This window comes from Tursiops truncatus, chromosome 1, assembly GCF_011762595.2.
Source record: "Tursiops truncatus isolate mTurTru1 chromosome 1, mTurTru1.mat.Y, whole genome shotgun sequence".
Taxonomy (NCBI): domain Eukaryota; kingdom Metazoa; phylum Chordata; class Mammalia; order Artiodactyla; family Delphinidae; genus Tursiops; species Tursiops truncatus.
In genome coordinates, this window is record NC_047034.1 from 86,696,075 (window position 1) to 86,768,163 (window position 72,089).

Sequence of the window (72,089 nt, forward strand, 5' to 3'; positions counted from 1 at the left end):
CTGGAAAACTCTTTATCTTTCCTTCAGTTCTAAAGGCACACCTTGCCAGGTAGTGTATTCTTGGTTGGCAGATTTTTGTTCAACACTTTGAATACATCTTCCTGTCTGCAAAGTTTCTGCTTAAATATCTGCTGAAAGTTTATGGGAGTTCCCTTGTAAATTATAAGTTGCTTTCCTCTGGCTATTTAAGATTTTCTCCTTGTTTTTAACTTTTGGCAAGTTAATTATAATGTGTCTTGGCATGGTTCTTTGGGTTTATTTATTTGGTTCCCTCTCTGGGATTCCTGAACCTGGATATCTTTATCTTTCTCCAGGTTAGGGCAGTTTTCAACCATTATTTTTTAAAAATAAGCTTTCTGCCCCCTTTCTCTCTCTTGTCTCCTTGTGGGACCTCTATAATGCATATATTGGTTGGCTTGATGATGTCTTCTATCATCATCAGGCTATATTCACTTTTTTCATTCTTTTTTATTTACTCATCTGATTGGATGAACTCCACTGCCTTGGAATTCTTTCTTCTACTTGGTCTAGTCTGCTATTGAATGCTTCTAGTGAAATTTTCAGTTTAGTTATATTTTTCATCTCTACGATTTCTTTTTGGTACTGTTTAATATTTTCTATCTCTTCATTAAAATTCTCCCTTTGTTCTTGCATTACCCTTCTGATATCAGTAAGCATCTTTATGACTATTATTTTGAACTCTCTATCAGGTAAGTCACTTATCTCCAATTCATTAAGATCTGTTTCTGGAGCTTTATCTTGCTTTTTTGTTTGGTACTTACTCCTCTGTTTCTTCATCTTCTTTGACTGTGTTTGTTTCTGTGCATTAGATAAAATAGCCACCCCTCCCCATCTTGATAGAGTGGTCTTTTATAGGAGATTGAACCTCATTGATGGTTTGGCCTGAGCTCCTAGCTGTCTTTCAGTCTTCTGTGACTGTCCAAGCCTCCTTCTCCATTTTCAGTGGCTCCCGGTAGTTTAGGGTATGTCAAGACATCTCAGTGTCCCAAAAGGGAGGATTTCAATCAGCACCTAGATGCAGGTTGATTAGAACCTGGATCCTCAGGTAGCAGCTGGGAAAGTATACATTTAACCTCCTCCAAGGGAGAAACTGGGAGATGGCCATTTTGCCTGTTCCGTCTGTACTCATGCTTGATGTAAAGCCACAGAGAAGGGGATGCCCCTACACCTGTTAAGAAAGTGTTTCTATATTTGTTACAGTCCTGTGGGACTCATGAATGCAAGCAACTCTGGCTATAGAGCCAAGTGATCCAGTGACCCATCCCTCATATGGGACCTGCAAATCCTGGGGCACTATATGTGTGTACAAGCTCCTTTCAGGAAGACACTGTCAACTTAATCTTGTTATTGGATCAGGGTGTACATAAGCTTTCTTGGCCTCTGGGGAAGATGGCAGCCAGTCCCTAGTGCCTGCTAAATTAGAAGTCTGACCTTCAGACAATAGTTTTTAAAGTATGCAAATAAACCTCTTTCAGGGAAAGATTTGGAGATGTATGATTTTGCCTGCTCCCTTTGCACTAAGCCTTGGAGGATAGCCTGTTAAGAATTGTTTCTTTATATGCTGTATGAGACCTGTGGGACTTTTGAAGGAAGTCTCTTTGGTTATCAGAGCCACGCAATCTGGGGACATTCCCCTTTTGTGGAAGCTCTAAAAACTGGGTTGCACACATGTGTACAATCTCCTTCCAGTCAGATACTAATAATTTGGAATGGGCTGAAGGGAGAAGGTGGAATGGGTGTCTGCCATCTTCCCTGGTCTTTGGGGAGAATTGCAGCCAGTCCCTAGTACCTGCAAAACTGGAAGGCTGGCCCTCAGATAGTAGATTTCAAAGTATTCTGATAAGCTTCTTTCAAGGAAATACTAGGAGATGCGTGATTTTACCTGCTTCATCTGTGCTGAACCCTGGAGGGAGAGGCATGGTGAGTTCTCATGTGCCCATTCGGAATTGTTTTTTTGTGTTTTCCATTGTATTGTGGGTCTCTTGGACACAAGCCCCACTGGGTTTCAGAGCTAGGTGTTTTGGGAACCTGTCCCTCTGATGGGAGTCCAAAAGTTGGGGTCCAAACTTTTGTGGGGTCCAAACTCTTCACTCTTTGAGAAGAATCTGGGAGTTGGGTGTTCCCTCCCAACTGTATGGTACTGTGCTAAAGGTGGGGTTTATGGTGTAAGAGAGTGTCTCAGTCTTTCCTACCCATTTCAGTGTCAGTATTTTCTCATTAGTCTGTTGTGTAGAAATCACTCAGCTAGTTTCTGGATCTCTTTCAGAGGGAATTTCTATGTGTGTAACTGTACATTCATTGCATCCGTGGGAGGAGGGAAACTCAGGATCCTCCTATGTCAGCATCTTGTTGACTCCCAATCTAGAATTTCTTTTAATGAGGTTTTCCTGGTGATAAATGCCTGTATTATTTTTGCCTCAAATTGTCTTTGCTTCACTTTTATTTTTTAGATTGCAAACTTTATTTTTTAAGAGCAGTTTTAGATTCACAGAAAAATTTAGCAGAAAGTACAGAGTTTCCATATACTTCATGTCCCCATACATGCACATCCTCCCCCTACTGTTGGCATCCTTCTCCACAGTTGTACATTTGTTAAACTTGATGCACCTACATTGACAAATCATGATCATCCAAAGCCCATAATTTACATAAGTGTTCACTTTGGTGAACATTCTATGGGTTTTGGCAAATGTATAATGACATGTATCAACCATTATAGTATCGTATATAATGGTTTCACTGCCCTAAAAATACTATTTGCTCTGCCTATTCATCCTCCTTCCCCCCAACCCCTGGTGATCACTAATCATTTTTACTGTCTCCATAGATTTTCCTTCTCCAGAATGTCATATAGTTGGAATCATACAATATGTAGCTTTCAGATTGGCTTCTTTCACTTTGAATATGCATTTAAGATTCCTCCATGTCTTTTCATGACTTGATAGCTAATTTCTTTTTAGCACTGAATAATATTCTATTGCCTGGATGTACCACAGTGTGTTTATCCATTCACCTACTGAAGGACATCTTGCTTGCTTCCAAGCTTTTGCAATTATGAATAAAATTGCTATAAACCTGTGCACAGGTCTATTTGTGGGCATAAATTTCAACTCCATTAGCTAGGGTGTCTGAGTGACTTCAGTGAGAAGTGGCCCTCTCCCAATAATAAATATGTAACACAAGCAAGAAATAAATCTGTGTTGTTTTCTGCTACTGTAGAATTATCTACTTTATTCTAAAGATGGTGCTCTTATTATCTGTTTAATGTCATTGCAGCATCTGTAATGATGTCCCCTTTTCCATTCCTGTTATTTGCCTTTTCTCTCTGGCTTTCTCTCTCTCTCTCTCCCCCCCCCCCACCCTCTCTTTCTCCTTTCTCCCCACCCCACCCGAAGTCTCACCACCAGAAGTTTGTCTTTTCAAAGAGCATACTTTGGACTTTGCTTATGCTTGTTTTTTATTTTTTAACTTCTGCTCCTTTGTTTAATTTTCTTCCTTCTGCTTTAAAAAAATCTTTACATTTAATTATTTTGCTTCTCTTTTTCTAACTTCTTGAGATGTTAGCTCATTAATTCTCATCTTTTCTCTTTTTCTAATATATGCATTTAAGGCTGTAAATTCTCTCCAAATTGCAGTGCCTTCCCATAGATCATGATATATAGTATTAGTGCTATCATTCAGTTCAAAATATATTCTAATTTATATTTAAAAATTTATATGTAATTTATATTTCTTCTCTGTTCCATGGGTTTCTAGGAAGTGTACTTCTTAAATTCTAAATGAATGGAAGTGCTTTTTTGTCTTTCTTTAGTAGATTTCCAGTCTAAATGGATTATGAGCAAAGGACATATCCTATATATTTTCATTCCTCTGAAATTTTAGATATTTCTCTTGTAAACAATATATAGTTTAACGTTAAAAAAATTCAGTATGATAATTTGTCCTTTGACTAGTTAATATCATTCATTTACATTCAATTTAATTACTTATAAATTAGAGTTTCTTTCTACCCTCTTATTTTGTCCTTTACATTTATCATATATGTTCACTCTTTTTTTTTCTTGACTGCTTTAATTGACTAAATATTATTTTATCATTATTATATTCTCTTGGAAGTTTTAAAATGTTATTTCTCCTCTTATGGTGCCTACCCTAGAAATTATAACATGTACACTTTACTTTTCAAAGTCTGAATTTAAAAAATATTTATCTACCTCTTAGATATACAATGAACATTTTAACTCCATTTATCCTCTTCTTGACTTGTTGTTGTCTAGTGTTTTAAATCTATCTCTTTTTCCACCCCAACAATACATTATTATAATTATTTTATATAGAATCAATGGTCATTTACATTTACCCACATATTTACTACTATTTTTTTCTCCTTGATTCTATTTGTATTTCAGACCTTCCATCTAGGATCACTTTCTTTATGCCTGAAATTTATCCTTTATAATTTTCTTTAATGAGCATCTGCTGATGACAAATTCTCTTGACTTATTTCTCTAAGAACATTCTTATTTCAAATTCAGCACTTTGAAGTCCACTGTCTTTGGAGAGATTTACTACTGATCAATGGTCAATCTGTCATTTCTTCAGAAATAATCTTTCTTTGGCTGCTGTCAAGATTTTTCTGTCTTTGGTTTTCTTCAGTTTTAATATGATAGTCATGACTGTGGATTTATTTTTACTTATCCTTGAAATTAAATGGACCTTTTTAATCTATACATTGGAGCCTTTCATCAATTCTTAGATATATTCTCTTCAAATATTTCCTTTGGCTCATTTCTCTCTATTCCTTCCAGGACTAAAATCAAATGAACTCAAACTGTATTTTATGTATCTCTTGTCCTCTGTACATTTTCTATATTTATATATATCTATGCCACATTCTCAATATATTTTTCTCTTCTATCTTCCTGGTCACATATTTCGTCATTTGTTTGTATTCAATCTGTTACCACATACATCTGTTGAGGTTTTTAATTTCAGTTATTGCCTTTTTTCATTTCTAGATGTTATTTGGTTCTTTTTAAAGTCTGTGTTTTTTTATAGTTTCCTATTTCTGGTAGAAATTTTAACATTTGTGACTTACTTTTATAACATGGTAAACACAATTGATTTAAAACATGTGTCTGAAAAGTTCAACATCTGAACTCTGTCTCTGCTGACTCTGGTTTATGTTGGTTCTTGCTCATGTTATATTGTTGCTTTATTTTTTGGCTCAGAAACTTTGATTACTTACTAGCCATTGTCCTTGAAAAATTATTTTGGGACACTTCCTGAGGCATAAGATGGATTTTCCCTCCTCAATATAGGTTTTTGATTTACCTCTCTTAGGTCTCTGAGCATGTTTAGTTGGGACAACTTCAAACCAAATTTAAGTTCTGTGAGTCATTACTCCACCTAGACCTTGCTTACCTAGTGTGCAACAACATGGGAGACTTGTCTGCTGTTATAACCACACAAGTATGTTTCTTTTTGATTTTCCTGTTCTTTTTCCTTTCCTACTTGGTTCAAAACCACAGCAGTCCATTCCACAAATAATCAGAGTTTGAAGGAAATATAGTGGGTCAACCTCTCTTTTGTTATGACTGAGGGTGTGGTTCAATATAAAAGTCTCCCACAAGACTTTTTCCCCACACCCAAAATATCAAAATGTAAGTACTTGTAGCATTAGTTCATACCTTTGGACATAGGCAACTTTGGTGTTCTAATATTATACTTCTCTTTGCCCATTACTAGAACCACAAATTCTATGGCTGTTTTAAAATTCTTTTCTTTATTTTTACTGGGCATCATCATGCTATGTCTAGGCATGAGTTTCTATTTTCCCTCATGAAAATAATTCATTGGACTTCTTATTTATTAATTGTATTTTCATCATTTCTGGAATACTCTCAGCTGTTATCACTTCAGGTATTGTGTCTACCATGCTTTGTATCTCCTCTCTCTGGAACTCCAGTTACATTTACGTTAGACTCTCTAATTCAGTCCTCATCATTTCTTAACTTCACTTTAATATTTTTCACTCTTTCTGTGTGATACTGTGTTCATTTGCTAGAGTTGCTGGAACAAATTACCGTAAATTTGGTGCCTTCAAACCACAGAAATTTATTCTCTCATGGTTCTGAAGGCTAGAAGTCCAAAATCAAGGTGTCTTCAGGGTTTGCTCCTTCTGGATGCTCTGGGGAAGAATCTGTTCCATGTCACTCTCTTACTTCTTGTGGTTGTTGGCAATTCTTGGTGTTCCTTGGCTTGTAGACCCATCACTCCATTCCCTGCCTCTGACTTTACATGGTCTTTCCTTATGGGTCTTCTCATCTGTATCTGTGTTTCAAATCATCCTCTCCTTTCTCTTATAGAGACAACAGACATTGGATTTAGAGCCCACCCTAAATTTAGGATGAACTCATCTCAAGATTATTAACAATCACATCTGCAAAAACCCTATTTCTCAATAAGGTCATATTCATAGGTGCCAAGGATTTTCTTTAAGATTTATTTATTCATTAATTTATTTACTTTTGGCTGCGTTGGGTCTTAGTTGCAGTGCACGGGATCTTCACTGAGGCATGCAGGATCTTTCATTGCAGCACATTGGCTTCTCTCTAGTTGTGGCGTGTGGGTTTTCTCTTCTCTAGTTGTGGTGTGCAGGCTCCAGGGTCCGTGGACTCTGTAGTGGTGCACGGGTTCCAGAGCATGTGGGCTCTGTAGTTTGTGGCACGCAGGCTCTCTAGTTGAGGTGTGCAAGCTCAGAGGTCGTGGCATGTGGGCTTAGTTGCCTCATGGAATGTGCGATCTTAGTTCCCTGACCAGGGATTGAACCCATGTCCCCTGTATTTTAAGGCAGATTCTTTACCACTGAACCACCAGGGAAGTCCCAGTGGCAAGGATTTGAACATATCTTATTTGGGGACACAATTTAACACACTGCAGCTACATTCTGATTAATCTACTTGTATAAATCTTCCTGTTTATTAATCTATCTTTAGTTGAATCAAATCTGCTGTTCGATGTATTCATTTATGTTTTAAAATTTTCAATTATTAAATTTTCATTATTCAAAATGCTTAGTTTTTTAGATTCTTCTCTGCACATTTTGAAAACCAGTCCTTAATTTTTGTAAATATATAAAAACTTGACTATCTATATTTTGTATCGTTACTGCAATATCTGGAGTTTCATGCATCCTTTCCTATTTTGTTGTTTCTCTTGGTTAAGAGTGCCTTGTTTTCTCATGTGTTTAGTGAATTTTGTCTGAGTAGTTCAATTTCATTGAAAATTTGCTTTTAAAAATTCATGGAAGGGGAAGGCGGAAGATGGCGGAAGAGTAAGACGCGGAGATCACCTTCCTCCCCACAGATACACCAGAAATACATCTACACGTGGAACAACTCCTACAGAACACCTACTGAAGGCTGGCAGAAGACCTCAGACCTCCCAAAAGGCAAGAAACTCCCCACGTACCTGGGTAGGGCAAAAGAAAAAACAGAGACAAAAGAATAGGGACGGCACCTGCACCAGTGGGAGGGAGCTGTGAAGGAGGAAAAGTTTCCACACACTAGGAAGCCCCATCGCGGTCGGAGACTGCGGGAGGCGGAGGGGGGAGGTTCGAAGCTGCGGAGGAGTGCACAGCAACGGGTGCGGAGGGCAAAGCGGGGAGATTCCCGCACAGAGGATCGGTGCCGACCGGCACTCACCAGCCCGAGAGGCTTGTCTGCTCACCCGCCGGCGCGGGCGGGGCTGCGAGCTGAGGCCGGAGCGCAGGGAGAGGACTGGGGTTGGCGGCTTGAACATAGCCTGAAGGGGTAAGTGCACCACAGCTAGCCGGGAGGGAGTCCGGGGAAAAGCCTGCACCTGCCGAAGAGGCAGGAGACTTCTCCTTCCCTCTTTGTTTCCTGGGGCGTGAGGAGAGGGGTTTAAGAGCGCTGCTTAAAGGAACTCCAGAGACGGGCGCGAGCCGCGGCTAAAAGCGCGAACCCCAGAGACGGGCGCGAGCCGCGGCTAAAAGCGCGGACCCCAGAGACGGGCGCGAGCCGCGGCTGAAAGCGCGGAATCCAGAGACGGGCGCAAGCCGCGGCTGAAAGCGCGGAATCCAGAGACGGGCGCGAGCCGCGGCTGAAAGCGCGGATCCAGAGACGGGCGCGAGCCGCGGCTGAAAGCGCGGACCCCAGAGACGGGCGGGAGACGATAAGGCTGCTGCTGCCGCCACCGAGGGGCCTGTGTGCGAGCACAGGTCACTCTCCACACCCCTCTTCTGCGGAGCCCGTGCAGCCCGCCACTGCCAGGTTCCCGGGATCCAGGGACAACTTCCCCGGGAGAGCGCACAGCGCGCCTCAGGCTGGTGCAAAGTCACGCCGGCCTTTGCCACCGCAGGCCCGGCCCGCACTCTGTGCCCCTCCGTCCCCGGCGGCCTGAGTGCGCCAGAGCCCCCAATCAGCGGCTCTTTTAACCCTATCCTGTCTGAGCAAAAAACAGACGCCCTCCAGCAATCTACACGCAGTGGCAGGGCCAAATCCAAAGCTGAGCCCTGGGAGCTGTGAGAACAAAGAAGAGAAAGGGAAATCTCTCCCAGCAGCCTCAGAAGCAACGGATTAAAGCTCCACAATCAACTTGATGTACCCTGCATCTGTGGAATACCTGAATAGACAACCAATCATCCCAAATTAAGGAAGTGGACTTTAGGAGCAAGATCTATGATTTTTTTCCCCCTTTCCTCTTTTTGTGAATGTGTATGTGTTTGCTTCTGTGTGAGATCTTGTCTGTATAGTCTTGCTTCCACCATTTGTCCTAGGGCTCTATCCGTCCATTTTTTTAAAAATTTTTTTTCTTAATAATTAATTTTAATAACGTTATTATACTTTACCTTCGTTCTTTCTTTCTTTCTTTCTTTCTTTCTTTCTTTCTTTCTTTCCGTCCTTCCTTCCCTCCTTTAGACAACGAATCATCCCAAATTGAGGAGGTGGTCTCTGACAGCAAGATTTAGGATTTTTCCCCATTTACCTCTTTTAGTGAGGGTGTATGTGTATGCTTCTCTGTAAGATTTTGTCTGTATAGCTTTGCTTCCAACATTTGTCCTAAGGTTCTTTCCGTCCCTTTTTTTTTTTTTCTAAACAAGAATTTTTTAATTCAATAACTTTATTATACTTTATTTTATTTTTACTGTATCTTCTTTCTTTCTTTCTTTTTTCCTTCTTTCCCTCCTTCCTTCCTTCCTCCCTCCCTCCCTACTTTCTTTCCTTCTTGCCTTCTTTCCTTCTTTGCTTCTTTCTTTCTTTCTTCCTTCCTTCCTACCCTCCTTTCCTTCTTTCTTTCCTCATACTTCTACTAATTCCCTCTACTTTTTCTCCCTTTTATCCTGAGCCGTGTGGATGAAAAGCTTTTGGTGCTCCAGCCAGGAGTCAGGGCTCTGCCTCTGAGGTAGGAGAGCCAACTTCAGGACACTGATCAACAAGAGACCTCCCAGCTCCACATAATATCAAACGGCAAAAATCTCCCAGAGACCTCCATCTTAACACCAGCACCCAGCTTCACTCAACGACCAGCAAGCCACAGTGCTGGAAAACCTATGCCAAACAACTAGCAAAACAGGAACACAAACCCACCCATTAGCAGAGAGGCTGCCTAAAATCATAATAAGGCCACAGACACCCCCAAACACACCACCAGACGTGAACCTGCCCACTAGAGAGACAAGATCCAGCCTCATCCACCACAACACAGGCACTAGTCCTCTCCACCAGGAAGCCTACACAACCCACTGAACCAACCTCAGCCACTGAAGACAGACATCAAAAACAGGAGGAACTACGAACCTGCAGCCTGCAAAAAGGAGACCCCAAACACAGTAAGATAAGCAAAATGAGAAGACAGAAAAACACACAGCAGATAAAGGAGCAAGATAAAAATGCACCAGACCTAACAAATGAAGAGGAAATAGGCAGTCTACCTGAAAGAGAATTCAGAATAATGATAGTAAGGTTGATCCGAAATCTTGGAGATAGAATGGACAAGAGATTGGACAAAATGCAAGAATCAGTTAACAAGGACCTACAAGAACTAAAGATGAAACAAGCAACGATGAACAACACAATAAATGAAATTAAAAGTACTCTAGATGGGATCAATAGCAGAATAACTGAGGCAGAAGGACGGATAAGTGACCTGGAAGATAAAATAGTGGAAATAACTACTGCAGAGCAGAATAAAGAAAAAAGAATGAAAAGAACTGAGGACAGTCTCAGAGACCTCTGGGACAACATTAAACGCACCAACATTCGAATTATAGGGGTTCCAGAAGAAGAAGAGAAAAAGAAAGGGACTGAGAAAATATTTGAAGAGATTATAGTTGAAAACTTCCCTAATATGGGAAAGGAAATAGTTAATCAAGTCCAGGAAGCACAGAGAGTCCCATACAAGATAAATACAAGGAGAAATACGCCAAGACACATATTAATCAAACTGTCAAAAATTAAATACAAAGAAAGCATATTAAAAGCAGCAAGGGAAAAACAAATAACACATAAGGGAATCCCCATAAGGTTAACAGCTGATCTCTCAGCAGAAACCCTACAAGCCAGAAGGGAGTGGCAGGACATACTGAAAGTGATGAAGGAGAAAAACATGCAGCCAAGACTACTCTACCCAGCAAGGATCTCATTCAGATTTGATGGAGAAATTAAAACCTTTACAGACAAGCAAAAGCTGAGAGAGTTCAGCACCACCAAACCAGCTTTACAACAAATGCTAAAGGATCTTCTCTAGGCAAGAAACACAAGAGAAGGAAAAGACCTATAATAACGAACCCAAAACAATTTAGAAAATGGGAATAGGAACATACATATTGATAATTACCTTAAATGTAAATGGACTAAATGCTCCCACCAAAAGACACAGATTAGCTGAATGGATACAAAAACAAGACCCTTATATATGCTGTCTACAAGAGACCCACTTCAGACCTAGAGACACATACAGACTGAAAGTAAGGGGATGGAAAAAGATATTCCATGCAAATGGAAATCAAAAGAAAGCTGGAGTAGCAATTCTCATATCAGACAAAAGAGACTTTAAAATAAGGACTATTAAAAGAGACAAAGAAGGACACTACATAATGATCAAGGGATCGATCCAAGAAGAAGATATAACAATTGTAAATATTTATGCACCCAACATAGGAGCACCTCAATACATAAGGCAAATACTAACAGCCATAAAAGGGGAAATCGACAGTAACACATTCATAGTAGGGGGCTTAAACACCCCACTTTCACCCATGGACAGATCATCCAAAATGAAAATAAATAAGGAAACACAAGCCTTAAATGATACATTAAACAAGATGGACTTAATTGATATTTATAGGACACTCCATCCAAAAACAACAGAATACACATTTTTCTCAAGTGCTCATGGAACATTCTCCAGGATAGATCATATCTTAGGTCACAAATCAAGCCTTGGTAAATTTAAGAAAATTGAAATTGTATCAAGTATCTTTTCTGACCACAACGCCATGAGACTAGATATCAATTACAGGAAAAGATCTGTAAAAAATACAAACACATGTAGGCTAAACAATACACTACTTAATAATGAAGAGATCAATGAAGAAATCAAAGAAGAAACCAAAAAATACCTAGGAACAAATGACAATGGAGACATAACGACCCAAAACCTGTGGGATGCAGCAAAAGCAGTTCTAAGGGGGAAGTTTATAGCAATAGAAGCCCACCTTAAGAAGCAGGAAACATCTCGAATAAACAACCTAACCTTGCACCTCAAGCAATTAGAGAAAGAAGAACAAAAAACCCCAAAGCTAGCAGAAGGAAAGAAATCATAAAAATCAGATCAGAAATAAATGAAAAAGAAATGAAGGAAACAATAGCAAAGATCAATAAAACTATGAGCTGGTTCTTTGAGAAGATAAACAAAATAGATAAACCACTAGCCAAACTCATCAAGAAAAAAAGGGAGAAGACTCAAATCAATAGAATTAGAATAGAAAAAGGAGAGGTAACAACTGACACTGCAGAGATAAAAGAGATCATGAGAGATTACTACAAGCAACTCTATGCCAATAAAATGGACAATCTGGAAGAAATGGACAAATTCTTAGAAATGCACAACCTGCCAAGACTGAATCAGGAAGAAATAGAAAATATGAACAGACCAATCACAAGCACTGAAATTGAAACTGTGATTAAAAATCTTCCAACAAAGAAAAGCCCAGGACCAGATGGCTTCACAGGCGAATTCTATCAAACATTTAGAGAAGAGCTAACACCTATCCTTCTCAAACTCTTCCAAAATATAGCAGAGGGAGGACCACTCCCAAACTCCTTCTACGAGGCCACCATCACCTTGATACCAAAACCAGACAAGGATGTCACAAAGAAAGAAAACTACAGGCTAATATCACTGATGAACATAGACGCAAAAATCCTCAACAAAATACTAGCAAACAGAATCCAACAGCACATTAAAAGGATCATACACCATGATCAAGTGGGTTTTATTCCAGGAATGCAAGAATTCTTCAATATACGCAAATCTATCAATGTGATAAACCATATTAACAAATTGAAGGAGAAAAACCATATGATCATCTCAATAGATGCAGAGAAAGCTTTTGACAAAATTCAACACCCATTTATGATAAAAACCCTGCAGAAAGTAGGCATAGAGGGAACTTTCCTCAACATAATAAAGGCCATACATGACAAGCCCACAGCAAACATCATCCTCAATGGTGAAAAACTGAAAGCATTTCCACTAAGATCAGGAACAAGACAAGGTTGCCCACTCTCACCACTCTTATTCAACATAGTTTTGGAAGTTTTAGCCACAGCAATCAGAGAAGAAAAGGAAATAAAAGGAATCCAAATCGGAAAAGAAGAAGTAAAGCTGTCACTGTTTGCAGATGACATGATCCTATACATAGAGAACCCTAAAGATGCTACCAGAAAACTACTAGAGCTAATCAATGAATTTGGTAAAGTGGCAGGATACAAAATTAATGCACAGAAATCTCTGGCATTCCTATATACTAATGATGAAAAATCTGAAAGTGAAATCAAGAAAACACTCCCATTTACCATTGCAACAAAAAGAATAAAATATCTAGGAATAAACCTACCTAAGCAGACAAAAGACCTGTATGCAGAAAATTATAAGACACTGATGAAAGAAATTAAAGATGATACAAATAGATGGAGAAATATACCATGTTCTTGGATTGGAAGAATCAACATTGTGAAAATGGCTCTACTACCCAAAGCAATCTAGAGATTCAATGAAATCCCTATCAAACTACCAATGGCATTTTTCACAGAACTAGAACAAAAAATTTCATAATTTGTATGGAAACACAAAAGACCCCGAATAGCCAAAGCAATCTTGAGAACGAAAGAAGGAACTGGAGGAACCAGGCTCCCTGACTTCAGACTATACTACAAAGCTATAGTTATCAAGACGGTATGGTACTGGCACAAAAACAGAAAGATAGATCAATGGAACAGGATAGAAAGCCCAGAGATAAACCCATGCACATATGGACACCTTATCTTTGATAAAGGTGGCAGTAATGTACAATGGAGAAAGGACAGCCTCTTCAATAAGTGGTGCTGGGAAAACTGGACAGGTACATGTAAAAGTATGAGATTAGATCACTCCCTAACACCATACACAAAAATAAGCTCAAAATGGATTAAAGACCTAAATGTAAGGCCAGAAACTATCAAACTCTTAGAGGAAAACATAGGCAGAACACTCTATGACATAAATCACAGCAAGATCCTTTCTGACCCACCTCCTAGAGTAATGGAAATAAAAACAAAAATAAACAAATGGGACCTAATGAAACTCCAAAGCTTTTACACAGCAAAGGAAACCATAAACAAGACCAAAAGACAACCCTCAGAATGGGAGAAAATATTTGCAAATGAAGCAACCGACAAAGGATTAATCTCCAAAATTTACAAGCAGCTCATGCAGCTCAATAACAAGAAAACAAACAACCCAATCCAAAAATGGGCAGAAGACCTAAATAGACATTTCTCCAAAGAAGATATACAGACTGCCAACAAACACATGAAAAAATGCTCAACATCATTAATCATTAGAGAAATGCAAATCAAAACTACAATGAGATATCATCTCACACCAGTCAGAATGGCCATCATCAAAAAATCTAGAAACAATAAATGCTGGAGAGGGTGGGGAGAAAAGGGAACACTCTTGCACTGCTGGTGGGAATGTGAATTGGTTCAGCCACTATGGAGAACAGTATGGAGGTTCCTTAAAAAACTACAAATAGAACTACCATATGACCCAGCAATCCCACTACTGGGCATATACCCTTAGAAAACCAAAATTCAAAAAGAGTCATGTACCAAAATGTTCATTGCAGCTCTATTTACAATAGCCCGGAGATGGAAACAACCTAAGTGCCCGTCATCGGATGAATGGATAAAGAAGATGTGGCACATATATACAATGGAATATTACTCAGCCATATAAAGAAACGAAATTGAACTATTTGTAATGAGGTGGATAGACCTAGAGTCTGTCATACAGAGTGAAGTAAGTCAGAAAGAGAGAGACAGGTACCGTATGCTAACACATATATATGGAATTTAAGAAAAAAAAATGTCATGAAGAACCTACGGGTAAAGCAGGAATAAAGACACAGACCTCCTAGAGACGGACTTGAGGTTATGGGGAGGGGGAAGGGTGAGCCGTGACAGGGCGAGAGAGAGTCATGGACATATACACACTAACAAACGTAGTAAGGTAGATAGCTAGTGGGAAGCAGCCGCATGGCACAGGGATATTGGCTCGGTGCTTTGTGACAGCCTGGAGGGGTGGGATAGGGAGGGTGGGAGGGAGGGAGACGCAACAGGGAAGACATATGGGAACATATGTTTATGTATGACTGATTCACTTTGTTATAAAGCAGAAACTAACACACCATTGTAAAGCAATTATACTCCAATAAAGATGTTAAAAAAAAAATTCATGGAGACCTGGTATTATGTGGGTTCCTTCAGAAAGTGTGTACATTTTGTTTCTGCCAGAGCTAAGGATTACATTTTATTTGGAACTACATTAAATTTTTAGTTTGAGAGTTTAAGAATGATTCAGACACTATAAATTTGCACCTTAAGTGCAAATTTAATCTCACACCTAATCCAGATTATGAATTCAGTGTTTTAGGGCTGTTGCTTTCCTCTGCTAAACTGCCAAGTTTCAGACAGATTTTCATGTAATCTTTGGTGAAAGTGAGCAGTATTTCTAGTTCTCTCTTACATTAAGGTGAAACCCTTTGGGGTCTTTGACTTAAATGGGGAAAGATCTCTTCTTATACTCCCCATTTTGAGCAGATCACAAAATTTTCCTCCTGTACTCCATGTGCCATGAGACTACGAAAACTGATACCCAAGTTCACCTAGTTTAGCAAAGGCCCTCAAATTCCTTTTACCTATCTGGTTCACACCATCACTATATCCCTGGATTGAGAATTTCTTACTTTCTTTGCTGCTCAAAAGTGCTTTTTTTTTTTTTTTTTTAATATGGAATGCTTCACAAATTTGTGTATTATCCTTGTGCAGGGGCCATGCTAATCTTCTCTGTATCATTCCAATTTTAGCATGTGTGCTGCCAAAGCAAGCATTCAACAGTGCTCTTAATAAAACATTTTAAAGTTTTTATCTAGTAGCTTAGTTATTTAAAATAAGAAGTTTAGTCTAGTAATATTGTCTGTTGTCTTAACAGAAACAGAAATCCTCTTTTTCTTTTTTAATCAATTTGGATGATTTCTATTATTTTAGAAAATTATCTCCACCACATACATTTAAAAAATTGATTGGTCTAATTTTTTTTTTACCATATTCTCTCAAGGGCTGTAAAATTTTAACTATATCTGTGGTTATGGCCCAATTTTTATTTATAGTTAATTTTTACATTTCCCCTCTCTTTTTCTGATGTGATCAGGCCAATATAATTAATATAGACAAATAGTTGATTAAAAAATGTGATAAGAACTATGGAATTTCTATGAGTGTGTTATGGAGGTAAACACAAGAGACATTTTGTCAAGACTAAATAGGAATATGTATGTAAAGTTCTTAGCACACTGTCTCATACTTGATAAAACCTCAATAGATATTGATGCTGAAAGCTCAGCCTCTGTGCACCAATGCCAAATCGAATCTTGGAGACAGAGTTTTGGTTGAAGTAGAAAAGAATAGCTTTATTGCTTTGCCAGGCAAAGGTGGACACAATGAGCTCCTGCCCCAACAACTATGTGTCCCAACAGGGGAGGATTTGATGAGGAGTTTTATAGCAATGGTTCAAGGGTGAGGTTGCTGATAAGATTAGTGTGTATGCAGCCTCTACTCCTCTAATCTGATCTCAGGTAATCTTCTTGATGAGTTTCTCTGGTTCCTTTAATGTAGCCTCAGGAGGCCTTTCTCTGGTATGCAGAATAATGACATGTTAAAGAGCTTAAAGACATTGTTATGTGCATCCCTTGAGGTGGAACCAGGACCATGCCTTAAGGCTGCACTATTGTTTCCTGGCTGCCCCTCCCTTGTCTTTGCATCCCTTCCTTTCCCGGGTTAACAACTGTTGGAATCTGCCCTTTGGAACTAAGGGAAGGTCATGGAGACGGAGTCAAGAAACGGGAGACAGAAAGGATTTTGTGCCCAGGAGCCCCTCAGGGGTTCTGCTCAATTTCAATATTAAACTTTACAGTATTAAGGAAAGCTTTCTTAGAGAAAGCAGAGGGTAAGGATTGTCCAGACAAAGGGTATCAGTGGATGAGTGCGAAAAGTTTAGTACTGATAAAACTTAGAACAACTAAATAAATTTTAACATAATTAAAGCATAGAATAAAAGAGTGGTAATGGCAGGGGTTGAGGTTGAAGACCTAAGAGTAAAGCATATCATGTAGAGCCTGGTAGGCATAATAAGGAATCTGGACTTTATTCTAAGAGAAACATAGTTATTGAAGGGTTTCAAGCAGGAAAGTCTCCTGATTTTTTTAAAGTAATTTTTTAAATTGTGGTAAAAGTCACATAATATAAAACACATGATTTTAACCATATTTAACTGTACAGTTCAGTGGCACTAAGTACATTCACATTGTTGTGCAAATCTCACCATCATTCATCTCCAGAATTTTTCAACTTCCTAAACTGAAATTTTGTCCTCATTAAACACTAAATCCCCATTCCCCCTCCCCAACCCACCCCTCACCCCTTGGTCCCTGGCATCTTTCAATGTACATTCTGACTCTATGAATTTGACTATTATAGGTACCTCGTATAAGTGGAATGAAACAGTATTTGTCTACACCTAGTGTATATTAGAATGCATTTTTAAGGTTACCTTAAAATATGTCTAACAAACAGATTGTATCTTCTTTTTCTTTTCCCCTGTGCTATACGGGAGGTTCTCATTAGTTATCTATTTTATACATAGTAGTGTATATATATCAATCCCAATCTCCAAATTTATCCCACCCCCCCACCCTTTCCTCCCTTGGTGTCCATATGTTTGTTCTTTATGTCTCTATCTCTATTTCTGCTTTGCAAATAGGTTCATGTTTACTATTTTTCTAAATTCCACATATATGTGTTAATACAATATTTGTTTTTCTCTTGCTGACTTACTTCACCCTGTATGACAGTATCTAGGTCCATCCATGTCTCTGCATATGGCACAATTTTATTCCTTTCTATAGCTGAATAATATTCCATTGTATATATGTACCACAACTTCTTTATCCATTCCACTGTTGATGGATATTTAGGTTGCTTCCATGTCCTGGCAATTGTAAATAGAGCTGCAATGAATATTGGGGTGCATGCATCTTTTGGAATTATGGTTTTCTCTGGGTATATACCCAGTAGTGAGATTGCTGGGTCATATGGAAGTTCTATTTTTAGATTTTTAAGGAACCTGCATACTGTTCTCCATAGTGGCTGTATCAGTTTACATTCCCACCAACAGTGTAAGAGGCTTCCCTTTCTCCACACCCTCTCCAGCACTTATTGTTTGTAGAATTTTTGATGATGGCCATTTTGACCGGTGTGAGGTGATACTTAATTGTAGTTGTGATTTGCATTTCTCTAATAATTAGTGATGTTGAGAATCTTTTCATGTGCCTCTTGGCCATCTGTATGTCTTCTTTGGAGAAATGTCTATTTAGCACTTCCACCCATTTTTTGATTGGGTTGTTTGTTTATTTGATATTGAGCTGCACGTATTATTTGTATATTTGGGACATTAATCCCTTCTCAGCTGCTTCATTTGCGTATACTTTCTCCCATTCTGAGGGTTGTTTTTTCATCTCATTTATGGTTTCCTTTGCTGTGCAAAAGATTTTAAGTTTCATTTCATCCCATTTGTTTATTATTGTTTTTATTTTCATCACTCTAGGAGGTGGTCAAAAAGATCTTGTAATTTATGTCAAAGAATGTTCTGCCTATGTTTTCCTCTAAGAGTTCTGTAGTGTCTGGTCTTACCTTTATGTCTTTAATCCATTTTGGGTTTATTTTTGTGTATGGTGTTAGAGAGTGTCCTAATTTCATTCTTTTACATGTAGCTGTCCAGTTTTCCCAGCACCACTTATTGAAGAGGCTGTCTTTTCTCCACTGTATATTCCTGCCTCCTTTATCAAAGATAAGGTGACCATATGTGTGTTGGTTTCTCTCTGGGCTTTCTATCCTGTTCCATTGATCTATATTTCTGTTTTTGTGCCAGTACCCTACTGTCTTGATTACTGTAGCTTTGTAGTATTGTCTTAAGTCAAGGAGTCTGATTCCTTCACCTCCATGTTTGTTTGTTTGTTTTGTTCTGTTTTGTGTTTTTCTCAAGATTGCTTTGGCTATTTGGGGTCTTTTGTGTTTCCATACAAATTGTAAAATTTTTTGTTCTGGTTCTGTGAAAAATACCATTGGTAATTTGATAGGGATTGCATTGAATCTGTAAACTGCTTTGGGTAATATAATCATTTTGACAAACTTGTTTCTTCCAATCTAAGAATATTGTATATCTCTCCATCTGTTTGTGTCATTTTTGATTTCTTTCAGCAGTATCTTATAGTTTTCTGCATACAGGTCTTTTGCCTCCTTAGGTAATTTTATTCCTAGCTATTTTACTCTTTTTGTTGCAATGGTAAATGGGATTGTTTCCTTAATTTATATTTCTGCTAATTCATTGCTAGTGTATAGGAATTCAAGAGATTTCTGTGCATTAATTTTGTATCCTGCAACTTTACCAAATTCATTGACTAACATCAGTAGTTTTCTGGTGGCATCGTTAGGATTTTCTATGTATAGTATCATGTCATCTGCAAACAGTGACATTTTACTTCTTTTCCAATTTGTATTTCTTTTTCTTCTCTGTTTGCCATGGCTAGGATTTCCAAAACTATGTTGAATAATAGTGTCAAGAGTGGACATCCTTGTCTTGTTCCTGATCTTAGAGGAAATGCTTTCAATTTTTCACCATTGAGAATGATGTTTGCTGTGGGTTTGTCGTATATGGCCTTTATTATGTTGAGGTAGGTTCTCACTATGCCCACTTTCTGGTGAGTTTTTATCATAAATGGGTGTTGAGTTCTTTCAAAAGTTTTTCTGCATCTATTGAGATTATCATATGGTTTTTATCCTTCAGTTTGTTAATATGGTGTATACGTTGTTTGATTTTCATATGGTGAAGAATCCTTGCATTCCTGGGATAAACCCTACTTGATCATGGTGTATGATCCTTTTAATGTGCTGCTTGATTCTGTTTGCTAGTATTTTGTTGAGGATTTTTGCATCTATATTCATCAGTGATATTGGTCTGTAATTTTCTTTTTTCATAGTATCTTCGTCTGGTTTTGGTATCAGGGTGATGGTGGCCTCGTAGAATGAGTTTGGGAGTGTTCCTCCCTCTGCTATATTTTGGAAGAGTTTGAGAAGGATAGGTGCTAGGTCTTCTCTAAATGTTTGATAGAATTCTCCTGTGAAGCCATCTGTTCCTGGGCTTTTGTTTGCTGGAAGATTTTTAATCACAGTCTCAATTTCAGTGCTTGTGATTGGTCTGTTTATATTTTCTCTTTCTTCCTGGTTCAGTCTTGGAAGTTTGTGTTTTTCTGTGAACTTTTCCATTTCTTCCAGGTTGTCCATTTTATTGGCATATAGTTGCTTGTAGTAATCTCTCATGATCCTTTGTATTTCTGCAGTGTCAATTGTTACTTCTTTTTCATTTCTAATTCTATTTTTCTGAGTCTTCTCCCTTTTTTTTCTTGATGACTCTTGTTAAAGGTTTATAAATTTTGTTTATCTTCTCAAAGAACCAGCTTTTAGTTTCATTGATCTTTGCTACTGCTTCCTTTGTTTCTATTTCATTTATCTCTCCCCTAATTTTTATGATTTCTTTCCTTCTACTAACTTTGGGTTTTGTTTGTTCTTCTTTCTCTAGTTCCTTTAGATGTAAGGTTAGATTGTTTATTTGAGATTTTTCTCATATCTTGAGGTAGGATTGTATTGCTATAGACTTCCTTCTTAGGACTGCTTTTGCTGCATCCCAGAGGTTTTGCATGGTTGTGTTTTGTTTGTCATTTGTCTCTAGGTATTTTTTGGTTTCCTCTTTGATTTCTTCAGTGATCTCTTGGTTATTTAGTAACGTATTGTTTAGCCTCCAAGTGTTTGTGTTTTTTAAGCGTTTTTTCCCCCTCTGTAATTGATTTCTAATCTCATAGCATTGTGGTCAGTAAAGATGCTTGATAAGATTTCAATTTTCTTAAATTTACCGAGGCTGGATTTGTGACCCAAGGTGTGATCTATCCTGGAGAATGGTCTGTGTGCACTTGAGAAGAAAGTGTAATCTGCCGTTTTTGGATGGAATGGCCTATAATTATCAATTAAATCTATCTGGTCTATTGTGTCATTTAAAGCTTGTGTTTCCTTATTCATATTCTGTTCAGATGATCTGTCCATTGATATAAGTGAGGTGTTAAAGTCCCCCACTATTATTGTGTTACTGTCAATCTCCTCTTTTATAGCTGTTAGCAGTTGCCTTATGTATTGAGGTGCTCCTATGTTGGGAGCATATATATTTAAAATTGCTATATCTTCTTCTTGGATTGATCCCTTGATCATTATGTAGTGTCCTTCTTTGTCTCTTGTAATAGTCTTTATTTTAAAGTCTCTTTTGTCTGATATGAGTATTGCTACTCCAGCTTTCTTTTGATTTCTATTTGTGTGGAATATCTTTTTCCATCCCTTCACTTTCAGTCTGTATGTGTCCTTAGGTCTGAAGTGGGACTCTTGTACACAGCATATATACAGGTCTTATGTTTGTATCCATTCAGGGAGTCTGTGTCTTTTGGTTGGGGCATTTAATCCATTCACATTTAAGGTAATTATCGATATGTATGTTCCTAGTACCATTTTCCTAATTGTTTTGGGTTTGTTTTTGTAATTCCTTTTCTTCTCTTGTGTGTCCCACTTAGAGAAGATCCTTTAGCATTTGTTGTATAGCTAGTTTTGTGGTGCTGAATTCTCTTAGCTTTTGCTTGTCTATAAAGCTTTTTATTTCTCTGTCAAATCTGAATGAGATCCTTGCTGGGTAGAGTAATCTTGGTTGTAGGTTCTTCCCTTTCATCACTTTAAATATATCCTGCCACTCTATTCTGGACTGAAGAATTTCTGCTGAAAAATCAGTTGATAACCTTATGGGGTTTCCCTTGTCTGTTATTTATTGCTTTTCCCTTGCTGCTTTTAATATTTCTTTGAATTTAATTTTTGTTAGTTTGATTAATAGGTGTCTCAACATATTTCTCCCTGGATTTATCCTGTGTGGGATTCTCTGCCCTTCCTGGACTTGGGTGGCTATTTCCTTTCCTATGTTAAGGAAGTTTTCGGCTATAATCTCTTCAAGTATTTTCTCAGGTCTTTTCTCTCTTTCTTCTTCTTCTGGGACCCCTATAATTCAAATATTGGTGCATTTAATGTTGTTGCAGAAGTCTCTGTGACTGTCCTCATTTCTTTTCATTCTTTTTTCTGCTCCTAGACAGTTATTTCCACCATTCTGTCTTCCAGCTCACTCATTCATTCTTCTCCCTCAATTATTCTGCTATTCATTCCCTCTAGTGTATTTTTCATTTCAATTATTGTGTTGTTCATCACTGATTGTTTGTTCTTTAGTTCTTCTAGGTCCTTGTTAAACATTTCTTGTATTTTCTAGACCCATGCCTCCATTCTATATCTGAGATTTTGGATCATGTTTACTATCATTACTCTGAATTTTTTTTTAGGTACATTGCCTATTTCCTCTTCATTTATTTGGTCTTGCAGGCTTTTGCCTTGCTCCTCTATCTGTAACATATTTCTCTGTCATCTCATTTTTGTTGATGGGTGGGGTTATGTTCCTGTCTTGCTGCTTGTTTGGCTTGTGGCATCCAACACTGGAGTTTGCAGGCAGTTGGGTGGAGTTGGGTCTTGGTGCCAAGGTGAGGATCTCTGTGAGAGCTCACAGAGATTAATGTTCCCTGGTGTCTGAAGTTCTCTGTTAGTTCAGTGTTGCCACCACAGGCGCTCAGGCTCAACTTCCAGCCTGGAAACTAAGATCCCACAAGCCATGAGGTGCAGCAAAAAGAAACAAAAAAAGACAACAAGCAAAAAAGAGCAGAACAATAACAAAGAATGAAAAATAAAATAAGAAAAATAAAAAATATATTAGGAAAAATAAAAATAAAAATGAAACAACAAAACACAACAGCCAAAAAAATTTTTTTAACTCTAGGGTGATGGTGGTGGTGGTGGCGGTGGCAGCAGCAGTGGAGGCTGCGGGCGGTTGGGGCTCCGGGCTGGGGCGGTGGCACCATCTTGTGCCCAGGGCTGGTGGGGAGGCCAGGGAGGGGGTCCCGGGGGGCACAGGGTACTATGGGAAAGGCTTGAAGTCTGAGGAACTGGAGCCTGAGGATCTGCTGCTGGAGCCTGAGCCAGAGCCTGAGCCCGAAGAGGAGCCATCCTGGCCCCGTGCCCCCCTGGGAGCTCCAGGCCCTGGGCCCAGGTAGGGAGCCCCCAGCAGCCAGGAGGAGGAGAAGCTGGGACTGGTCAAGGGTGACATGAGGGATGGCGCCATTGAGGACTCAGAGCTGGAAGTGATCAAAGCTTGAGTCAGGGAGATGGAGGAAGAAACTGAGAAGCTAAAGGAGCTACAGAACAAGGTAGAGAAGCAGATGAATATGAGTCTACCTGCAGGCAACGCTGGCTCAGTGATCATGTCCACTGAGGAGAAGATGGAGGCCGATTCCCGTTCCATCTATGTTGGCAATGTGGACTATGGTGCAACAGCAGAAGAGCTGGAAGCACACTTTCATGGCTGTGGTTCAGTCAACTGTGTTACTATACTATGTGACAAATTTAGTGGCCATCCCAAAGGGTTTGCATATATAGAGTTCTCAGACAAAGAGTCAGTGAGGACTTCCTTGGCCTTAGATGAGTCCCTATTTAGAGGAAGACAAATCAAGGTGATCCCAAAACAAACCAACAGACCAGGCATCAGCACAACAGACTGGGGTTTCCCGCGAGCCTGATACCGTGCCCGGACCACCAACTACAACAGTTCCCACTCTCTATTCTACAGTGGTTTTAACAACAGGCCCTGGGGTCATGTCTACAGGGGCCGGGCTAGAGCGACATCATAGTATTCCCCTTACTAAAAAAAGTGTGTATTAGGAGGAGAGAGACGAAAAAAAGAGAAAAGAAGGAAAAAAAATGAATTAAGAAAAAAAAGAAAAGCAGAAGATGACCTTGATAGAAAAAAAATATTAAAAAAAAAGGATGGGGCTTCCCTGGTGGCGCAGTGGTTGAGAGCCTGCCTGCTGATGCAGGGGACGCAGGTTCGTGCCCCGGTCCAGGAGGATCCCACATGCTGTGGAGCGGCTGGACCCGTGAGCCATGGCCGCTGAGCCTGCACTTCCGGAGCCTGTGCTCCACAATGGGAGAGGCCACAACAGTGGGAGGCCCGCGTACCGCAAAAAAAAAAAAAAAAGATATACTGTGGAAGGGGGTAACTCTAACTGCTGAGAAGCGACCTGCTTTCGGGAGTAAGGGAAGGCCCAGGGAGTGGGGCAGGGGGCTGCTCATTCACTCTGGGGATTCGCCATGGACATGTCTCAACCGCGCAAGCTGCTCCCCCTGTTTCCCTGTCCCCCTTTGCCCCCTTGCGGGCTGCTCAAGGGTAGGTGGGCATGGGTGGTAGGAGGTTTTTTTTTTACCCAGGGCTCTGGAAGGACACCAAACTGTTCTGCTTGTTACCTTCCCTCCATCGTCTCCCTAGCTTTCACAGTCCCCTCCTGCCTGTTCCTGTCCTGCCAGGTCTACCACCCACCCCACCCCTCTTTTCTGGCTCCCTGCCCCTCCAGATTGCCTGGTGATCTATTTTGTTTCCTTTTGTGTTTCTTTTTCTGTTTTGAGTGTCTGTCTTTCTTTGCAGGATTCTGTAGCCAGAGGATCTCCTATCTGCTCCCAGTGGCTCCAGTGTAATTTCCCCTTTCCCCTGGGGAAATGCACTACCTTGTTTTGGGCTGTTTTGGGGTTTTTTTTTGTTTTGTTTTCCTTTGCCTTTTTTCCCCTTTTGTTTGGAGGGAATGGGAGGAAGTGGGGACATGGAAGTGGGAGGTGGATTTTGTTTATTTTTTTAGCTCATTTCCAGGGGGTGGGAGTTTTTTTTAATATGTGTCATGAATAAAGTTGGTTTTGAAAAAAAAGCTTTTTTTAATTAAAAAATTAAAATTCCTTGGTGCTTCTGCTATCAGTTTCATTGCCCCCACAGTGAGCTACATCCAACCCCTGTCTCCCCAGGAGGGCCTCCAACACCTTTAGGTAGTTATCTGTACCCTCTGTGTCAGCCCCACCTCTGCGTGTGTTTCTTTCACCAGTGTCTGCTCCTGAAGTTGACCCAGAGCACATGTGCTCATGTAAGCCAGCTTGGGGGCAGGTTTCCATGGGTGTGTCCACAGGGGCCATCATGGCTTGAGGAGGCTTTGGAAAATGGTGATGCTCGACCTGCCTGGACCCTCACAGCCCTAGGAGGGGCTTTGTCAGGGGCGGCACATGGGCCACCAGGACCTGCGCAGCCTTTGTAGGCTTTGTGGGGGACAGTCCTCAGGTCCACCAGGACCCGAGCGGCCCCCAGAAGCCCTGGGGGGTGTTGTACTTGGGTCCATTGGGACCTGAGAAGCCAGAGGAGGCCTCAGCAGGGGCAGGGCTCAGGCATGGGACCTATATGGCCTGAAGAGACCTCCATGAGGTTAGGGCTCAGGCCCAGCACACTAGCAGGCTTGCTGGGGCCTCAGTGGTGGGGGAAAACCCTGGTTTGAGGGGTGGTTGAGCCTGCTTAGGTGTGTGCCCCTGCCACTGCCCAAGGAGGCCAGGCTGGTGGGCAGAGAAGGGTGTTGCAATGGTGGCCTTGCCCTCAACAATTGCGTCCCACTTTCTTGGTGGCCTGGGCCTCCTCCACCAACCTTCCTGGCTGTGGAACACTTCCCCCTGCCACCCCAGGTCACCTCCCCACCTCCCCTCCCTGGGTCCACCCTCCAAACCCCACTGTCCAGCACGCAGCCCTTCTCCCCACCAGGGGACACACAACCCAGGCTGGGGTGTGTAGGGGCCTGGCACAGACCACACACACAGGCCCCACTCCGTCCCTACCCCCACAGACCTTTGCAGGGCACCCCTCTGACCTCCCGCCCCTTGAAGGTCCCCCCTGTCCCTGCTGATCCCCCTGCCACTAGTGTGTCCCCCTGAGTGCTGAAACCTCTCTTCTCCCCCAGCCCCTCCCCTTAGGGGTGCCAGCCCTGTCCCGTCTCCATCACTCTTCCCTCCCTCCTTCCCTCTCTCCTTCCCTCCCATGTCCCACCCAGCTGCACAGGGACCCCTCCTGTTCCCCAGGTGTCTAAGGTTCCCCATCAATGCCTAGAAGGTGCTCGGCGAGAACTGTTCTGATGTACCCCTGCTGTACCTGTGAGGAGATGCAAACTCCACTTTCTCCTACTCTGCCATCTTGACCCAGGGTTCGAAAGTCTCCTGATTATATTTATGTTTTAGAAATATTATTTTGGCTACTGTATGGAGAATAGCTTAGATGGGGTCAATAGTGGGTACTAGGAGAACAGATAGTAGACAACTGAAGGAATATAGGTAAGAAATGAAATGGGGAGAGTGGATGAATTAGGTATTTTGTAGCTGAATCCTTAGACCTTTATGACTGACTGGATGTTGGGAGTGAAGGGCAGGCTAGAGTTAGGACAAAGCCCAGGTTTCTGGCTATGGCAACCAGAAGGTGGTCTTATCACTCACTGATATGGGGGAACAAAGAAGAGAAACAGGCTTGGAAGATATAATAAGTTTTATTTTGTGCATGTTGAATGTGAGACATGTTTGATACTTGTGATAATCATGAGAATGTCTCCTCTGCTCCTTTGCCTCAGGAAAGTGCAAAAGATATACATTTCCCTATAAACTACTATGAATTTGACCAATTTTCCTAAAAGAAAGTTGGAGATCCTACACAAATCTTTGAGAATAGAAACCAATTCTGTCACCCCTTTCTCTAACTTCTCTACATTTGACTCTGTATTACATGTGGTCTGATCTTTTGCTTTCAAAGTATGGTTATCATATAGACAATTAAATTTAGCTTCTCCTGACCCAACAAACATGGTGTAGTTGACCACCTCTAAGATAGCCCCCAGTGATCTCCACCCCATAGTATCTACACACTTGTGTAATTTCCTCCCCTTGAGTGTGAACTTTTCAACTTACTTCTAAGGAAAAGTATACAGCAGGACTGATGTGATGGCACTTCTGAGTTAGGTTATAAAAGGAGTGTATGGCTTGTTTTGGGTGCTGTATTTCATGCTGTCTCTTGAATACCTTGCTATGGGGAGAATCAGCTTCCATGTCATAAGGCAGTGCTATGGAAAGGTGCATGTGGCAAAGAATTGATGCCTATCAGGAGCCATATGAGAACTTGGAAGTGTATCCTCTTCTAGTTGAGACTTGAGATGACTGCAGCTGACATCTTGATTGTAGTCATGTGAGTGATCACGAGCCATAATCACCCAATAAAGCTGCTCCCAGATTCATGATCAACAAAAACTGTCAGATAATAAATGTTCATTGTTCTCAGCGACAAGTTTTGGAGTAATTCATTATGCAGCAATAGATAACTAATATCCCTAACTTGCTGGCAGGGCAATTAGGCTGAGTCATGGAAATTATATTTGAGACAAAGGAATGAGAATGTAGTGATTGACAGAGCATAAGCTATTTTATTTATTGAAGAATTAAAACAGTACATTAACAAAACCTTATCTGAAAGAGAAATAACACCAGAACTCTTTTGAATGTAATTATTACCTAAACCACCAGAAATACCTATCCTGCTGAATTCCTTTATAGTTATGTAAATCAAAGGCTAAGAGATTGGCTGAAATCAGGGTGTGAGTCATTGGATAGTTTATTTTGGAAAGACTTAGATGAATCAATAAGACCCTTTAATAAAGAAATTGAAATGAAACCTAACCTTTGGAGAAAGGGTACTCTGTCATTCCTGTAGCCAAGGCCCCCAGTCAAAAGGAAACAGGATTGTGACAATGATCCAATGAACCTGGCCCCAGAGCTCCCTTAAGCTTATCTCTTGGTTGACTTTGGAGAGTGGACTGGGCATGATTTAGAGGCCAGAGACTTGTTTGACAATGGGAAGATGCAAAAACCCAAGCTGCAGACCCATCCTTTGATCTTGAGCCATTAGTACCACAGGTTCTCTTGGACTTTCATGTCTGACAAATGTTCAGTTATTAATGAGTGACAAGGCTGCTGCCATGAATGATAAAGGATTGTCTTGCTATCTGAGATGGGAAGTGCCTGACCAACACCCTTTTCTCTGGTTGTATGAGACAGGGACTCAACAGGGAAGAGGTGGGAGGGGGACAAAGACACCAGTTCAGGAGTTGGTCATTTAGAGCTTCATGTTACAAGTGGTTTTGGATTTCCAGTGATGAAACAAGTCTTTCCAGCACAAGGCAGCCACAGGTCATAATCCTAGGACCTGGCTGGTTTTGTCAATCTGGCAGTTCAACGTCAGTGCAAAGGACATCCCCAATACCTGAGGAAACAGTTGGGAAAGTGTGAGGTCTTTACAGGCGGAAACATCTCACCCACAGTCCCTGGAATCAGTCTCAGAGAAAAAGAAATTGTCCATCACACTGAGACTACCCTTCCTACTCTCACTTCTAATTCTTTCTCAGGAGTTTTCTCCTTTAGCTTTAGAATGGCAGTGGGGAGACAAGTGGGGGTAATGATGGCAAGACAGTAGAGTATAAAGTGTTGGGACACCTTTTGTCTCCTTAATAAATCACAGAAGTCCTGCTGCTGGTATAATCAAGCTCTGCACAGGTCAATACTTTGTGCAGTGAGTGATCTTTACCCTTGCCTTAGGCCTCCTTGGTTTTCAAGTAGAGAAAAATCATTTCTCTCTGAGCTTCTTGATTAGGTCTTAGCTAATCTGTCATATACTCAAGAAACTTGGGTATAAAAATGGTAGAAATATCACATAATAATAATAATAAAAAAAAACTATCACCCATTCACCCCTGACTTGTCAAACTAAGCAGAGAAGCAATGAGGAAATTGATTACAGTTTTCATCACCAACTCCTGCTTAGCACACAAGGCCAATTTTTCAAGTAGAATGCTTTATTCATCACAGGCTTTTCCAGACCAGCTCTGTGAGGGACCAAAGTAAGGTTCTGCTTGGTGGCTTTTAATTTGACAATGAAACACTCATTTCTCTTAGGGATAAATTGACCAGATAGATCTTACAGCATATTTTCTGTATGCCTTAAACTGGTAATAACATCATTTTCTACTTTACTGGGGGAACTCATATTTTTGTACCTGGTACCATTCTAAAAATTACATGACATCTCATTTAATCCTCAAAGTAATCCTCTGGTTAAGCTCTTACCTGGATTACACATACACAGATAGTGATGATTCCGATATACAGGAAATTGGAGTGAAACCACAGTTTTGCTTTTACATAGCAACCCTAGAAAAAATTACAAGTACAAATGACGCTACTATATTACTCAACTTTATCAGGAGGTTTATTTGGGAAGATAGTTTGTATTTTGCCTTATGCCAAGAGACTTAGGCCAGGCATTATATTTTTATTATTTTTATATGGATGAAGAAATGGGCATAAAATAGAAAACATTAAACTAGAGACTTTTCTGGTATTATTATCATTACAGTGTCATCTAAAGTAGAAGTCTTAGATCTTTACACACTGAGTTAAACTAGATCCTAAGAGGCAGGTCAACAACATATGTCTTTGTGTTTTTTGAATATTCATTAGTGTCTTGGGATTGGCAAATGGGAATATAGGCTATGCAATCCTAGGACTGGTTGCATTTCAGCTTCTGCTTCAAAAGCCAGTAAACATAATAGGCCTGCCAAGCTGCAGGGCAGTTGCTGGTTGGTAGGTGTCCCAGTCCTTCTTCACAGACCCTCCCAAATTCCAGAGATTTCCAAACAACCTCAAGTGAGGACCTTAGGGACTTAGTCTATTTGAAAGTTGATGTGGGCTTCTTCTCTGGGTCTAGTCAGAAGTTCTGTCAACTCTCTCTTCCCCAACTCCTCACTCCTTCACTTATGATGCATTCTGCTAAAGGGTTGGATGCTGCCATCTCCAAGGAAGGAGAGCAGGGAAACAGGTAGAGAGAAGCTTTTCTGCTTCAACCTTACAATTTCACTTTCAACCATAAGAAGACCTAATTCTTGCTCAAGAAAAATCTAGACATAGTCTTCTGCCACTATCACATAAATTTCCCCCTCTAATGTAATAGTTTAGAGTAGCAAGATTCTTCACGGCATCTCTAATCTAGATGAACTTATTTTTTTCTTGTTTGTTTTTCTTATTTGTCTAGTTATATGAGTTGTTTCCCTGGTCTCTCTTTTGTTTAAGGTTTCCTGTTTCTGGCTGGGAGGACTAGGTCCTGTACGACTGGAGTTTCTAAGGTAATTAAAAGTTTAACCACAGTGACCAATAGCAGAAAAGTTTCTGAAAATAAATTACCTTAACTTGTGGGTCTGAGGGGCAAGATGCTGGTGGGCTGCCCATCCAATCACTTGTACCATTTACACCACAACATTGCAGCTGAAAGCCAAACCCCAAACAAGTGTTGGTTAGTAAGATAACGGAAAGAAAACCATGGGCCTTGGAGAAACGGTAGTCCCTTCAGATCTGACTCTCTAGCAGAAAATCCAGAATTGGCCTGACTACTATGGCTCCTTAGAACTAAGTACTTTCAAACCTGTGATACCATTCCCTTCACACAAAACTTCTTGAAGTAGAGAGGGCATATTTAATTTATTCACATTTTACAAATAAAAAATTAGGCACACAGGAGACTTTATAATGGAGGGATCAGGCTGACCACACCTAGACCCACTGTATGGCTGTTAGCATAGCTGATGCTATCTTGGGCCCTTACAGTTTCTCCTGTCCTACCGCTGACCCTACCCAGGGTACAATAAATCACTTCTATGTCATAAAGAGCTTTGTAATTAATAGATATTGTGGCCTCTATGCTCTGTTAGTCCCAAAACAATGGTGATAACATTTGCTGATGTACTCCCAGTGCCCACAAGACTAGTTACCATTCATTCTGACTTAGGAATGAATGTCCTGTTTCCAAGCATCTACCTCCATACCCTAAGTTAACTATAAAATTGTCCCAACGGCTCCTTGGCAGTGTGGAGTGTAGCTGCGAATGCTTCCTGATCGTTGTCCTCCAGATCCTAATACTACCCTGTGAGTAAGTTACCCTATAATAAACTGATCCAGTGATTATATGGAGCTGCCTGCCTTGTTTTTTGGTCTCAAGATGCCTCCTCAGTTCACTGGGCACTTTTTGTTCCCTCCATCCTTGGACAATTGGCAAGCCAGGCAGGAGACTGAAAATAATGCAGGAATGGGTGAAGGGGCCAAACAGGGAAAACTTGTTGTCTGTGGGGGAAATTCCAGGCTGGCCAGCCATTTCCATGTGGGGTGATCTGGCTATATTTATGGAACACTTCAGGCTGGTGCAAGAGTAGAGGGATACCCTGAAAACACCAAAGGGCATACTAGATATATTAACCAAAGAGGTAGCAAAGCAAAAGTGGGGTGAAAAAAAAGTGAGCAAGCTATTGCAACTGTTGCATGGTCTTTGTTATGTACTCTAAATATTAGCACAGAAAAGAAATTACAGTTCACCTGGGAACAAGAGAAGACTAAAGAGGCGCTGGCACTAGAGAGGACCGTCTGGATGGCATGTTCTGCAACTTAGGACGTTATGTCAAAGAAAATACAACAAGAAGAAGAACATATTGAAGTGACAGAATGTAAGATGGTTAATCTTGACTTAGGAATGCACGTCCTGTTTCCAAGTATCTACCCCCATACCCTAGGTTACCTATAAGACCATCCCAATGGCCCCTTGGCAGTGTGGAATACATCTGCAAATGCCTCCAAATCATCTGCCCACTCCCAATCCCACTCTGTAAGTTACCCTATAATAAGCTGATCCATTGATTATATGGAGCTGCATGCCTCACTTTTTGGTCTCAAGATGCCTTCTCAGTTTGTTGGGCAGTTTTTGTTCCCTCTGTCCTCCGACACTCACCAACAAGTCTTAAGATCACAAAAAGTAGGACAATCAGATATTCTGTGCCTGCTTACGTGATGCTGTAGGAAATATGTATGTTAGTCTCACCACAAATGGAAACTTTATCAAGCCTCTAGATTCACAAGTATGGGAGACAGAGACTCCCTGATGCTAAAATCCTTTGAGAAGCAAATAGCCAAATCCAGAAATTGGGGAATTCTATAGCACAAACAACCTAATTTATTTCCACAAGTAAATAGCATGAACACAGAGAGATACTATCATAAATTAAAAGAGATTTAGAAATGTATTATCCAAATATAATATGTGGACCTTGTTTGGATCTTGGTTGGAAGATACCAATTAAAAATAATATTTTTAGATAAATGATTATAGACATTTATTAATGATATTAAAGAATTATTGTAAAATTTTAGGTGTATTAAATAGACCTTATTTTACAAGAAGATTAAACAACAAACTTCTAAATAACACATGATCAGAGAAGAAATCTCAAGAGAAATTTAAAAATATTGGAAAACGTATACAAAAATGAAAACACACGTGAAAACACAACTTATAAAAATATATGGGATGCAGCAAAAGCAGTGCTTAGAGGGAAATTGATACACTGAATAAAAATATTAGAAAAGAAGAAAGATCAAAAAATCAATAATCTCAGTGTATATCTTAGAAAACTAGAAAAAGAAGAGCAAATTAAGTTCAAAGTAAGAAGAAAAATAAATGAGAATTAAAGCAGAAATCAATGAAATTGAAAATAGGAAATCAATAGAGAAAATCATCAAAATTAAAAGGTGGCCTGGAGAGATTGATCAAGATGGTGGAGTATGAGGACGTGAAGCTCACCTCCCCCTATGAACACATCAAAAATACATCTACATGTGGAAAAATTCTCACTGAGGGCTTCCCTGGTGGCGCAGTGGTTGAGAGTTCACCTGCTGATGCAGGGGACATGGGTTCGTGCCCCGGTCCGGGAAGATCCCACATGCCACAGAGCGGCTGGTCCGTGAGCAATGGCCGCTGAGCTTGCGCGTCCGGAGCCTGTGCTCCGCAACGGGAGAGGCCACAACAGTGAGAGGCATGCGTACCGAAAAAAAAAAAAAAAAAAAAACTCACTGAAAACTAACTAAAAACTGGCTGAAGGAATCCTGTACAACCAAGGCTGTAAAAAAATACACATATAATTGGGTAGGAAGGGGAAAAAAGTGATTAGGTCAGGACCTGTGCCCCTGGGAGGGAACTCAGAGTAAAAGGGAGAATGCATGGGTGGGATACCGATGCTGGGGAGTGAGTGGTGAGAACCCCAAATTTGGAGCCCCATTCGTGGGTTCCTATGCTTGGGAGAAAAGGTACCTTGTCTGACTGGAGTACTGGTTGGATCAACAGGAGGGCTGTGGAAGCCTGGACTCCACTCGTGAGGAGTGCATGCATGCTGGCTTGCCTCCAAGGCAGGGTGGAGAGATGTTTGCTTTAACAGCTGCCAGATTTCTTGCAACCACCTGCTCACAGGTCCTAACCCAAGCCAAGCAAATGCTCTGGCCCCATTCATTCCATGTCACAGTGCAGCACTTGATCTGGGGTGGCCATGACCAAGGAGAAGATGGAAACCATGGGACACAGAGGTGACCCAGTATCGGGGCGGAGCCTGGGTGGAGCAGCAGCTGCCATTGTTGGTGTTTACTCAAGCAGTGCATCAGAAACATCCTAGATCTCTGATGGAGACTGTTCCACCACCTTCCCCCCCGCCCACCATACACTGAGAGTTCATGCGGACCCCACCTGCCCTGAGGTGTGGCTCCACAACAGGGCAGGGGAAGCAGAGGCTGGGGGCAGTGATTGGCTGTGAGGGACAAGGGGATTTGCACCCAAGGCTGCTTCTGAGCAGAATGAGGGAAACAATTGCAGGTGTCTGTGAAGCAGCACATCAAAGACAGCTCAGATGCCTGTCTTCAGCTGACATGAGCCAAGAGCCCACAGGGGTCCCATTTGCTTCAGCACTTCCTCTTTCTGGGTCAAGGGCCCCAGTGCAGGCAGAGGGGAAAACACACACTTAAAGGGAACAGAGCCAGTTCAGGTCTGACTCTCAGGGCTTTGGCTCCAGCAACTGGATTAGACCCTGCCACTGATAGGGCAGTGATGATCACTGAGCAGAGGGGAAGTTCCACCTTACATCTGGCTCTAGATCTAGCCCTTCCATCTCTGGCCCCACTCGCCACCAAGGTGATAGCTGTCAGCACACACTAAGGAAAGATGTGACTTACATCCACATCAAATCCAGGTCTCCCACCAAAGGCTTTGGGCATGCATAGTCTATACAGGGACACTCCCACATAACAACACCCCTTCAAGACTGCAATAGGTAACTCTTTCACCTAAATTCATAGAGGCAGAGAAAGTTAAGCAAAATGAAAAGGCAGAGGACCTGCTCTCAATTGAAAGAGCAAAAGAAAACCTCTGAATAAATAAATAATGCAATAGAAATAATTTACAGATAAAGAATTCAAAATACTGGTAATAAAAATGTTAACTGAATTAGGGAAAATAAGAGACGTACACAGTGAAAACTTTAGAGAGGAACACAAAAATATAAAAAAGAAAGAAAGAAAGAGTATACAGAGTGGGAAGGAAGACATAAAACTGTTTTTGTTCACAGGTGATATGATCATCTATGAAGAGAATCTGAAAGAATTGACATAAAAAAATCCTGGGACTAACAAGCAATTATAACAAGGTTGCAGAATATAAAGTTAATATACAAAAGTCAATTGCTTTCCTATATTACAACAATGAATAAGTGGAATTTGAAATTAAAAACACAATACCATTTACACTAGCATCCCCCAAAATGAAATACTTAGGTATTCAATATAAATCTAACAAAATATGTACAAGATCTGTATGAGGAAAAAACTCATAAAACTCTGATGAACAAAATCAAAGAAGAACCAAGTAAATGGGGAGATATGCCATGTTCGTGGATAGGAAGACTCAATGTTAAGGTATCAGTTCTTCCCAACTTGATCTATAGATTCAGTGCTACCCCAATCAAAATCCCAGCCAGTTATTTTATGAATATGAACCAACTGATTCTAAAGTTTATATAGAGAGGCAAAAGACTGAGAATAGTTAATACAATATTGAAGAAAAAGAACAAAGTTGGGGGACTGATGCTACCCAGCTTCAAGGCTTACTATAAAGCTACAGTAATCAAGACAGTACGGTATTGGTGAAAGAATAGACAAATAGATTTAGAGAGCCCAGAAACAGGCCTGCAAAAATATAGTCAAATGATCTTTGACAAAGGAGCAAAGGCAATACAATGGAAAAAAGGTAGTCTGTTTAACAAGTGGTGCTGGAACAACTGGATATTCACATGAAAAAAAAAAAAAAAAAAGAAAGAAAGAAAGAAAATATCTAGACTGAGACCTTACACCCTTCACAAAAGTTAACTCCAAATAGATCATAGACCTAAAAGTAAAACACAAAACTATAAAAATCCTAGAAGATAATACAGGAGAAAACCTACATGACCTTGATTATGAAGATATATTTTTAGAAGAAACACCAAAGTTATGACCCATGAAAGAAATAATTGATAAGCTGGACTCAGTTAAAATTAAAAACTTATATTCTACAAAAGACAATATCAGGAGAATTAGAAGACAAGCCACAGACTGGGAGAAAATATTTGCAAAAGACACATCTGATAAAGAATTTTTGCCTAAATATTTAAAAAAAAAAACCTCTTAAAACTCAACAATAAGAAAACAACCAACCTGATTAAAAAATGAACCAATGACCTTAACAGACACCTCACCACAGAAGATATACAGATGGCAAATAAACATATGAAAATCCGCATTATACGTCATCAAGGAAATGAAAATTAAAACAATGAGCTAGCAGTACACACCTGTGAAGGTGGTCAAAATCTGGAACACTGACACTAAATACTCATGAGATGTGGAGCAACAGGAACACCCATACATTGCTGGTGGGAATGAGAAATGGTACAGATGCTTTGGAAGACCATTTGGAGGCTTTTTACAAATTATACATACTTTCACCAAATGAACCAGCAATCATGTTCCTCAGTATTTATCCAAAGGAGTTGAAAAGTTATGTCCACAGGAAAAAAAACTGCTCATGGATGATTATAGCAGCTTTATTCATAATTTCCAAAACTTGGAAGCAACCAAGATGTCCTTCAATAGGTGAATAAATAAGTAAACTGTGGTATATCCAGAAAATGGAATATTAACATTAAAAGTAAATGAGCTATCAAGCCATGAAAAGACATGGAGGGATCTTAAAAGTATATTAGTAAGTGGAAGAAGCCAGCTTGAAATGATTATATACAGTATGACTTCAACTATATGACATTCTGGAAAAGGCAAAACTATGGAGACAATAAAAAGATCAGTGGTTGCCAAGGATGAGGGTAGGAGGAGGTATAAATAGGCAGAGCACAGAGGATTTTTAGGGCAGGGAAACTACTCTGTATGATATTATAATGATGCACATATGTCATTATAAGTTTGTTCAAATGCATAGAATGTGCAACACCAAGAGTGAACCCTAATGTTAACTATGGACTTTGGTTGATAATTATGTGTCGATGTAGGCTCATCCTTCATCTAAAATAATGTACCATTCTGGTGAGTGATGTTGATAATGGGGGAGGCTATGCATTTGTGGGAGTATATGAGAAATCTCTGTACCTCCCTCTCAGTTCTGTTGTAAACCTAAGACTGCTCTAAAAATATAAAGTGTTTGGGGCTTCCCTGGTGGATCGGTGGTTGAGAGTCCGCCTGCCGATGCAGGGGACGCGGGTTCGTGTCCCAGTCCGGGAATATCCCACATGCCGCGGAGCGGCTGGGCCCGTGAGCCATGGCCGCTGAGCCTGCGCGACCGGAGCCTGTGCTTCGCAGCGGGAGAGGCCGCAGCGGTGGGAGGCCCACGTACCGCAAAAAAATAAATAAAGTGTTTGTTAAAAAGGAAGTTATTATCTTTATATTTAATTTTAAATGATATAATATCTATTATTTGCTTTAATAAATACTAGCAAAAAAGTATAGAGGGTTAGCTAAAACAACATTGGCAAAATGTTGACTATTGAAGCTGGGTGATATGTACCCAGAGATACATTTTTCTATTATTCTCTTTTCTTTTGTATAAGTCTAGAAATTCTATAATAAGAAGGCTTCTAAACAGGAGTTAAAAAAAAAAAAAAGAAAGAATTGGGGATCCAGAAAGGTTAAGTGACTTTTCCAAGACTACCCAATCCTGGTCTCTGGGCTTTAATTTCTGTGCTATTTCTTTTTTTTTTTTTTTTTTTTTTGCAGTACGCGGGCCTCTCACTGTTGTGGCCTCTCCCGTTGCAGAGCACAAACTCCGGAGGCGCAGGATCAGCGGCCATGGCTCACGGGCCCAGCCGCTCTGCGGCATGTGGGATCTTTCCGGACCAGGGCACGAACCCGTGTTCCCTGAATCGGCAGGCGGACTCTCAACCACTGCGCCACCAGGGAAGCCCTGTGCTATTTCTTTTACTCCACACTAAGCAGGCATAGCAGGACCACAGGCGGCTCCATGTGGTCATAATGGTATTGTCTGAGACACAAGCTATGCCAGTGTCATGCTGGCCCCCTGACCCCAACACACCAAGGCAGGAATACCAAGTTAATATATATGTTTGTTGGTGGGTTAGGGTACGAGGAATGGGGTGCTGGTGAGCTAGATAACAAGAATGATTTGGGCTACTCAGGACTTCAAAAGAGATTTCTTGCATTAAACAATTTCTATTTTCAGAAAAATTTTGGAAAATACATAAACGAATCCAGTATAGCATGTTTGGGTCTTTCTTACATCTTAGTAGGGCTTAAAAAATGAGCCTGAGTGGATGAAGGGTAAAAGAGAATGTAAACAACTTTGTACCAATCAAGCTGATTCCTGTGCTCTCCTGTTTGTGATAGCCAAGCATTATTCTTAACCTAGGAGCTGTGGACCTTAGATTCTGAAACTTTCATGAAAGGAAGACCTGTCTAGTCCCCAGGGACTGAGGTTGGAAAATTATGTCTGGGCTGAGCCGAGGAGGATTCCACTTGTACTCACAAATGACTGGATGGAGTCCCATGCCGCCTTGGTGCTGTTGTCTGAGTAATATTGCTGGATGCTGTCAGTCAGACCCTCAGCCACATAGTCGTTCAGCTGGGTGGGGCACATTCCAGCAGAGAAGACATTGTAAAAAGCAAGTGAGTTCAAGGAACAAGGAATTTCTAATGTAGGCTAATAAAATGGTTCCATCTGCTCCTCCCTTCCAAATGGTCTCCTCAGAACTAGGAAGTGAGGGGAGGGAGCTTATTATATATAGGAAGAAATGCTAAGGATGAGATGGCATTGAAGGAAGAAGTACACAGTGGTCTCTTGTCCTTCCAGAACTCTGGTTTTACAAAGGAGGAAAACGGACAATCAAAGCATGAGTTCTCTTAGGCACTGAGACAGATATTCTGTACTGCCAAACACATGGAGAAAAGTAAATAGGTAAATAAGAGGAAGATAAACTTGCTTTTTTACTGTTCTTCCTATTCATCCTTCAAAACACCACTCAAATGCAATCTCCTTCATGATTTTTTTTCTCTCCTCAATTGCAATTAATCCCTCTTTCCTTCATCCTACTTTGATTCTAACTCTATTATAGGACTTATTTTGTGCCAATTTCTTCTCCTCTGCACACTACCGACTCTTAGCAATACAACGAGTTTGATTCTCTATAACTTACCTTCTGTTCATACACGAAGAGCAGGATGGCCAAGGTCACCTCAGCAAGGAGGATAATCAGCAGCAGGACAAAGAACTGGGGCAAAGAAGAGAGATGCTCACAGCACTGATCCTCATTCCTCCCCCACTTCTACTCCACCCTGGGAGCATCCAGGCATGTCTCTGCACATGTGCAGGAGGTTCTGTTCCTGCCTGTTTGAGCCTTCATAAGCTTTCTCTTGTTTTGTGAGGAATATTTGTTCTTTTCCTACAACTATACTCCAAGACTCTAGAGGGCAGATCAGCTGTCTTCTAACTTTTTTCTCTTCTTCCCATTGTGCTTCTACCCATTGTGCCCACTGAGCTCCATGTGCATAATGAATAGGCAATACCATTTGTTGAATCAATGAAGAAGTTTTAGCATCAGCCTATTGAAACAACTGAGCAAAAACTAGTAAACTGAACCATGTATCTTTAGAATTTGGGGCCTGGTCCTTTCTGCAAGCAAAGGGCTATTTTAGGGTGGAGGAAGGTAATGGTAGAGGTTGAGAGGAGCCCTGTACAGATGGGGAGAAAAGGCGCTCTAATCATGATCTTAACTCATATTTATCTCCAACTCTAGGTGCTTATGCCAATCACAATTAACAGAAAACACATTTTCACTTATTCACTTTCCTTCATTTTTTACCCCAACACAAATTTTGACTACTTAAAACCTTTTTACCAAGTCTATAATCTTCCATCTTTTGCCACTAGTCTGGGAACTATTTGAGAACAAGGACTTTCTTATTCTATCTCCCCTTTTTATTCTTTTTTAATTAATTTATTTATTTTTGGCTGTGTTGGGTCTTCGTTACTGTGCACCGGCTTCTCATTGCGGTGGCTTCTCTTGTTGCAGAGCATGGGCTCTAGGCGCATGGGCTTCAGTAGTCGTGGTTCGCAGGGCTCTACAGTGCAGGCTCAGTAGTTGTGGCACATGGGCTTAGTTGCTCTGCGACACGTGGGACCTTCCTGGAGCAGGGCTCGAAGCCATGTCGCCTGCATTGGCAGGTGGATTCTTAACCACTGTGTCACCAGGGAAGCCCTCTTATTCTATCTCTTGACTCCAGTTTAACACTTGACCCATAATGGAAAGAAGATTAACCACATAACTTGAGGAAAAAGAAAGGTGATTGGGAACCCATATTTATGGATAGAGTGGCACTGTTATACCGAGCTCTGTTCTGAGTACACCAGAGGAATGAAGAGCTCTTCCTCCATAGATCTTACAGGAAAAACCTAAGTCTAAAGGTGCTCCTTAGGATAGGTAACTGACAGGGAGCAAGTGAAAAGCTCTAGCATCTCTCATGTTAGACCTCAATAGCTGCAGCCTAGGCCTTCACCCATTTGGGTCACTCAAACTATGGTGTATCTAGTGCAGATATCAGATAGGTAAGCATCCTCTGCCATTTTAGGAGGGTTACAGCACTCAGAAGAATCTAGAGACTATATTTTCCATCAGTTAGTGACTCTGAGTCAGATCCTGGAAATATATACTAATGTGAGGAGGATTTAGGCAGATGGATGACAGTTGATTTCAACCAGATATAAATAAGAAATGGGGGGAGATAAATTGGGAAATTGGGATTGACATAGAAACACTACTATATATAAAATAGATAACTAATAAGAACCTGCTGTATAGCACAGGGAACTCTACTTAATACTCTGTAATGGCCTACATGGGAAAAGAATCTAAAAACAAAAAAAGAGTGGATATATATTTATGTATAACAGATTCACTTTGCTATACACTGGAAACCAACACAACATTGTTAATCAACTATACTCCAATAAAAATTTTTAAAATAAAATAAATGATGAAATCTATAGGAAAAAGAAAGAAGAAATAAAAGTTATAAAGGCAAATTATAATGATAAGTTCATCATTAACAGTGTAAAATGGATGTCAAGGAGGATAGCAATGCCCTCTCTTATCTATCCCTAGGACCACAGTCAAGAACAAAATACTACTGGTCTAGACAGAGTGGACTGACCTGAGGTGCCAATTTTATGTTCCTATGATTTCCCTGCACTAATAGGTGAGTTGCCAGAAAATATCTTGCTTGTGGCTTAAGCCAAGGCATCATGTCTCCCCACTTAGGGCACCACATCAACTGCGAGAGTAACTCACCGACATAAGCAGGCACTTATTCTCCTTGATGGATCCCATGCAGCCCAGGAAGGCAACCACCATGATAATGGAACCCACGATGACAAGCACATTGCCCAGCGTGAGAGAGGGGAGGTTACGGAAGAGCACTCCAAAGTTGTTATGGATCAGGAGGTAGATCCCAAAGCCCAAAATGCAACAGCCACAGAGCTGAAAGGAAGAATCACATAACATTCTGCAATAAAATGTGGTCCTTGAATATCTCCTCATATTCACTTACATGAGATTAGAATCACCTTTTTCTATTGGTTCTACACAACAAACTATTTACCCAGATTTCCCCATGCCCTTAGAAAAAAAGTTATCATCTCCTGTGATGTCCCACTCATGCCTCATCCTACCCATATCAGATACCAGGGAAAGCTCATTCCTATGGGTAACACAGTATCTTCATGCTTCAGATTCCCACTCTTGCTTCCAGATCTTCATGATTCAGATCCCTACTCCTTGTTCCCTCAACTACTTATATATGGTCTTCCCTTTGGAAACCACAACCATGTAAAGGGAATACCCTGGTTGAGAAGTTCATCTTTCTTGGCAGAAAACTAGAGAAGCCAAACTTTTAAGAATCTTCTCATAGAAACATGAGTACCAACCTATCCTATGTCTGAAATTCAATTGCTTAATCTGGTATAGTGACACCTCCCCAGAAAAGGTGACTTCCTTTTCAATCATCTATTCTTTCCAAGGGGTTAGGTTTGGGCATCTTGGGAGCAAGAAGAAAAGAGCCATTAAATACAGGGAATGTAGAGTCTTAGGTTTCTGACCCATAGATGTCAGCAGTGAGCAGTAACAGCCTAAAGCTCCCAGAGAAACAGTATCCTCTACTGCACTGGTATCTTTCAATTTTGCAGGCTTATATTATGGCAGGATGGAAAGAGGGGAGAAAATTATCATCCCCTTCCTCTTAGGCTGTGTATACTGCACCTGACCTGGGCATGTGTGGGTTCCACTCCACACCAGGCTCTTCAGGAGAGGAGAGAGAAGTAGAGTGTAGCTAGGAAGAGGTGAGTTCAACCATGCTCATAAGAGACAGACTTACCCAGAAGATCAAATTGAAGAAAAACAGGACATACTTCAGCAATTTCAAGCTACTTATGCCCATGCTGAGATATTCTTGCCCTAAAATGTAGAAGGAAGAAAAGAGGACATAAGTGACCTGGCTCTGCAAAGTGGCACCAGAGATCAGAGGACACATATGTCCAGGGTTCAAGGATCTCCAGCATCACCTTGGGTTTGAGCTGTGAATCTTTTCTGGAAAGTTTCCCCAAACTTCTTGCTCTTTTAGTCTCTGAACTGAGGAACCAATTGGTTCATCTTGGACACCACGTTTGTTTCAATTCAGCAAGCTAAAGATGCTTAACATTGAATTAAGCACTCTAGAAGTAAGTAATAGAGCCATTCTTAGAGGAGGCTGAGTCAGTGACACATACCATGTCAGTGCTCAGGGACTGAAGGAAGCCCTGGGATCAGGGATAGGCTGGTCAATCAGCTGTGGAGAAGGTCAGTGACTTGATCCACCAGTTTCTTATATACCCTGAGTTGCATATACACTCTACATTTGGCCTATGAACTTCTCCACATGAAAATGTGGGGAACATATCTATGCCTCATTCATCCTTCTACTGAAGAAATATATATGGTGTTTTCTGTTCTAGGTGCTGTGGGAGATATAAACATGACTAAGCAATAGCAATCCTCCAGAAAATGTCAACCTTACAGCAGAGATAATATTGAGCAACAAATATCCAGTGAAGAAACAAAAAGAGATTACAATGAGAGCTTGAAATTTTTAAAAATATAATTTTGTTTTTCAGTGAGGACATCAGTATCCACAGTCTGGTCCTCAATTCTAGAGATCCAGATACACAGTTTTGAATTTTCTCTCAGAAGTAATGAGTTTCTGTATAGTGACTCATATTTTAAAACTGCACATAAGACTGATATACAAAGCAATAAAGTCAATTTTTGTTTTTTCTCCCATTAGAACTATGCTTTTTCTAGTGCATAGATTGCTTTTATAATCCATCATACCCTCATTGCAGTGTCAAGATACCCAGAAATCAGATGGTCTTAAGTGATAGTTCATTCAGGCTATAAATAAGCCTGATGAGCTACTTATGTTACATAATAGAGTTATCTTCTCTGTTAAAAAGGTCAAATACTTATATCTATCTCATACCATTTTCCTATTTCTTTATTTTGTCCTTCTCTTTTCCCTTCCTTCTTATCTTGACCCTCAGAATTATTCTTAATTGTTAACAATTACTTTAACCAAGTTAAAATAAAGGTAGATTTTAATTTTATTTGGAAATGCTTAAGAGGTAAAAAAATAAAAGTATAATGATTTATTACATAGGCTTTGAAGTCAAAGTTGAAGTCAACTTTCACCTATGTCACTGAACAGGTGTGTGAGATTTGTAAACCTACTTAACATTTCCAGTTACAATTTATCCCTGTGTAAAATGAGGTAATACTTATACATTATAGGGTAGAAGTAAAGGTTAAATCATCTTACCAAAGAGACTGATGTATGACCAGTACTCAATGAATGGAACCCATGTTTATTTAGATGGATTTGAGTATTTCCCAGGCCTCATAGTCAAGAGTTAGCTGCTCAAAAAGACTACACTCATTTGAATGTGTTTATTTGAATGTCACCTCCTTCATCAATCCAGCTGAAAATCTTTGTATTTCCATGGCAGTTAGTACTGTTCTTTGGGACTTGACATATTCAAATCTATTTCATTCTATTTCATTACCTGATATTCCCTGTGCAAAGGGCTATTGTAAGGAATCTCAAAAATTTGGAGATAAGGACTGGTAAATTTTACATCTTAAGAGTTAAATTAATTAAAATTCTAGTTAAACAAATAATTTATCCATAGATATATCTTAGTCTGGGAGATACTTGGTCAATGTACAGAGAAAAAAGAACAAAGCTGGGATTATAACCATCCCAGACTTCACATGTACTATTGTGTTGGCCAAAAAGTTCTTGCGGGCTTTTCTATAAGATTTTATCCATAAGATCAATACAAAGTTACAGTAATCAAAACAACATGGTATCAGCCCCAAAACAGATACATAGATCAATGGAACTGAATAGAGAGCCCAGAAATAAATCTATGCACCTATGATCAATTAATCTATGGCAAAAGAGGCAAGAATACACAATGGAGAAAAGACAGTCTCTTCAAAAAGTTGTGCTGGGAAAACTGGACAGCCACATGTAAAACAGAGAGGTTAGAACATTCTCTCACACCATATACAAAAATAAATGCAAAATGGTTTAAATACCTAAATGTAAGACCAGAAACTATAAAACTCCTAGAGGAGAACATAGGCTGAACATTCTCAACATAAATCATAGCAATATTTTCTTGCATCAGTCTCCTAAGGCAAAAGAAATAAAAGCAAAGATAAACAAATGAGACCTAATTAAAGTTTTTGCACAGCAAAGGAAACCATCAACAAAATAAAAAAACAACCTATGGGATGGGAGAAAATATTTGCAAATTATGCAACCAACAAGGGGTTAGTATCCAAAATATATAAACAGCTCATACAACTCAATATCAAAAAACCAGATAATCCAATCAAAAACAGGCAGAAGACTTGAGCAGACATTTTTCCAAAGAAGACATGCAGATAGATGGCTAACAGGCACATGAAAAGATACTCAGCATCATTAATTATTAGAGAAATGCAAATCAAAACCACAGTGAGGTATCACCTCACATCTGTCAGAATGGCTGTCATCAAAAAGTCTACAAATAACAAATGTTGGTGAGGATGTGGAGAAAAGGGAATCCTTGTACACTGTTGGTGGGAATGTAAATTGGTGCAACCACTAAGGAACTATGAAGGTTCCTCAAAAAACTAAAAATAGAACTACCATATTATCTAGCAGTTCTACTCATGGTTATATACTGAGAAAAACCAAAAACTCTAATCCAAAAAGATAGTTGCACCCTAAAGTTCATAGCCTATTGGCTATTGAAAATAGCCAAGACATGGAAGCAACCCAAGTGCCTATCAACAGACAACTGAATAAATAAGATATTGAATTGAATAAAGAAATATATATATATAATATATATATTAGCCATAAAAAAGAATGAAATACTGCCATTTGCAACAATGTGGATGGACCTAGAGAATATTGTGCATAGTTAAATAAGTCAGAGAAAGTCAAATACTATATGATATCACTTACATGTGGAATCTAAAATATAATAAAAATAAATGAATATGCAGAACAGAAACAGATTCATAGATATAGAAAATAAACTTGTGTTTACCAAATGGGAGAGGGAAGATGGAGGAACAAATTAAAGGTATGGGATAACAGATACAAATTACTATATATAAAATACATAAGCAGCAAGGATATACTGCATAGCACAGGGAATTATATGCATCATCTTGTAATAACCTATAATGAGTATAATCTGCAAAAATACTGAATCACTATGCTGTACACCTGAAATAACACAATATTATAAATCAACTATACTTAAATAAAGAAAGAAAATCCATAGTTCTTCTGCATATTAGCAACAAATATTCAGAACTCAATTTTTAAAAAATATATTTACAATAGCATCAAACTGAAATATTTATAATTAATCTTACAAAAGATGTGAAACACCTACACACTGAAAACTAAAAAACAAACATAAATAAACAAAAAAACATTGCTGAGAGAAATTGAAAAAGATATAAATAAATGGAGAGATATACCATGTACATGGGCTAAGAGACAGTGCTGTTAAAATGTCAATTCTTCCCAAATTTATCAATAGATTCATTGTCATTGCAATCAATGTCACAGCAGACTTCTTTGTAGACATTTGAATATTGATTCTAAAATTCACTTGGGAATGCAAAGGTCTTAGAATAGCAAAAACAAATTTGATAAAGAACAAAGGTGGAGGACAAGCACTACCTGATTTTGCTACTTTCTATGAAGTTACAACAATAAAGAAGGCACAGTATTGGCATGAAAATAAACAAATAGATTAAAGGAACAGAATAGAGAACTAGACATATATGAACAATTGACTTGCAACAAAGATAAAAAGTTAATACAACAGAGAAAGGATATTTTTTTCAACATGATACTGGAAAAATTGGATATTGCAAATATGCAAGAAAATGAATTTGGTTACATATATCTCAAAAATTAAGTAAAAAATAGGTCATAGACCTAAATATAAAACCTACAACTATAATACTACAGAAGAAAATATAGGAGAAAATATTTGCAACCTCAATAGGGCAAAGAATTCTCCGATAAGGCACTAAAAGCACAATCCATAAAAGAACTGATAAATTAGACTTCTTTAAAATTTTTTAAAAATTCTGCTCTTCAAAAGATACTGTTAAGAGAAAGAAAAGACAAGCCACAGATGAGGAGAAAATATTTCCAAATCACATATGAGATAAAGGGCTTCTATCCAGATTCCAAAAAGAAGTTATGGGAACCTCTGACTTATAGGAAGGAGGTCAGAAGCACAGGTTACAACCTGGACTTGGGACTGGTATCTTAAATGGAAGGAAGTCTTGTGGGACTGAGCCCTTTACTCATGGAATATGATTCTATCTCTGGGTAGACAGTGTCAGAATTGAGTTGAATTCTTGGACACTCTGCTTGTCTCCAAGAATTGCTTGTTAGTATGGGGAAGCCGCCTCACACACATATGTTGGAATTAGGTCCAGGAAGCTAATTTAGAACCTAGAGCTCTAACAACAGGTGAATGGATAAATAAACAGTGGTATAACTATATAATGGTATACTACTCAGGAATAAAAAGGAATGAACTGTTGGTACACTCTAGAGCATAGATGAATCTCCAAATGATTAAGGTGAGTGAAAGAAGCGAGACAAAACAGGAGTACCTAATGTGTGATTACAGTTATATAACATTTTAGGAAATGAAAACTATAACAACAGAAAGCAGATGGATGATTGCCTGGAGACTGGGGTAGAGGAGTATGGCATGGGGTAAATAGAGGGGGAGCAGGGAAGGACAGGAAGAAGAGATCACAAAAGACCATGAATAATATTTTGTGAGTGATGAATATGTTTGTTACTTTGACTGTAGTGACGGTTATTTTATTTTATTTTTTTAGGTAGCTACTGCATGCGATTGGTATTCTTTTCCTATTGCTGTCACAACTTAGCATCCTTCTTTTAATTTTTGAATTTTATTTTATCTTTTTATACAGCAGGTTCTTATTAGTGATCAATTTTATACACATCAGTGTATACATGTCAATCCCAATCGCCCAATTCATCACACCACCACACCCACCCACCCGTGGCTTTCCCCCTTGGTGTCCATCTGTTTGTTCTCTATATCTGTGTCTCAATTTCTGCCCTGAAAACTGGTTCATCTGTACCATTTTTTCTAGGTTCCACATATATGCATTAATATACAATATTTGTTTTTCTCTTTCTGACTTACTTCACTCTGTATGACAGTCTCTAGATCCATCCATGTCTCAACAAATGACCCAATTTTGTTCACTTTTATGGCTGAGTAATATTCCATTGGATATATGTACCACATTTCTTTACCCATTAGTCTGTCGATAGGCATTTAGGTTGCTTCCATGACCTGGCTATTGTAAATAGTGCTGCAGTGAACATTGGGGTGCATGCGTCTTTTTGAATTGTGGTTTTCTCTGGGTATATGCCCAGTAGTGGGATTGCTGGATCATATGGTAATTCTATTTTTAGTTGTTTAAGGAACCTCCATGCTGTTCTCCATAGTGGCTGTATCAATTCACATTCCCACCAACAGTGCACGAGGGTTCCCTTTTCTCCACACCCTCTCCAGCATTTGTTGGTTGTAGATTTTCTGATGAAGCCAATTCTAACTGGTGTGAGGTGATACCTCATTGTAGTTTTGATTTGCATTTCTCTAATAATTAGTGATGTTGAGCAGATTTTCATGTGCTTCTTGGCCATCTGTATGTCTTCTTTGGAGAAATGTCTATTTAGTTCTTCTGCCCATTTTTGGATTGGGTTGTTTGTTTTTTTAATATTGAGCTGCATGAGCTGGTTATATATTTTGGAAATTAATCCTTTGTCCATTGATTCATTTGCAAATATTTTCTCCCATTCTGACGGTTGTCTTCTCATCTTGTTTGTGGTTTCCTTTGCTGTGCGAAAGCTTTTAAGTTTCATTAGGTCCCATTTGTTCAGTTTTGTTTTTATTTCCATTACTGTAAGAGGTGGATCAAAAAAGATCTTGCTGTGATTTATGTCAGAGTGTTCTTCCTATGTTTTTCTCTAAGGGTTTTATAGTGTCCGGTGTTACATTTAGGTTTCTAATCCATTTTGAGTTTATTTTTGTGTATGGTGTTAGGGAGTGTTCTAACTTCATTCTTTTACATGTAGCTGCCCAGTTTTCCCAGCACCTCTTGTTGAAGAGACTGTTTTTTCTCCATTGTCTATCTTTTCCTTTGTCATAGATTAGTTGACCATAGGTGCGTGGGTTTAAATCTAGTGTCCTTCCTTGTCTCTTGTAACATTCATTATTTTAAAGTCTATTTTATCTGATATGAGTATTGCTACTCCAGCTCTCTTTTGATTTCCATTTGCATGGAATATCTTTTTCCATCCCCTCACTTTCAGTCTGTATGTGTCCCTATGTCTCAAGTGGGTCTCTTGTAGACAGCATATATATGGGTCTTGTTTTTGTATCCATTCAGCAAGCCTGTGTCTTTTGGTTGGAGCATTTAATCCATTCATGTTTAAGGTAATTATCGATATGTATGTTCCTATGACCATTTGCTTAATTGTTTTGGGTTTGTTTTTGTAGGTCCTTTTCTTCTCTTGTGTTTCCCACTTACAGAAGTTCCTTTAACATTTGTTGTAGAGCTGGTTTGGTGGTGCTGAATTCTCTTAGCTGTTGCTTTTCTTTAAAGCTTTTGATTTCTCCATCGAATCTGAATGAGATCCTTGCCAGGTAGAGCAATCTTGGTTGTAAGTTTTTCCCTTTCATCACTTTAAGTATATCATGTCACTCCCTTCTGGCTTGTAGAGTTTCTGCTGAGAAATAAGCTGTTAACCTTATGGGAGTTCCCTTGTATGTTATTAGTCATTTATCTCTTGCTGCTTTCAATCATTTTTCTTTGTTTTTAATTTTTGCCAAGTTGATTACTATGTGTGTCAGCGTGTTTCTCCTTGGGTTTATCCTGTAGTGGATTTGCTGCACCTCCTGGACTTGGGTGGCTATTTCCTTTCCTATGTTAGGGAAGTTTACGACTATAATCTCTGCAAATGTTTTCTCTGATCATTTCTCTCTCTCTTCTCCTTCTGGGGCCCCTATAATGCAAATGTTGTTGCATTTAATGCTGTCCCAGAGGTCTCTTATGCTGTCTTCATTTCTTTTCATTCTTTTTTCTTTATTCTGTTTCTCAGCAGTGAATTCCACCATTCTGTCTTCCAGGTCACTTATCCATTCTTCTGCCTCAGTTATTCTGCTATTGATTCTTTCTAGTGTAGTTTTCATTTCAGTTATTTTATTATTCATCTCTGTTTGTTTGTTCTTTAATTCTTCTATGTCTTTGTTAAACATTTCTTGCAGCTTCTCGATCTTTGCCTCCATTCTTTTTCCGAGGTCCTGGATCATCTTAACTATCATTATTCTGAATTCTTTTTCTGGAAGGTTGCCTATCTCTGCTTCATTTGGTTGTTTTTCTGGGGTTTTATCTTGTTCCTTCATCTGGTATATAGGCCTCTGCCTTTTCATCTTGTCTATCTTTCTCTGAATGTGGTTTTTGTTTCACAGGCTGCAGGATTGTCGTTATTCTTCCTTCTGTGTCTTCCCTCTGGTAGATGAGTCTATCTAAGAGGCTTGTGTAGGTTTCCTGATGGGAGGTACTGGTGGTGGGTAGAGCTGACTGTTCCTCTTCAGTTTTTTTTTTTTTTAGAGGAAAATTTACAACTTTATTTATTTATTTATTTATTTATTGTATTGTTAATTTACAGTGTTTGTAGTTAGGTTTTATGCATGTATACATATGTTAAAAGGTCCTTCCTAATTTGCTCCTGTCCATCTCTCCAAATTCATAGCAACGTTCTTGGTCTTATACTTTAAAATCTAACAAGTAACATTGAATACTTTTCTCCATTCTTCCTTCCTTACCTTTGCTCAGCAGTCCTTTGCTGGAATTTGCCCCTTTCTTTCCCTGTGACCCCTTAATTAGGTTAGCTACTAATCATCCTGAGTCTAAGCTCACTAGACTGTCAGCTTCTTGAGGGATTCATCTTTGAATCCTCGAGGCCTAACACAGTACCTAATTACACTAAAAAAGTAAGATGGTTGAATGAACAAATGACTGGAACTTTGCTCATTAACTCTAAATTATCTTGTGTAGTGGAATGAACATGACACTGCAGAGTGAGGAGCTTTGGGCTTGAGATTTATTGTGCCATTAATCTAATCTTTCAGACATTGAAAATAACTGACCCAGAAGAAGACTGGGCCAGATGCCTCCTAGAGTCATCTCATGTCCAATATCTTCAGATCCTGTGACAGCTGCTTCAGGACCCTGTAATCTAATTGTCCACAGAGCACCAACTAATGAGGTGCCCACAAACCTGCGGATATCCCCACTGATTCTTTCCTTCACAGACAGGAAAAAGAACCTCTTTCTCCTTCCTGATTTTCCACTTAGACTTGCACCAAACGGAAGGAGAAAAGCTGCCCATTTTGTGAAGATCATTACTACTTTTACCATATGCAACAATGAACCCAGTTTTTACATAAATCAAGAGAGAATTCCCCTTTCCTTTCTTCACTGTAGCTGGTCAGTTATTGAGTTTCCACCCCTTCCAACCCCACTGGAAAAACTGACACCCCTCTGCAGTCAAAATCTGTGACTAATGTGGCCCTGTGAAGAAAGCCCCTGACGTCAGTTTCCAGGAAACCTCCATGACTGAACTGCAGTTAATTGCAGCACCTCCCACACCCAACGTGGAGGCCAGGGAGGAAGTTCACCCTTTACTAATTTTCCTCCAAGCAAAGAGCTCAGGCTGATAAGCTGTCTCATGGATTTCTAGTTCAATCTCTTTCTTTTCTTTAACCCATACTTGCAGGTCATCTAATACAGTGTTGAAGGTAATCAAGCTTAGAAGTGGCTAAAGTTGGACAGAAGTTTCAAGAAACTATCAATTCTTGCTCTCCAGCCTTATCTGATCCAATTTTAGATTTGGAGCCACAGCAAGACAGCTTTGGTGTTACATGGACTATTAGATTTATGAGATGTTAATAAATATTCCTCAAACAAACAAACAAAAACAAACAAAACCATAGGGAATGAGAGGTATCCATGGTCAATAATTTTGGAAGTGAGATTACATAAAAATAAAACATAAAATAATGAACAGTTTTTTTAATGAGTGACTTCTGTGAAAACTGATATGTACTAATGTACATTGTGGGTGTCTAAGAGAAAAGTCTACTTATATAACTACAAACCTATTCATATATTACAGGTTACTTATTAACAGCTCAGAGAACATAGTGTTCCATGGAACACAGTTTGACAAACACTAGTAATGGATGCGGGCAAGTTTAGTTTTGAATTCTAGCAGTGGTACATACCAGAAGTATGGCCCTAGGCAATTTCCTTAATCTCTCTAACTTTTCCAATTTCCTCACCTTTAAAATGGTGATACATTAATGCATACCTCATAGGTTGTTCTGAGAGTTAAATGAGATAATATTTCCTGGATGGTTCAGTATCAGAGTGCCTGGTTCAGTGAAAACTGAGGAAAAGATCAAGTTCAGAGCTTCCCTAACAGTCAATTCTTAAGGGTGACTCTGAAATTTCTGCTAGATTTTCAGGAATAAAATACATTGGGTGCCAGAACACCTTTTTAGTAATCCTTTGCTTGTTTCATTTTTTGTAAATATCTTTTTAAAAAAGTTTTGTGTGTTCTTGTGAAAAAATTTAAACCATAAAGAGAGTACAAAGAAGAAAACATAAAATCTTCTGAAACTCCACATCCCAGAGATAACCACCATTAACATTTTTGGTGAACATCTTTCCAGACATTTCTTGATATACAGATCTATTTGCTAATTTACATAGAAGAACATGTAATGTTCTTACATCCAGCAAGGTAAGTATTGGTTTCCCATTTATTCCTACACAGAGTCTGTGGAGGTCTTTAATTCATCACTGAACAATATTGGGGCCATTATTAACATAAGTTTTTTTCTAAATAGGAAAGGAAATCTGTTCTCCATGAGGGCTCCCAAATTATGGCCGTCTTGACAAAATAAATTTAGATAAATGATATAGTTCACTGAACTCTGCAAAATGCCAAGCTCTTCATAAATAAATTTTATTTATAATCCTCATATCAACCTCGTAACTTAGGTGTCAATAGCCCCACTTTTCAAACAGGAAGTCCAAGACTCAGACAGCCTATGTAACTGGCACAAGATCACCCAGCTAATAATCAACAATGACAGGGCACAGGCCAAGGTCTTTCAGTCTCCCAAGCCTACGTTCCTTTCATTGTCCCAGGTTCTGAGTTCTTACCTCCCACTTCCCAACTCAACTCCCCCCACTGCAATGTGATGAGCCTCCAGGAGGACTCCTTCCATCTTTCAGTCTGAACCCCTGTGAGCAGTGGCTGAGGTAGGATGTGGGTTTTGCATTTCTGTCTATTCATGGAGTAATAAGTAGTTACAGGGGAAAGGGTGATACTAAAATTAAACCAAATCAAACCATCAGCTTTCATGTATTAGTTTCCTCTCACCTCTCCATCACTTTGTCAAAGGAATGTGTCTGTCATCTTATTCTTCCCTGAAATTGTGTTCAGGTGAAAATTTCCTTTCAAGGCTGTCCTCAAGGGAGAGGAATTGGTGATTTACAAAAGAGAGAAAGAAGCAAGAAGCAAAGAGAAGAGAAGAAATGAAGAAAAACAAATCCAGATTATCTTGGGGGTCTCATTTTCTTCCATTTGGGAGCTTAGGAAGATCATCACTCAACAGAAAAATCATAGATGCTCCTAGCAGCTGAGCTGAGACAGGGACTTATATAACAAGGGCTCTCTGTAAATCAGGAACAGTTACATAAAACAGTTACCATTGTTCCAGAGTCAGTGGACTAGTGGTTCTCTTTCCTTAGCATAAAATATGTAGAATTTTGCTGTGGAGGGTCCCTGTCCTAGAGACCTGTCCATGGTGTGTTCAGGCAAGTTATGCCCATGGTGGACAAGGCTCTCTGTGGGATAATGAAAGCCGTTTCTGTGATATTCCTAACAGAAGTTGGAATAGCCTGAATCTAGTCACAAGGAAACATCAGAAATACCAAAATGGAGAGACAGTCTAGAAAATACTTGCCTGTACTCTTCAAGAATATCAGCATCATGAAACACAAAGAAAGACTCAGGAACCGTTCCAGATAGGAGACTAGAGAGACGAGGGTGTAAAACAATGTATGATCAGAGATTTCCCTTTGCTGTAAAATATATTAGTAGGCAATTGGTGGAATCTGAATAAAATCTGTAGAGTGGTAATAGTATTGTATCAGTGTTAAAATCTTGATTTTGATATTGTAAAGTGGATATATAAGAGGATGTTTTCGTTTGTAGAAAATACACACTAAAACACTTAGGGGAAAAGATATCACGTCAGCAATTACTCTCAAATGAGAAAGCTGGAGAAGGATAAAGAAAATGTGATAAAACATTAATATTTGAGAAATCTGAATGAAGGGGGTTCAGAAATTCTTGATATTGTTTTTGTAACTTTTCTGTAAGTACAAATTTTTGTCAAAATAAAAAGTAAAAAAAAAAAAAAGTTGAACATAAGTAAATGATCTGAAGGATACCTATCTTGAAATCATTACGATTTAAGTCCCTCATGGTATAAATACTGTGATTCTACAATAACTATGTTTAGAAGAATAAACCATGGGATAATTCTTTAAGGCCTCTATTTGTTCATAATATAGAGTAAATATTAAGCCATGAGTTCAAATTTACTTGAATAAATTTTAAAAGATGTGAGTTATCAAAATCATTTCTCACCTTTATTCTTTAGTTCTCCTGAAATATAAAATGTCAAACAAAAGTTTGACAAATTAAATAGATATTAAATACTTGATTTGTTAGCATATTGATTTCAGATCATCTGGATTTATAGTTAAGTTGTATTTTCATGTCTACCTATGTTAAAAAGCACTGGAAACTTCTTTATGTGAACAAATAACACAGTTTAATGATGCCTATTTAAAAAGAAGTCTATAAGAAAAGGTGTATAATGTAGTGTGGAGAAAAGAACATTTCACAGAGACTCAGGAAACATTCTAGATAACTAGTTAAGTAATTTTATGACTTTGGACAAGTCACCTGACCTGAAAAATATACAGATTGGAATGTTATAATAGCAAAATAGGGCTCCCACTATGAGTTGGACAATTTATTTAAGCTTAAATAATCTCTAAGTTCCCTTTAAGTGTCAACATTCTAACACTTGGAATATAGTGCATTTATTTTAAATGTTTGTGGAAATGTATCCTTGTGGCTGAACAACTTTTGGCCATAGCTAGGATGTATTGTTGCTACTGCTTGGGTAGGAACTCTACTGTGAAATGGGAAATGAATAGAGGAATTGCCTCTATATCCCAACACAGAGATGGACGGCCTGAGGGCTCACCCACTGGCTTTGGAAAAATGTTATCTTCCTCGTTCAGAAGACCTACTTCCAGACGGCCTTCCCAAACTGACCACCCAAGCACCAGTTGCAATCCTCTCCTCCTCTGTCCCAGCAGCCACCCTGGAGACCCACTCTGCAGAGCTGTCTAATGTCTCTGCATTAGACATTCAGTGCTCTGCACCTGCAGTGGCAGCTGGGTCCTGGAGGTTCCTGAAGGCAAGTGTCCAGTCTCTAGGCCCATGGTGATCTGCACACGTTGGATGCTCACTCGGTACAAGAAGTACTGTAGGCTGACTATTTCAGGAACATAAACCAAACCACCATGACTAAATCAACACAGCATTTCCGGAAACAGAAGCTGAGGGAAAGAGAATGTCTGTAACCTTGCAAAAAGCTCCACCTTTCACTTAAATCTAGGGGGAAAACCTAGGTTGAAGAAGAAGAAATCTGACTCTCACCCTCATTTCAAGCCACATTCCATCAAGCCTGTCAAGTGGAGGTTTCAGGCATAGCTCCATCCAGGGCTGGGCTTGGGACCCTCCTGGTTAGAGATCTTGCCTTCCACTTTCAGGTGTTGGGGGTCTAGAACCAAGTAGGAGAAATTTCCTACTTCCTGTGGTCCTGCAACCATGGTTTGTTATAGTCCAATCTCATTTTCTTACTCTCATTTCTAGCATGCCTGGGTGTTCACATTTCTTTGAGTTTGCATATACTGTGTCTTGTCTGAAATGCCATTACCCCCAGTCTCCATAGCAAACTCATCCTTCCCTGAAAATGAACCCAAGCAGTCACCTCTCCCAGGGAGTCTTTGGCACACTCCTGAACTCCTACATTTTGTGCACACACTTGCTCCATTATAGAAAAGTTCACATTGTGTCATATTTTTGTATTGCTGTGTCTGTCCTTCATGTTACTCTACAAATGCTTTGAAATTGATAACCACATCAGTTATCCTTGGGTCTCCAGTGTTTAGCATATGCCTAGCTGCTGGCATGTTGCAAAGTAGGAGTGAGGAAGTTTAAACAGACCTCAGGTCCTAGTCTGAAGCCCTCTGCACGGTCAGAAGTCAACCTGAGGACATAAGAAACTACAGACCAACAGAGTTTGAGGTTTCCAGCGTGTGTCTCTTGTCAATTACCAAATGCAAGGTCACTTAGATAGTAGTAGATGTAAAAGGCTGGGCTTTGAATCATTCCTTGCTGGTATAAAGGTGTCCAATCCTTTCATTTAAAGGTTAAATACTCTAACTGGCCTACACAGGAAACATCACAGGAAATCATGTTTCAGTTCAACCTCTGCTCTAATTCAACCACAATTTCAAAATAGTGCAGATTCTGGTAGAGATTGAGAAAGCAAAACTTCTTTGTTTAGCCAGCAGCTAAGATTCTGCTTTTGTTCAGTTCTCTTCCAAAGCCCTTGCATACATATCTGATATTTCTTATCTCCCAAGGGAGTTCCTTAAGGGCAAGATTGTTTTTTGGACAAATATCTTCCTTCTACTTTGCCCCTTCCTCCCAGGCACAGTGCCTGGCCCTAGGAGGTACTTAACATCTGATTATTTTTTAAATTCAAAGTGCAATAGTCCCTGAGGTGCTTTGGGAATCTACAGCCCTTTCCCCCATTCCCATGCCTCATTGTTAGGTGGGTGAGTGTGGTTCTAGGGGACTTTCCTCTCCATTCCCAGTAAGATCCTTGCAAATATTGGAAGGAGAAAGCTTTCATCTAGAGTTCCCTGTGGTAACCTTACCCCCAGTGACTATAGTGGTTACAGAAAGCCAGGACCAAAGCTTAGCTATCACTTTCTGAGTCCGTAAGACCTCAGTTATTAGTTATGGGGCCTAAATTAGAAATCATTGCAATATCAAGTTTGTTTTGCAAGTCATGCAAAGTTGGTGCACGTCATATTATATTTATCAATATTCTTGTTTTGAATACTAAGGATACTTTTATTTGGGGGAAACCTGAGGATCACAGTGGTCTTCCTGCCCTTTAAAAACAACAAATCTAAGCATCTCTTAGTGGTATCTAGCTTTTACTTCTCAAAATACAGGTTCTGAGCATGTCCTGTGTCCTTGACTCTGAGTTGGGTATTGTGATTTATATCAGTCCTTCTGTTTAGTGTCTCTGAGGAATCACAGTGGGAGTCACTAACTTTACTTTTGAAAATTTCTCAGATGAAGAAGATCTGCATCTCCCAGCTACCTTTTAAAATAACTATGACTGTTTGTTCTCTGCTCACTTTAAAAATCACAAGACAAATCTTCTGAAGATCAGCACATGTAGGAAATTTCCCCAGCTTCATCTTGTACAGATGGCTCTGGTCAACAGAAATGACCAGACCCAAATTCAAGTTCTGAAGCAATTTAAGCACATAAATGCCCTGACCCAAAGTGATATCAGATAATGGGAATCCAGTTAATTGAAACTCCTTCCAGCCTGATTGCCTTTTGAGGGTCACTAGAATCTTGTTCATAATTTTACTACCTGCAGTAAATATTTGCAAAAGTTTCAGGAAATTGTAGTTACTAGAGAGGTATATAGAGACTCCTGAGAAGATACCCTAGCCCACATAATATGGTTCAGGTCTCTGCTCTCAAACAAGGTTAAAATATCACCAATCTTACCTTTTGCAGGCTCTTTTCCTCAGTCCTTTAGGCAGAATTGGTGATTATCAATGAGGCACCGAGACAAGGCTGGTAACACGGAAGTTGGGGCTATTTGTGTAAAAGGAGAAGTGAAGGGGGAATAAATGTGATCACACTGTGATGACAGGAAGCCCAGATGAGGAGACAGAGGAAGTGAGGCTGGGCCCGCCCTCTTTAGCCTCAAAGATACAATCCTTCCCCTGAGGCTTTTTAGAAGCTTACTCCACAACCCACCCAAATGTCTAAACCAGTTTCTCTGCAACTCAGGAAAATCTCAATGACCAAGTTGGTTCAGGTAGGAATCTGTGAGAACTGGTGGGTTCTGGGGAGATTTTGACATTGTTCTTTGTCTAGAAAAGGGCAGTGCTTCTCAATCAAGGTGACATCTCAGAATTACCTGTGGATCTGTTCAAGGATAAGTAGGCCTGACCCCACCATACTTCTCCAGTCCCATTCAGGTAGACAGACTGGAGTGGAACCCAAGAATCAATATTTTAAGAAGTTTTCTAGGACTGAGACTTAGGAATGTCTCTTAAGCCATTCCACCTTCTCTCCACCCTCCCTCCAACTACCTTCCAGAAGATCTGTAGTCTCCAGTTTGATTGGGTCACTATTTTCAGATTTCCATGTCTCAAAAGCTGGACTGTCCTTATGTAAAGGTACTTTCAGGAGCAAACTCCAAGGCACAATCCAGCGGGCACTAGTAGAAATGATTTGGTTAGTAGAGGGAGTTCCAGGTTTAGAGTCCCAACATCTGGGTTTCAGTCTAAGCTTTATTTCTGTTAGCTGTGAGATACTGAGAAACTCTCAACCTCTCAGCTTCAGTTTATTAATAGTAACATCCAATAATAATTCTACTATCTTCCTTTGCCCTGAGACATTAAGATTCTGGAATAACTTCTGGCCAGGGTTGGCTCATGGGGAAAGCTGAGTTAAACAAAGAAGAAAATGTTCTTTATTGCAGACTGTGCTGTGTCAGTCCTTAATATTCTCTTAACATTCCCTAAATATGTAGCTTTTCCCAAACTTGTTAGATCATAGAACAATGTGTGTGTGTGTGCGTGTGCGTGTGCGTGTGTGTGTGTGTGTGTGTGTGTGGTATTTCTCAGGGAACAATTTTTCAGTGTAATTGTACTTCAGGAAATGCTGTTATAAACTTTCCTCTCTTCAGCTGGCATCACTCTGAGAAATCACTGCCCCTCACCCGAGGCCGCTGAAGTGGAGTAATTGAGGAAAGACTTCTTGATGAGTTTGATTACTATGTCTCTGTGTCAAAGATTCACATCTCTATGTGCAACCTGGTCTCTCACTTGAGCACCACACAGGAACCTCAAGTACAGTATCCAAAATTCAGCTTAGTAAACTCCTTCCTCCCACTCAGCCTGATTTCCACCCCCTCACCCCCATTACCATCTCAGGGAAAGATTGACTAAACTCTCAGTTGCCCAAGTCAGATTCAAAGCATCCTTTTAGGCTACTCTTTCTCCCACACTACCACATATTATTGCTAAAAAATGATTAAAGAAGACAATTTTGGTGACAGGAGCAAATTTTATTTAACACTTCTTGAAGTAGACAGTCTCCATTCAGAGAACTGCAAAGTGGGGCAGAAAGCAGGAAGCTTTTATAGAATAGAAAATAAAGAGCAAAGAAGAGAAAAAGAGAAAAATATCTGGTTGACTGGGGCCACATAGTCAAACTTGCTTGGGGTGAGAAGGAACAAGGAAATAAGCATAGAGCCTAGAGTTGATGTGTTGACCAGTCAAGCAAAGCATTTACAAGGACACAAAAGTTATAAAAAATTTCAGTTTGCTGACATGGCACCTGGGGCAGGAACAGCTCCATCCTGGGCCTAAAGAGTTATGTCAATGTTATCAACCAAAAAGTGTTTTAAATTGTACCTTTGCCTAAATGTTTTTCAAATCAGGCTACTTCTTATTACTCCAGGGCCATTACACTAATCCTTATCTCTCTCCTGGGTCACTGGATACCAGCCTCCTTCAAGATCAGCTTGGATGTTTTCTGCCTCAGTCCTGAACAGCGCTTTTAAAAATGCATATTTAATCATGTCACTCCCCACTTTAAAACTCTTCAATGGGACAGACTCTGGGAGGGCTCACACCAAGGAGTACATCCCAGAACTTCTGCTGCCAGTGTCCTTGTCCCCACAGTGAAACAGAGACACTCCCGGCCTCTGCAGGAGACCCTCCAACACTAGCAGCCATTTCAGGGGAAATGTAAGCAATCTGTCCTGTTCCTCTGATCTTAGCCTGGAGTTCTGGTGTCTGCAAGCACTTCTCATCTCTCAGAAAGCTGCCCCTCCAAGAGCAGAGGCAGCAAGAGGACGTGTGTGCATGGGTCCGCATGGGGAAGCAGTAGGGACAGAGCCTGGAACCACCTCCTGGTTCTCCCTCCAGAGAAACAAGGAAAACAAGAACGAGCAAGAGCTTGACAAATGCCTGGCTTTGAATTGGAGACCATTCATCTGCCCATTGCTTCATTCCTGGAAATTTCACTGCAACTAAGTAAGGAAAAAAAAATACCTGAAAGAAAGAAAGCAAAGAAAAATATACCCAAGAAATCCTAAAGAACACTGTGTGGATGAAAGGCTCTTGGTGCTCCAGCCAGAAGTCAGTGCTGTGCCTCTGAGGTGGGAGAGCCAACTTCAGGACATCGGTCCACAAGAAACCTCCCAGCTCCACATAATATCAAATGGCTAAAATCTCCCAGAGATCTCCATCTCAATGCCAAGACCCAGCTTCACTCAATGACCAGCAAGCTACAGTGCTGGACACCCTATGCCAAACAACTAGCAAGACAGGAACACAGCCTCATCCATTAGCAGAGAGGCTGCCTAAAATCATAATAAGGCTACAGACACCCGAAAACACACCACCAGACGTGGACCTCCCCACCAGAAAGACAAGATCCAGCCTCATCCACCAGAACACAGGCACTAGTCCCCTCCACCAGGAAACCTACACAACCAACTGAACCAACCTTAGCCAATTGGGACAGACACTAAAAGCAAAGGGAACTAAGAAACTGCAACCTGAAAAAAGGAGACCCCAAACACAGTAAGTTAAGCAAAATGAAAAGACAGAAAAACACACAGCTGATGAAGGAGTAAGTTAAAAACCCACCAGACATAACAAATGAAGAGAAAATAGGCAGTCTACCTGAAAAATAATTCAGAATAATGACAGTGAAGATGATCCAAAATATTAGAAATAGAATAGAGAAAATGCAAGAAACATTTAACAAGGGCCTAGAAGAAATAAAGAAGAAACAAGCAATGATGAACAACACAATAAATGAAAATAAAAATACTCTAGAAGGGATCAATAGCAGAATAACTGATGCAGAAGAACGGATAAGTGACCTGGAAGATAAAATAGTGGAAATAACTACTGCAGAGCAGAATAAAGAGAAAAGAATGAAAAGAACTGAGGGCAGTCTCAGAGACTTCTGGGACAACATTAAACACAACAACATTCAAATTATAGGGGTCCCAGAAAAGAAGAGAAAAAGAAAGGGCCTGAGAAAATATTTGAAGAGATTATAGTTGAAAACTTCCCTAATATAGGAAAGGAAATAGTTAATCAAGTCCAGGAAGCACAGAGAGTCCCATACAGGATAAATCTGAGGAGAAACATGCCAAGACACATATTAATCAAACTATCAAAAATTAAATACAAAGAAAGCACATTAAAAGCAGCAAGGGAAAAATAACACACAAGGGAATCCCCATAAGGTTAACAGATGACCTTTCAGTGGAAACTCTGCATGCCAGAAGGGATTGGCAGGACATATTTAAAGTGATGAAGGAGAAAAACCTGCAACCAAGATTATTCTACCCAGCAAGGTTCTCATTCAGATCTGATGGAGAAATTAAAACCTTAACAGTCAAGCAAAAGCTGAGAGAGTTCAGCACCACCAAACCAGCTTTACAACAAATGCTAAAGGAACTTCACTAGGCAAGAAACACAAGAGAAGGAAAAGACCTTCAATAACAAACCCAAAACAATTAAGTAAATGGGAATAGGAACATACATATCAATAATTACCTTAAATGTAAATGGATTAAATGCTCCCACCAAAAAACACAGACTGGCTGAATGGATACAAAAACAAGACCCACATATATGCTGTCTACAAGAGACCCACTTCAGACCTAGGGACACATACAGACTGAAAGTGAGGGGATGGAAAAAGATATTCCATGCAAATGGAAATCAAAAGAGAGCTGGAGTAGCAATTCTCATATCAGACAAAATAGACTTTAAAATAAAGACTATTACAAGAGACAAAGAAGGACACTACATAATGATCAAGAGATCGATCCAAGAAGAAGATATAACAATTGTAAATATTTATGCACCCAACATAGGACCACCTCAATACATAAGGCAAATACTAACAGCCATAAAAGGGGAAATCGACAGCAACATATTCATAGAAGGAGATTTTAACACCCCACTTTCACCAATGGACAGATCATCCAAAATGAAAATAAATAAGGAAACACAAGCTTTAAATGATACATTAAACAAGATGGACTTAATTGATATTTATAGGACATTCCATTCAAAAACAACAGAATACATATTTTTCTCAACTGCTCCTGGAACATTCTCTAGGATAGATCATATCTTAGGTCACAAATCTAGCCTTGGTAAATTTAAGAAAATTGAAATCGTATCAAGTATCTGTCCGACAAAAACACTATGAGACTAGATATCAATTACAGGAAAAGATCTGTAAGAAATACAAAAACATGGAGGCTAAACAATACACTACTTAATAACGAAGTGACCACTGAAGAAATCAAAGAGGAAATTAAAAAATACCTAGAAACAAATGACAATGGAGACACGACGACCCAAAACCTATGGGATGCAGCAAAAGCAGTTCTAAGAGGGAAGTTTATAGCAATACAAGCCTACCTTAAGAAACAGTTATGGGACAGAAACTAACACACCATTGTAAAGCAATTATACCCCAATAAAGATGTTAAAAAAAAAAAAAGAAACAGGAAACATAAATAAACAACCTAACCTTGCACCTAAAGCAATTAGGGAAAGAAGCACAAAAAACCCCCAAAGCTAGCAGAAGGAAAGAAATCATAAAAATCAGATCAGAAATAAACGAAAAAGAAATGAAGGAAATGATAGCAAAGATCAATGAAACTAAAAGCTGGTTCTTTGAGGAGATAAACAAAATAGATAAACCATTAGCCAGACTCATCAAGAAAAAAAGGGAGAGGCCTCAAATCAATAGAATTGAGCTATTTGTAATGAGGTGGATAGACCTAGAGTCTGTCATACAGAGTGAAGTAATTCAGAAAGAGAAAGACAAATACTGTATGCTAACACACATATATGGAATTTAAGAAAAAAAATGTCATGAAGAACATAGGGGTAAGACAGGAATAAAGACACAGACCCACTAGAGAATGGACTTGAGGATATGGAGGGGGGGATGGGTAAGCTGTGACAAAGCGAGAGAGAGGCATGGACATATATACACTACCAAACGTAACGTAGATAGCTAGTGGGAAGCAACTGCATTTCACAGGGTGATCAGCTCGGTGCTTTGTGAGCCTGGAGGGGTGGGATAGGGAGGGTGGGAGGGAGGGAGACGCAAGAGGGAAGAGATATGGGAACATATGTATATGTGTAACTGATTCACTTTGTTATAAAGCAGAAACTAACACACCATTGTAAAGGAAGTATACTCCAATAAAGATGTAAAAATAAATAAATACTTAAAAAAAAAAAGGCTGCCCAAATACCCTCAGATGAGCACACTCAGGAGAAACAAGCTCCACCATTACACCATCATCAAGGTCACCCTGACCACTGAGTCAGCCATAAAGAAGATAGAAGATAACACACACTTGTGTTCATTGTGGATGTCAAGGTCAACAAGCACCAGATCAAACAGGCTGTGAAGAAGCTCTGTGACACTGATGTGGCCTAGGTCAACGCTCTCATCAGGCCTAAAAGAAAGAAGAAGGCATAGGTTCCACTGGTTCCTGACTATGGTGCCTTGAATATTGCCAACAAAATTGGAATCATCTAAACTGAGTCCAGATGACTAATTCTAAATATATATTTTCACCCATATTTTAAAAATAAAGAATAAAAAACATAAAAACAAACAAACAGAAAAAGAATGCTCAACATCATTAATCATTAGAGAAAGGCAAATCAAAACTACAATGAGATATCACCTCACACTGGTCAGAATGGCCATCATCAAAAAATCTACAAACAATAAATGCTGGAGAGGGTGTGAAGAAAAGGGAACCCTCTTGCACTGTTGGTGGGAATGTAAATTGATACAGCCACTATGGAGAACTGTATGGAGGTTCCTTAAAAAACTACAAATAGAATTACCATACGACCCAGCAATCTCACTACTGGGCATATACCCTGAGAAAACCATAATTCAAAAAGAGTCATGTACCAAAATGTTCATTGCAGCTCTGTTTACAATAGCCAGGACATGGAAGCAACCTAAGTGTCCATCAACAGATGAATGGATAAAGAAGATGTGGCACATATATACAATGGAATATTATTCAGTCATAAAAAGAAACGAAATTGAGTTATTTGTAGTGAGGTGGATGGACCTGGAGTCTGTCCTACAGAGTGAAGTAAGTCAGAAGGAGAAAAACAAATACCATATGCTAACACATATATATGGAATGTAAGAAAAAAAAATGCTCATGAAGAACCTAGGGGCAAGATGGGAATAAAGACACAGACCTACTAGAGCATGGACTTGAGGATATGGGGAGGGGGAAGGGTAAGCTGAGACAAAGTGAGAGAGTGGCATGGACATATATACACTACCAAACGTAGGGAGGATAGCTAGTGGGAAGCAGCCGTATGGCACAGGGAGATCAGCTCCGTGCTTTGTGACCACCTAGAGGGGTGGGATAGGGAGGGTGGGAGGGAGGGAGATGCAAGAGGGAAGAGATATGGGAACATATGTATATGTATAACTGATTCACTTCGTTGTAAAGCAGAAACTAACACACCATTGTAAAGCAATTATACTCCAATAAAGATGTTAAAAAAAAAGCAAACAAACTCTTTAATGGCTTCCCATAGGTTTTAAGCAGGTCCTATTAACTCCTCACACTCAGCTGGCCAGTCCTTCCCCACACCCACCCCCACTGTACTGCCATACTGGTTATTGAATTCCTTTTAATTGCTTGAACAAATCACTCTAGTTCTCTCTCTTTCTCTCTCTCTCTCTCACTCTCCCTCCCTCCCTCCCCTCTTGTCTTTGGAATATTCTCTCACCTGTAGACTCAAAGCTCTGTAAACCTCTGTGTTGCTCTGTGTATGTTGAACAATTGTGTCTGGAACATAAGAGGTGCTCTATAAATGTTTGAATAACTTCAGGCCTGAAACTTAGGAGAACTGGAGATTTGGGAAGGGAGGAGAAAATAAGAGAAGGATAGAGAGATAAGTAGAGTGAACATCTGTGGAGAGAGAAGTGGTTATTAGAGAGAGGATTTTAGGAATATCAGGAAGAATATCTCAAGACAAGAGTTCCTCATAGCAGAAATGAATGATCATTTTGATGGAGAAAATTTATTTAATGTACTCTTCTCCTTCATCCCAATTGCTGATCCAAGTGCTTGAAAACCAGAGGCAGCTGTGTCCTGGGAGTCAGGGAAGGGTAGAGAGCTCTATACCCACTCAGACCCAAACCTACAAGATTTCATTGAGAACTTAATGTTGTTTCTGACCATTAGATATTTACAATCCATTTGGAGGAAGAAGAAAAAAAATGGAGAATAAGACAATGTCAGGGCAGCCCATGTTTTTGAATAATCCAGAAGAAAGCTCAAAAACTATGAGAAAAACTAAATTAGAAAAAGGATATAGCAGAAGGTCAGACCCATGGTTTGGTTTTCTCAGTGCATGTTATTGATCAAGTATGGTAGGTGATAACAGAATCTGGGTGTTTAGGAGACCTGAAGTTGGCCAGATAAGGAGTGGGAACACAAAATATTGATGCTGCGTTATCATGCAGTAGTACCTGCCAAAACGCCTCCTGAATGGACAAAACCTCACATAGACATGGAGAAATCACTGGGTTCCCATTTAAGCCTTCTTTTTTTTTTTTTTAAGATGAGTGAGTCTGTTTTTATTATTGGAAAATATTGAAATATGAGAAGAATACAGATAAAATTCCAAGCTGAGGGTAGAGAGCATTTTTTTTTTTAATTTCAGCTATAATAACCAACAATGATACTGCCTTGCTTTTAAGGCATAATCCAATGTGACATTGGGATTGGGAAACCTGCATCCAAAGCAGCCCCCTACTCGCATCATTGTCCCAGATACCATACTGCCAAAAAGTTTGGCACTTTTTTTTTTGGCTGTGTTGAGTCTTCGTTGCTGCATGCAGGCTTTCTCTAGTTGTGGCGAGTGGGGGTTACTCTTCATTGCGGTGCACAGGCTTCTCATTGTGGTGGCTTCTCTTGTTGCAGAGCATGGGCTTTAGGCACGTGGGCTTCAGTAGTTGTGGCATGCAGGCTCAGTAGCTGTGGCTCGTGGGCTCTAGAGTGCAGGCTCAGTTACCCACGGGCTTAGTTGCCCCACGGCATATGGAATCTTCACAGACCAAGGCTCCAACCCGTGTCCCCTGTGTTGGCAGGTGGATTTTTAACCACTGTGCCACCAGGGAAGTGCCTGGCACTTTTTAACATAATGTCTATGATATATTATGCCTACCTGATTTAGGCCCTAGGAGTGATACGGGCTGCAGAAGTAGAAATACAGTGCTGTACACTGAAACTTATAGTGTTATAAACCAATGTTATCTCAATAAAAAATAAATTTAAAAAAATTAAAAAGTACTGTCTTAGTATGTTCAGTCTGCTATGACAAAAATACCATAGATTGGGTAGCTTATAAACAACAGAAATTAATTTCTTGTAGTTCTGGAGACTGGGAAGTCTGAGATCAAGGTGCCAGCAGGTTTGGTGTCTGGTGAGAGCTTGCTTCCTGGTTGATAGAAGGTCGTTTTCTTTCTGTGTCCTCACAAGGTACAGAGGAGAGATGGAGAGCTCTGGGGTCTCTTTTATAAGGGCACTGATTCCATTCATGAGTGCTCCACCCTTATGACCTAATTATTTCCCAAAGGCCCCACCTACTAATACCATCACATTGAGGATTAGGTTTCAACATATGAATTTGGGGAACACTTTCAGTTTATAGCACATACCCAGAAGAGAAGAACTGAATTATGGAAGTCAGAGCTAGGAGTACACTGTAAAGGAAATAACAGAGGGTTGGAAATCAAAAGGCATTCAGAGAGATACTTTAAGGAAGTCATTTAATATCTTTGAGTCTTAGTTTCTTCATCTGTGCTGTGGGGATCGTTTCTACTTTATAGCCAAATGAGGACCAAATGAGAAACTATGTGAAAGAGCTTTATAAAATTTAAAGTATGATATGAATGTTACTTGTTATCCTCAGCATATTCCTTGGAAAACACTTAGCCAATCTTCCCAATTTTTCAGATTCAGAGCCTAAAACCTAAAGTGCTGAAGAGACTTGCCTCAGGTCCCTCAGCTAAGAAAGAACTAAGCAGATACCACAACCCTCTACTCTTTCACTGGTTAGGGGTGTGGTCAGACCCCAGGAGCATGCACAAGGAGTGGACCCCTTGTGCTGAAGACTCTTGATTTCTGCCTGAAAGTTGTGACTCTCTCTTACTAAGGTCCCAAATTCTTTGAGCTTGAGCAGGTGTGGACCAGTGAGAAACCACCAAGATTGTATATGGGCTTTCTTGCCCTCCTGCCTGAGATCAGAGAGAGCAGGGTGGCAGGTCTCTGTGGAAACACAGCTACTCCCTATGATGGCAGGAGTGGCTATGACCTTTTCTTCTGACTCCATCTAGTTGGTTGTACATCTATATCCCTCTCATCTACCAGTAAAGGCCTGCACAGCCCTGGGACAAGAATCAGAAATTTACAGGTCATCGTGTAACCTTCCCTTCACTTCTTCTCAGAAGGAATCTAAGTCTGTGAGTGACAAAAGGCTTCTTTTGCAGACTAACCCACTCCTGAGCCTAAAGGCACAAATATGTCAGGGTGTGGTCATGCTACCTGGAGGTGTCCAGTGTCCCCCAAGGACAGGCATCCCTGATAAACCTGGGAAAGTCACTGACAAGTGTTGCTTCAACCTGATAGAAGTCAGTTACAGAGATTCAGAGGCTTAAAAAATACAGTGCAGGTAATTGACATACAAAATTTCCTGCAGAAATCATCATCCTAGAAGCTGTGGTCTTCTCTAAATACTTTCTCTGTCTTGTCCTCTTAGTCAGGGTACACCAACTGTCCTTGACTTTATGGGATGTAAACTAATCCAAACATGACCTTCATGTTTTTGTATGTTTTTCCAGCAGGGAAAATAAGGGAAGCTATAATGGAAGGAAAGGTCTAGTAAAAAAAAAAAAAGTGTGTGTTTGTGTGTGTGTGTGTGTGTGTGTACACATATTTAGCAGCAAAAGTCTTTATTCAAATGAAGTTTTAAATGGAATAAATAAGATACATCAAAACAGAATTGCTCAGTGAGTGCAGGGATGGGGCTCAGAGACTGCTCAACCTCTTCCTCACCTTTGGTGGCTTCTCAAGCACCTTTGCCCAACTCTAAGGTCAGAAAACCACTGGTTTGGGTGAGATGAGACTCCTGGGTTCTTTGGCAGTATTGGGGCTTATTTTCAGTTGTGGGAGCAGGGCTGTGGCTGCTCCATTCCTGTAGCCCTCACTAACTTGGAAGAGACTCCCCAGGCTTCATGTTTCATTGCCATGTCTCAGTGGAAATAGGAAGCCAGTTCTACCCGCAACATGTCCCCTTCCCCATTTGAGAGGTTGAGAGCTGTGGCTTCCTGCAGATGGAGTAGTGGAGAAGTTTCTCCCAGTTGATGGCAATTGTGCTGGCCACAAACATTCTGAGGCTTTGTTACCTGAGTGGAGCTGCAGGCTTGTAGGAGATGGAATGTAAGACTTGGGGCTGGAGGGGAAGTTCCACGGCTCTGGCATGTGCTGTGATACACTACACTCTCTCCTAGCCAAGTATAACCAAACAGTGATGCCGGCATATACAGAAATGTTCCTTATGTGTCCCTAGGCAAGGAGAAAACCTACTGAGTTGGTAGGTGGTGTGGTATAGGGGAGAGAGGACAGGACTCAGATATAGAATTTCTGGATTCTAGTCTGTGTTACCTGGGGAAAGTCCACTTAATCCCTTAGGGGATCACTTCTTGTGAAGAAGATGTTGTGTAATCCATACATTTTCTCTGGGCCTTAAACATTCTGAATATTTATTACTTTGTAATGTCAAAATGAAATTTGACTACATAATAGTTTTGGCTGGGATTTGGTACAGAAGGTGGAACCTAGAAGAAGAGTTACAAGAGCTACCATTTACTGAGCACTTGCTATGGGCCAGACAGGCAGTGCATGTTCTCACTTAGGGACAGTGTGAGATGGGCATGGCATGTCCTCCTTTACAGATGAGAAAGACTAAAATTGGTGAGTTTAGGTAACTTTCCCAAAGCACATTACAAGAAAGTGGCAGAGCTAAAATTAAAAACTTTCCCATGACACAAAAGCCTGCTCTCCTATCCAATTTCCTGCAGAGCTAGTCTGACATTAACCCTGGCTCCCAATGAGCCACCTGTGGATAAATGAAAGCTGACAAGTTTTACTTTTACTGGGAGTACCCTAAGATGATCACACAATATTTTCCTAGTTTACAAGAGGAGCAAGAAGAGGGCAATTCTCTCTTCATAAAGCAAGGTCTGAGAATGTTTTCAGATACCCAGCATAGTCTCATATGTGCTGTTTCCAATCCAAGGTTCTGAGTAACACCCACGCATGGTAAACATAATCTCTTTGCTTAACTCAAAAAAAGAATGTTTCAGAAGAAAGTTTAGGCAAGAGATAATCCTAACCTCAGCACTAGGGGCACATAATTTGTAGGAGCCAGAAAAGAAGTCAGGCAGCATCTGAATGTGCAATGTTGACCTCAGCTTTTCTACTCAGAAGTCAACTCAGCTCTTTAGAGTTGCAAAGAGCAAAAAACACATGCCCACCACACCCTATGCTCTAACTTACTAAGAACATGTGCCAGTAGGAGAGGGAGCAAGTGCAGGCAAGAGCCTGGTAGAGGGCCTGGCAGGAAGAGGTGGAACTCAATAAATACGATGTCCCAGCTTCCAACTGAGCCTGCTACCATAATAGCAGGGGAGATAGAGCATCATAGATTCATCATGGGTCCTCTGCCTAGCCCTCATTTCCCCAAATCTTTGTTTCCCACTTCTAAGTCTTGAGTGCAAGACTGGCAACCACTGATCTTTTTACTGTCTCCAAAGTTTTGCCTTTTCCAGAACATCATATAATTGGGATAAAACACTATATATCATTTTCAGATTGACTTCTTCCACTTAGTAATATGCATGTAAGTTTCCTCCATGTATTTTTATGGCTTGATAGCTCATTTCTTTTTAGTGCTGAATAACATCCCATTGTCTATGCATCACATTTTATTTTTCCATTCATCAGCCGAAGGACATCTTTGTTGCTTCCAAGTTTTGGCAATTATAAATACAATTGCTACAAATAGGTGCAGTTTTTTGTGTGAACATACGTTCTCAACTCATTTGGGTAAATACTAAGTGGTGTGATTGCTCAAACATATGGTAAAAGTATGTTCAATTTTGTAAGAAATGCCCAAAATGTCTTCCAAAGCATTTGTACTGTTTTGCATTCCCACTAGCAATGAATGAGTTTCTGTTGCTCCATATCCTCACCAGCATTTGGTGTTGTCAGTATTCTGGACTTTGGCCATTCTAATAGGTGTGTAGTAGTCATCTTATTATTTTTAATTTTGAATCACAAGTGTAATTTTATATGTGTAGTTTTACACTAGTTATTTGATTAACGTTTGTCTTCCCCCATGACTGTGAATTTAGTGAGAGCAGGAGCTTCCTCTGTTTTTGTTTATTTTGCACTTATATTTTGTACAATGCCTTGGACATAGTAGACCCTCAATGAGTATTTGAACAAATGAGTGGCCAGCATTACCAGTTCATTTTGGAGATGAGCTTCTACACAAGGATCCTGGAGCAGAATGGAGCAGAATCTGACCTGCTTAGACCATTCCTGGGACACCAGTTCACTGTCAGAATTCAGCAGTGTCCACAGCCATACTCATAGGCATCTGGTCATCAGTCTTTGGTAGCTAATAGTTTAGATAATTGCCTTTTATGTTAACTCTAAATTACTCAATCCAGTTTATGAACCATTGAACAAATATAGTTCTTTTCCTTTTTGCATCATCTAAGGAAACCTGGCTTCTTACTCAAACACTTCTTCAGGGCTTCATGGATGTCTCTGTTTCTCAGGCTATAGATGATGGGGTTGAAACATGGGTGCTAGGATGGTATAAAGTAGAGAAAATCCTTTGTGCAAGAGTTGGGAAGAATTGGCTGAGGGCATGAGGTATGTGGCAATCAGTGTCCCATAGAACACCATGATCATGGTGAGGTGAGAGGAGCAGGTGGAGAAGGTCTTTTGCCAGCCTGTGCCAGATGGAATTCTTAGGACAGCAGCAAGAATGAAGGAGTAGGAGGTTGTGATGAGAGGAAATGGGATCAGAGTCACTGCAGAAGAGGTGGCATAGGCAATGGTCTCGGTCAGTGAAGTGTCCATGCAGGAGAGATGGACCAGAGGTGTGAAGTCACAAAAGAAGTGATCAATTTCATTGGGTTCACAGAAGGTTAGTCTAGACAGTAGGACCATTGTGATTGCTGTGAGAAGGAAGCAGCAGAGAAATGTGGCCATTTCTTTTGCCACATCCTGCAGTGTGTGAGCATGTAATTGTGTGAGTAGTTAAGCTCGTCCTGCTATCTCTTATCATACAAAAGCCTTCAATACATTAATCCCATTTTAAAATTGACCCAGTGTCCTAGGTACCATTTTGTGGAGGTCTGGTTCCAGCTTTTCAAAGGGGCTCATAGAACTAACCTGGAATCTGTGCTGACCAAAATTCCTGGTGCCCAGAAGATGTCCAGCAACTGGCGATTCAGACTGAGCCCATTCAGTGGAGCATGGAGAAGGCACAAAGAGAGAACTTCTCTCAGTCCTCTGCAAAGTGCAAATAACAACCTGAGATCTCAGAGAGAAGGCTTCGGTCTGACAGAATGCAACCAAACTCCAGGATGTTACTGCTTGTTGCTGTTAATGATGATGTTAGGACTTGATCCCAGGTACTGTCCTAAGTGCTGAAAATATGTAACCCACTTAATCATCACAACAACCCTATGTAGTGAGTACTCTTATTATCTTTACTTTCCAGATGGAGTCACAGAGAAGCTAAATAACTTAACCACGGTCATCAGCTAGAAAATGGAAGGGGTGAGATTCAGACTTGCTCTGGATCCCTCACTCCTAACCATGAACACTGCCTCTCATGGGGCTTGGGTACATGGCTAGTTTGCATTATTTCACAGAGGTGGGAAGGGGAACGGTTCCACAAGGAAGCCTCTCATCCAAGTTTTAACTTCAGGGAAGGTGAGACTTGCTTTTTCAGTTGGTGAGGGAACAATTCCATAAAGGGTTACAAACTCTGACAACCTTCTCTACCTGTCTCCTGTACTTGCTTTCACACTACTACTTTTATGTCCTTTCTTTATTACCTTAAAAATAAATCTAACATTTTTTGGATATGTGCATAGGAAATTACTACTTTCCCTCTACCAGGCAATTATAGAGCTGCTGCACTATCTTGATGCAGTACAGGAAGGCATGATAGAGAATAGAAAGCAGGTGAAAGGTATGAGATAACTGACTAGAAAGGCAGTGGAGCCTGGTTAAGAGCACAGCCTCTAAAATTAAACTGGCCTAGATTCAAATTCCTGCTCAACCACGAATATATGTGAGCGAAACCATTTTATAACCTTTAAGGGAAGAGCAACTCT

The 72,089-nt window shown here is 39.9% G+C and overlaps 1 protein-coding gene, 1 non-coding gene and 1 pseudogene across 3 annotated transcripts; 1 reads left to right on the forward strand and 2 right to left on the reverse strand.

Moving 5' to 3' along the window:
* Positions 1-15,593: 15,593 nt before the first annotated feature.
* Positions 15,594-15,696, reverse strand: LOC117309688 (U6 spliceosomal RNA). Its single transcript, XR_004524004.1, has one exon. It is a non-coding gene; the product is annotated as a U6 spliceosomal RNA (small nuclear RNA).
* Positions 15,697-23,212: 7,516 nt separating this feature from the next.
* LOC101337754 (polyadenylate-binding protein 2 pseudogene) lies at positions 23,213-23,749 on the forward strand (annotated as a pseudogene).
* A 3,595-nt stretch (positions 23,750-27,344) lies between these two features.
* Positions 27,345-57,164, reverse strand: CD53 (CD53 molecule). 2 transcript variants are annotated; one of them, XM_004325587.4, is made up of 8 exons: positions 57,054-57,164; positions 41,778-41,857; positions 40,697-40,885; positions 38,546-38,620; positions 37,879-37,974; positions 30,174-30,254; positions 29,061-29,144; positions 27,345-28,200 (listed from the first exon to the last, which is right to left on the reverse strand). In XM_004325587.4, the coding sequence occupies exons 2-8, from the start codon at positions 41,838-41,840 to the stop codon at positions 28,129-28,131; spliced, it is 660 nt and encodes a 219-aa protein (XP_004325635.1). In that variant the 5' UTR covers positions 41,841-41,857; positions 57,054-57,164; the 3' UTR covers positions 27,345-28,128. The 2 variants fall into 2 exon arrangements, with proteins under 2 accessions (XP_004325635.1, XP_019775689.3); XM_019920130.3 differs by lacking the exon at positions 57,054-57,164 and adding an exon at positions 53,113-53,177.
* Positions 57,165-72,089: the final 14,925 nt, after the last annotated feature.

What these genes read in the sequence shown, in the direction of transcription:
- CD53 (XM_019920130.3), bottom strand. Translation starts at nt 53,140, where the DNA reads ATGATGCTGATATTCTTGAAGAGTACAG. An exon ending in ATAAGTGCCTGCTTATGTCG is followed by an intron (nt 38,621 to 40,696) that starts GTGAGTTACTCT and finishes TCTTTGCCCCAG; the next exon opens with TTCTTTGTCCTGCTGCTGAT. An exon ending in GGGACTCCATCCAGTCATTT is followed by an intron (nt 30,255 to 37,878) that starts GTGAGTACAAGT and finishes TTTGGCTTTCAG; the next exon opens with CTGCAATGTTGTGGTGTAAA.